The sequence below is a fragment of the Primulina huaijiensis genome, chromosome 9 (assembly GCF_012295235.1).
Source record: "Primulina huaijiensis isolate GDHJ02 chromosome 9, ASM1229523v2, whole genome shotgun sequence".
Classification (NCBI taxonomy): Eukaryota; Viridiplantae; Streptophyta; class Magnoliopsida; order Lamiales; family Gesneriaceae; genus Primulina; species Primulina huaijiensis.
This window is the reverse complement of record NC_133314.1, coordinates 3,727,701-3,784,391: the sequence shown is the minus strand read 5'-3', so window position 1 is coordinate 3,784,391 and position 56,691 is coordinate 3,727,701. Positions and strand designations below refer to the sequence as shown.

The following is a 56,691-nucleotide window of genomic DNA, read 5'->3' as shown; positions in this document are numbered from 1 at the left end:
CACACATTAAAAAATTAAAAATAATTATTTAATAAAAATATTTTCACTTATATGGTCTCCGGTCTCCGTTCCTCAATCGCGTCTCGAATAACTTTTAAAACACAGTTTTATGCATTCATGTAGAAATGTACATTTTAAACATGCACACCCTATTAAATTTATGCAATTAAAAACATTTAATTAGTTATTTTTTATTTTCCATAGATTTGTATGCAGTTAGGTTACGTTATCGTATTTTTGAACCTTACAATTCCTCCATCCCTTAAATAAAATTTCGTCCTCGAAATTAAAACTTGCCGAATAAGATCCACTCCTCCTTGAGTTCCATTAGTCCAACAACAAGCTAGTGAACAACTCGAAGAAGTTCAAATGCATTCATAGTTCTCTGAACCCATTCCATAAGTTCCATTGACCACAACAGCTGAGATGCAGCAATCTATGGATAGCACGATTGCTCCAGAACAAAATCAATTTTATGTTCCTCAAGCAACATAATAAATAATCACCACGACCATTCCTCTACAACAAGTGGTGATAGTCGAATCCGCATCAAATACATCGCCTCCACCAGTTTCACCGCATAATCAAGCAAAAAGACAGCATAATATTTCCTCCCCCGCAAATAGCACATATCAATGATATCATTTCAACATGTTCCAAGCTTAACCACTTATGACTCCTCAAAATCTACCAGGTGAGGGAATAGAACATCCAACTTTGTCAAATAATAAACCTCATATTTATCCGCAACTTAGTTCAGAACAAAATTTGTTGGAAATCGAGCTACCTCAAACTTCTCCAGTTGATCAGACTCCAAGATTTAAAGAAAGATAACATGGACATATGTCAATTAATCTTGACGACATTAACATAATTCATCTGTCTCTATCCAATATGCAGAATGAAGTTCCCGTTCTTCGAACAGATCAGATGGCTTCATCACTGGACTTAGAGATGATCAAGACTAATTTCAATGCCCAAATATCTGAAGTTCTCCGAGTGGTGAACATGCATTCAAGCCAACTATCTGAGCTCAAGATCTGGTATCACAAATCAAATTATTATGTTATTTCAAAATTGAAAAGCAAAAATTTGTGCTGACGTGACATATTGAGACTCTGGGCAAAAAAATTATGAAGTTGTCGACTATATTCAAAGAGGGACGGGTGATGTTGAAAAAGGGGGAATCCCAAGGAATCAGAAAAATCAAGCACAAAGATTCAGAAAAACCTAAGTCCTCTTCCTCGTCTCAGCACAAGAAACCACCTGGTGGCAGTCATGTAAGTTCTGTCGGTGGTCATAGTAGTAGCTCGGTGGGATACAGACCAAGCCACTCTTCTCATCAATCTTTCAGCAAGAAATAGAACTTTATTTATTTCATTTTTTAATTTTAAATCATTTCTGCAGATTATCGGTTTAACCTATGAACGGCTTAGTTTATGCTAATATTTAGTTTTTACTATACTTACACAACAACTTAGTTTTGACATCACCAAAAAAATGAAAAAATGTTAATATAAGTTTTGGTGAATAAAAACTAAAATGATCTGAATTAGCCAAAATTAGTGAATGCAGATAATCTAAACTGAAGTGATTCGCTGAAAGAAGTACTATGCTGATAAAAGATGACAAAGATAAACAAGTTGTGTTGTCCAACTATACTAATCTGAAAAGCATCTACAATAGCTTAAATATAACTAAGTTGTTCATATATATTATGCAGTAGAAAAGATCAGCTCACTAACTAATCAAGCAATATTCTCTGAAGACAATAGATAGTTATCTCCGAGTATATTCTAAATGTTGTCAGCAAATACAAAATAAAAGCTTTGTTGATTACTTCTTCTACTTAGTATCCCAGAAATTTGAATTGGTCATTATTATTTTTGGAAACATGACAAGGACATGTGACATCCTCTGCACAATTGGGATACTAGTACATCTATTAGTATTATCTCTACTTATTGATACAGGAGACCAACATCTATAAAAGAGATGCATCAGAATTGAAGAAGATCACTGATAGATTGAACATCATCAAGAATTCTCAAAATAATCAGCATCTCTCATGAAGATTTATCATAGGCTTATTTGCACACGCACAAAGTTCAATCAGATCGATTAAGGATCATCTTGTGCACACATTGTTCTCACTTATCATTTATACACGATTTTTTTGGTACTATGAGAATTTGTGTAACTGTCAGAAATATGTTTCTAAATTGATTGAGTTAAGAAAGAGTTGTTAGAAGTTTCAGCCCAACATGGTTGGTGAATCGAGCTGAAATGAATTTATACAAAGGGTTGTACTGATCAAATATTCTAGTGAAATCCTTTTGGAAATAGAAGAAGAGAAATAAAAGCTTAGTCTTCGAACTTCCATTAACAAATTCTTGCCTCTTTTATTTTCGGTCATCTTACATGTCCTATCTTTCATTATTTGTGTTGTTAATTCATTTGCTTGAACTGATCTGTTAAACTCAATAATATCTTATTCACTTAGTATTTTGAGTTGTTTCCGCACTTAGTATTAGTGTAGTTCATTTTACTCAGTCTGATTGGAATATTAAATTGAGTTTTTTTTTATGCATATTAGATTTTGCATTATTTGTCATATTTATGTAACAGTTCATTCACCTCTCTAAACTGTTATTTTCTATCATAACAAAACCTTTTTCTTAACACTATATTGATTTCATAATAAATGTGTAATGTTTAAAATCTTGAAATAATCAAACATTTGTCATTTTACTAAAAATTATAATAAGTGGTAATTGTGCAACTTCAATATTTTAAATTATACAACAATACAAGTGTCATTTGTCTGACTCCTCTCCTGATAGGAACAATTATTGCATATTAATAATCTCACTCTCAACAATTTCTCTCTATGCAATCCATGTGAATCGAGTATATGACATTGATTCTTATATCAATTGTACTTAGAATTAAATGCTTGTTGTTTTACAAAAAATTATAACTAATAGTATAATTACAACTCCGATATTTTAAATCATACAACAACAACAAAGCGTAATTTATGAAAATCTTTTTCTCTTTTCACAATATGTAATTACTTTATGCCTCTATATTAGATTTGTTAGTAAAGTACTACCAATGGGTACTTTTTAATGTATATTTATATAATTTTCATTTTTAGGCAATATTTCCAATAAACAAAATTCAATATTCCAGACTAAGTTTAATTTTTTCAGTTACTGTATAATTAATCATCATTCAATTCGTTAAAAAATGTATCGTTTTCCCTAATCTTGATTGAGGAACGACTTTTCCTAATTCCACTTTGTCATATTAATTAGTGACTCTTCCACTTGCGGAAAAAGAACACGAAATATGACAAATCTAACTGCCCGAATAATAAATAACCAATTAATTATGCTTAAGAAATCATAATTATGATATTGTATGTGTTCATGCTTTATACTAAAATTTAAAATTAGGAGATGATTTTTTCTTTCAAAATAAATTCAAGAAATAAAGTGTTATTAATTATGTAGGTTAGATATATATAATGTCTTAATCATGATTACAATAATTAGCCTTAGTTTAATTAATAATCCAACGACTAAAGTGTTTATTCATTCTATTGCTTCATTTCTTATTCATGATGAGTTGTGAAATGATCCCACCATTATGGAAATCTCAAGAAAAAGTAGCTACTCAAGTGATCCATTATTATAATTAAAACCTTTTATATATATAGTGATAATTTGATTATTCGTCGTTGTAGTAAATAGAAGAGAAAATAGAATTTTTTTTCGTCTTAAAAAAAAAAAAGAAATAGGAGTTAGCTAGACGTTCACTAAAAAAAATCCTTCTGTAGCCAATAATCTATTAATAAAAATAGAAAAACTTAATAAAAAAGCAGAAAAAAAATAGTAACTTGATCCCGTGCATCTACCATTATACCCATAATGATCGACCATGCTATTGCTATTCATAACAGTGAGGAAAATTTTCTTATTTATATAATAGATATGGTAGGACACAAATTGAGGACGTCTATTACTTTCTTTGGCTAAAAATAAGAAATAATATCATGAAATTAGTGCTATAAATAGTTTTAAAAAAAAAAACTAGGTACCAGCCATATAGGTGGCTTGTATATCATTCAACGGGAAATTGGCTTTCAGTTCTCAGTCGTCGATTTTTTTTGTGTTCAGTCCCTGGGTACTTTTTTAGTACCACATTTCCACATGAAGTGTACCACATTTTATATGACATAGTACCATAATTTTGTGGGTAGGGAGTGAACCTAAAGAAATATTTTGATTGGAGATTTTTCACCAACTTCCCCATCATTCAATATATTATTAAAAATTATTTTTTTAATACAAGATTCAAAATTTTAGATTTTTTTAAGCACGAAAACATTACAAATTATTGATATATAATATTTATAAAGAAGATACGCGTATAAGTAGATAAATAATCTCTGTCCCATGTCAAAAAAGTTTATATGTGTTTCCATACACACATATTAAGAAAATTATTGAAAAAATAAATTTTACAAAGAAATTTTTCATTTTACCCTTATTTAATGACTTTTTTTTATAGAGTAAACAAATAATTTAGAGTAGTTAATGCATTTAATAATAATGATAGACTGTTAAATAACAGAGAAAATAATACTAAAAATGAAAACTGAATTATATATTTGGGATGAATGAAAAAAAAATGTGGTCGCAATATCATAATTGGGTCGACCATGTCGGCTTGATAAGTGAGATGTCGGTATTCGAGCCTGCTACACCCTCTAGCGCTGGCTCTGTAGACAACGTATCTGGTGAACATATTGCTATTGAGATTGAAGATCAAGCTAGGGTTTCTCCCGTTTCAAGGGCATGACATAACCGTACGTGAAGCTTCCGCCTCATACGGCTCCTCTAGGGATGGAGATAAGCCCAAGTTTGTGTGGTTACTTAAGGTTGTTTTACACGATTACACGATCAATCTAATATCGTCAATGAACTTTGATCAATAGAGGTACAACCCAAAAGAATAGCAAAACTTTCCTAAGCATAAAATGAGTTCTCCGGCTTGTGTTTCAATGATGGATAACCAAGTCAAACTACCCATGTCCATCCAGGAATCAGTCAAACTATTCCAATTTAGCAAATGATAAAGAAAATCTTTATTTGTCTGCATATGATGATAATGTCCGTTCTTGGCGTGCTAGGACTTGTTTATGACTTCTCAGGATAGATGAATAAATTTTCGACTTATTTCACCATTTGCGTTCACAAGTGTTCCTTAACATGACATTAGAGCTCTTGTCAGCGGTTCAAAATTAACCTGATTGACTTGTAAGTGAATCTATAAGATCAAGCATAAGCAGAGAATTACAATTTTTTTAAAAATAAAACACCTCCCATGTGGTGGAGGTTATGCAGAACCTACACACACACATATATATATATATTCTCCATCTACGGAGTATTACATTACAATCTATCATCCTTATCAAGTCAACCAAAGAAGAGTCACTATATGTACACGTGTCTGATCCCACATGTACACCAAGAAAAAACACCAAGAACACTCCGAGAAACACCGGAGACTTCACTAAAACTCCAAATCGGAGCAAATAAAAATACACCGGAGAATTGTAACTATATAGAGATTATAAAGATACGAAAAAATATATATAATTTTTCCCTCAAATGAATCTAGATCTAAGATAGGGGAGTCTTGAATAATCAAAACGACAAAAGATAGAGATATACTTGGGTAGGGAATGTCATAACTCTAAGATAGAGAACTCTGAATTGAATAATTCATACTTAATGACAATATGAAATCGATTTCATTCCAAATGAGAAAAATGTTAAGATCATAACAGACAAAAATACCCTACAAACCGCCCAAAACTCTGCCTGGACATTAGACTCAACTACAATAAATTCAGTGAAAGAAAGAACAATCTGACCCAAAAAGTCCTAAACAACACCTCCCACAACAGGGAGTAACAAACTTATATCTTTATAACATTTGACTCGAATTTCTTAACAAAAATTAAAGAGCGCTATCTTTCCAATATGAAAAAATGTAAATTTTAGTTACTCTTCTGTACGACAATGGTCTATTTTCATCCGATACCCAACCATTTTAAATTGGGTATGTTGAAATAGGTATCTAGTTGGATATTAATATTAAATTTTGTAATCGTGCTTGGGTAATGGACCTTAATGGACTCGACCCATTTAAAATTAAATATTAATATTCATGCATTATCTATTATATGTTTATACTTATAGTTCTAGTCAGTACTCATATCATGCTCATCCTTGTTGATGGAATAATGCAAATGATAAATATTTTTTAAATTTAGTTTTATAATAAGATAAATAATAGGTATTTTATGAGACAGTCTCATACTTTTTTAACCGTAAGACGGTTCAACCATGTCCATATTTACAATAAGTATCATTTTTGACATAAAAAATAACACTTTTACATGGTGACCCAAACAGGAGATTTGTATCAAAAAATTGACTAGTTAAACCGTCTAACTAACATTTTTGTGTAATATAAAAAGGTTATATCATTGCTAATTCATAGGGAATAATTATTTAAACATGAAAAATATATTTCTATTATTTGAAACTCGTAATAATATATCCAAAAGGTGCGTGTTTAACTTAAATTACAAGTTCTCAGAACGAGTACTTTAAGGAATGGTTGCCCCGGCAGGAAAAAGCCCAATTTAGCAGTAATACTATAAAAATTTACATTTGTATTTTCTTATCTTATCTTTTTAAAAAAAAAGAAGGAAAAGTAGGTGCAATAAATTATATATTGCCAGAGTTGGCTGTTAAGTTAATTATTGTAAGAATACAAGTTGAAGCTAACAAGGGTCAACCAAATGATTAAGAATATATGCTTATACATAAACATATGTGTCCAATGTTATTTGCCCTTCATTGTTTATTGGATACACTCCATTTATGTATTAACTCTATAACGTATGCAACAAAAAATAAAGTGCAAGTAAGATCGCTCAGTGTATGTGTATTTGAACGCTAAAAAGGAATGCAGAATATATTTTGGCTCTCTTGACAGTGTATTACAACCATCATTTTTACCTCGAACTCTCCATTCGTATAATATGACACTATTACGAGAAATGTAAATAACGGATGGAAAAAAATCACATCGGAAGCATGCCATATGCTCATCTAAAAACTATACATATTCCATTGGTCAGATGTTTTGTGCCATTATTCAACAGCAAAGTCAGGCTCAGGCGGCTTTTGCAATTTGATCATCCTACTAGACTTCGACTCGCGGGACCTGCGAACTCCGCGTAGCGCGTTAGCCGCAAATCTTGATGCCAACATTGTAGCCCCCAGTCCTGATGTAGTACGACTGATCAGTCGAATTTTAGCTGCTTCTTCTTCTTCTTCTTGTTCGTCTTCATCATCATCTTCTTCTATCGAACTTTCGTCGTCAGTTTCATGGCGATGAAGTTCGGCCATCTTCCTCCTCCAATACCGACGCCAAGTAGCTTGGATAAAGGTGGCAGCCCAGGTCCTCCATTGCTGTGAGTAGAAACGGAAGGTATGTTGAACCTGTCGACTATGAATACGTCTAAACTGACTGGTTATAAATTTAAGTTCATCTGCTATTAAAGCAAATGCCTCTACTTCTGTTAAAGCTTTCACAGTACGAGTAGAAGGTGGAAAGTTGGCACCGGATTTAGGATCCAAAGCCCATGTCAGAAGTTCTTCTCCGCAAAAATCACCTTCTTTCAGGAAACCACGGTTAAAGAAACCGGACCTTCCGCCATCTGTCGTCACACTCTCCAGTCGACCACGGATAATAAAGAGCATTTCGTCAACAGGGTCCCCTTCACGAAGTATATATGTTTTTTCTGTGTATAAACTTGGTTTTAGCCTTTCACAGATAGCGTCAAGCAATCTATCATCCATGTTTGCAAAGAGAGGAACCTGAACATCAAGCCATGAAAATTTTATCTTCAGCGAGGCTATTCAGCATAATGATGGCACGAATGTAATTGGCTAGAGCATTTGTAGAGCAATTGATTTTGAATCTTACAACCACATATAAGGCCGAAATTCCGCCAAGAAATTTTTTTTACTCTTATCGAGAGTTGTGGAATTAGATTTCTTTTTAAAGAAACAACTACAAGCATATAAATACTAGATTAAAATGTTTATACATACCCTTCTGACCAAATTTAAACAGAGATGTCGCTTGATATCTCTTCTAAGATCTTTTGGTAGATTTTGAACCAAGCTCTCCTCATCAACTCCTCTAGTTTCTAGCCATTTGTACTGATCGTAGCGCCTTACTCTTTCCCTGAGTTCTTGTGGCAGTACTCTGTGATGCATCCATTGCTCAGAATCACGTCTCTTGATCCGCATTTCCTCAAGCCTTACTGTGAGAGACTGGAGATATGTCTGTAGCATAAACAAGCTCCTCAAAATTGAGCAATCGGCCATGAAATATTTTGACAGTTGTGACCAACATCATAGAAATATCTTTAGAACATGAAGAATACTGTGAGCTTGACATAAAAAGTCAGTAAAACGATGGGAGTTCCAATATTCACTACTATCATGGCTGTGTGCCAGATTTTGAACTACTCTTTTGATTGTAACCGTGAAAAAGGAAACATGCTGGAAATGACAAGCCACCACAGAATAAATATAATTCTTCGATGAGAATTAGAGATTGATTTGTCTTTTTTTCCCTAAAGTCGAAGTTTTGCCTCCAATTTATTTACTAGGATGTTTAACATGGGGCCCCGTAGTAATCCGTTTCTCAGGCACTAATCAAAGATTTTGATTCTGTCCCTTGGCAAGACTGAAATGGAACTATCAACAGAGCAAGTTTAGTTGCAATTATGCATCAATAATAAGACATGAGGTTGCTAAATGTTGGTGTACAAACCTGCATATTACCAATCAGAAGAGCAAAGAGGAGGAGCCCAAAAATAGCTACTGCAATGGAAAATAGAACTTCTCCTGGGTACGTACTGGTTTGAAGCCCCTGACCAAGTGTACTGCAGATAGAGAAACAAGACTAGTCATTCTAAAGCAGCTTTTTACAGACATAATGCTAACAAGTTTCTAAAGTGTATCTTATTCATTCAATCCAGATAATGAATTATAAACCAGAAGTCTAGTGCACCACATTGAAGCCTATGAGGGATATGAAAGAAATAAAGGACCTTAAATTCTGTAGGCCCCACCACAAACAATAGAAGTATTTTGAGACAAAATGCTGGGATCCAAGAATACCAGATGAGAGAGCTTGTGCATATATCCCATACTTAAACTGTGGTGTTTCATCATCTGTTACAGCACATTTTGGGTCAAGGATAGCCTTGCTGTTGTTTATCCATTCAGTCATGTTTGAAACCCCATCCGAGCAATAAAGCAAATTTGGGTTACAGCTTCCACTTTCCCTGCAAGCTTCATCCCAGCATGCACCTTTGCGTTCAATTGCTAGTAGGTACCATAAAGCTCCAACAATCTGTCACGCCATTAGCAGCATATTAGGTGAATGATTTCCTGGAGCTTTCTACTGGTGTCAATACTAAAGTGTGTTATGCAAAAGCAGAGTTGATAAGCAAGCTCGAGAGTTCATATTGAAGGCAATGACACTGGTATCAGAAAATTCAACCTCAATATAAAAAAAAACTAAAAGGAATTTTTAACACTTTCAGAAACACTCAATGTGCACCTACAATATTTGAGTCGTATATTATTTTACACGTGTATGATACAGTGGCACATATGCGCACACACATATATAGACAGATGCCTCTGCACACCCATCCTTACTTATTTTTATGTGTGAACATGCATGTGAGTAACACAATTAAGTACATTTGTACGGGTCGAAAATGTGGGAGGAGCATCATGATGTTAAAGTATGAAACTCACACTCAACAAGATCTTCACAACCAACCAAGAACATGAAACATAAAGTATCAAATAGTTGTTATGTGGAGTTTTCAGACGTCATTGTCATATTTCTTAAATGCTCAATTCTTTATTTGTATATTTCCATTAAGAATTATATCTTTTATGTAGACAGATGTAGCATTTACTCAAAACAGATATCAAGTATTCTTAGCATGAGTAAGTACTAATCATTATGCAAATAACATCATAATTTTTTTTAAAAAACTTTGCATTTCATACACTCCACTAGATGCAAGTTGTTTGGAATATTTATAAAAAAACTTGTCGCAAACATCACGATTATACGGAGGTAAAATTTTCACACTTTTATGTGCTTCACTACATCCCAAAAAATGACTGACTGGACATCGGTAAAGCTCTATACCATTAATCTGGGGCTGTCATCCTTTGAAGAAAGTCTTACCTGACTAGTCTTGAGCAATATTTTCTTATTTAAACATGTGTTTTGAAAGATTATCGTTCTTGAAAATTAATTGGAATAATTTACAATAATACTCACTTTTTTGACACAAACTTGACTGAATTCCGAACTACAATAAATTATCAGCATGCCAACACAATATTGAAGCTACTTACATGACTAGCAAGCATAAACCATAATAAATAATATGCTGCACCAGCCCATGCAGTTTCAGCAAACACACCGGCTGTCTTCTTTAACTCGGAAGTCAGAGGCAAAAACCGCACAAATCTAGGTATGTATTGAAGAAATACAATAATCACTAGCGCTTGTTTTGTCCCCATTACATCTGAACCTCTTGATCCGTTCAAGAACCTCCAAACTACAATCTGCAGATGACATGAAAAGCCAAATATTGGTTCTCAGTAAGAACTAACAGCAAAGGGACAGATCACAGAAAGTAGCACCACATAGCATGTTCTCTTAAGCCAATAAAAATTGCTTGCAAGTATACATTTATTTTTCCTCTCATTCTCTTTGTCACACACACACACACACAGAGGGTTGGTGGACAAGACTGACTGAAAATTTGTCATCGCTATGCCTATAACAATCCCGATTTCACTGTCACATATAATAGTGATTTTCCTGTTCTTGTATCTACAAGCTTCGAGGCTGAACTCAATGGACATAAGTGACAATGAATCAAAGCGTTTGCGTTTTTACGTAGTTGGAAAAGTTTTTAATTTTGGATATATGTCCACACGATCACAACAAAAGGACATGCACTTCGTAAATCAAATGATAAAACAATAAATGACATTCATGGTTTCGAAGAAATGGAATCTTATGACTGAAACAATGCAAGCATTACTTTGAAGAGTATAGTTTCTAAAATGTTAGCATTTTAACATACCTGAGGAAGAGGAAGTACAGAGAAAAGATCCACAAAAAAATAACGATGTAGGTATCGGCTAGCTATTTCTTTGGGATCAATAACCAGCTCCCCTCGCCCAAAAACCCGAGATGAAGGTGCAATATAAGCTGTTCGGAATTGCAGAACCATACGAACAATGTAAAAGGAATCAATGATGGTTCTCAAAGTTGTGGTTGTGTATGCAAGACTATTTTGAATATGAAGGCACATTTGATCATCCTCGAAAACGGGAAGATACAAAAACAAAGGATCTATTGATACTGCAAATATGCAGGAGATAACCAAAAGCTTATTCCAAAGAAGAAGACTCTTGTCTTGAGGATCAAATATTTTTCTATCAGAAACTTTGAGATCCTCCGGAAATACTGCTTTTGTAACCCCTGATTTTAATGATCGGCCAAGTGTGATAAGTCCTTCAGATCCTCTTTGGAATCCCACTCGTAATGACTTTGATCCACTGTTTTTGGTACGTCCAGGAGCAGTCAAACCCTCCAAGCTAAACCCACACCTGTTCTTTCCAGCCATGTCGGATCTAAAAGATAACGATGAGTTCAAGTCATCCAACCTATAACACAACAAAAAACGAACAAAATAAATGGATATCTGTTTACAGAAATTTAAATGTTAATTAAAAACTGGCAAGTGGGAAGTAAAACACCGAATTGTATAGGTCTCATATTACAAAGGTAGGCAACAGAAGCATTGATATACTGACAAAATGGCTCGATTGCTTGCATCATGTGCACTAAACCCATCAACTTCAAGAAAATATAGAAACGATAATAGAACCTTCTAACCTCCTGTAAAAGAAATTGTACGTTACATACCTTACAAATTTCTCCTTTTGACCGCCTATATATTGCGACTTATAACCAGATTCAAACATTATGTCCAGAAACAAAGATAGAGAGTGAGTATCAATTCCTCTAGAAATGAACCAAAATCATCCTGATCTCACAACAATCGTGAAACATCATGTCCAGGAAACCTGTGACCAAAATATAGAATAATCACAGAAACTAGAAAGCCGTCTATAATCAAGGAAAATAAATCAGATGTACTCATGACATACGATCAGAGGAAACAAAAAAGAAAATTATGCACCTTTTTTGTCACAAGGTATTAACAACAAACTGCAATTTTTTTCTTAATGCGGAAACTTAGCCAATTTTAAACAACAACGAATTTTAGGAAATGGAAGACATCGTATGATTTTGCAACAGTGCATACTTGATCCAAAGGGATAAACAATTTAATTCAAATCGAATAAATTGGGAAATAAAAAAACCTTCGATCATCCAATGCCTCGTCATAATTGATCATACTAATACTAACTAGAGCACAAACACAAACTAAAAAATTTGAATTTACGAATCATAATAAACAACCAAATTCCCGAATAAAACCCATCCTAACATTAAAGTACGAAATTGAATCGCCCTTAGATTTCACTAAAAAAAATTGTTGCATCAATCTTGCTCCGTTGAACAATTCAGCGAGAAATGTAATGATAATTTGATCGGATAAACTTACATTGATCTATTCTTCAATTTCGACATCTGTGGAAGGGAAAGATTCAGATTTTTTTTCCCTGGTAAATGTGAGAATGAGAGACGAAGAGACATTTTCGCGCCACAGCAGTTACGAATTTCTCACAGCTTTTTGGTATTTCATCATTCGGGCAATACACGACTTTAGCCTCAATTAGTTCTACTAGTTACTCTGCATGTGTGATATATGTGTATAATTTTTTTTATCATTATCGATAGACTAAAATGAAATTTGACAAATTATTGAGGGATTAAATTGATATTTGAATTGTTGAAATAAAAGAAATAAAAATAAAAGTGTGGGTTGAAATTAAAAAAAAACAAAAAATATAATATTAGTATCATATAAGGGTAATTCTAGAAGAAAAAATTGGTGTCTTTTTTAGGTGATTACTATGATGTCCTCAACTTTAACCTCAATTAGTTCTATATATATACAAGTGGAAACAGCACATGTATTTTGAATCATAACATCAACACAAATTTAATGTCCTTTTTTTTAATACCAAATTTTATTAAAATAGTAACATGAAATTATGTTCAATTTAGAAAACAATATATGCACACATGTGTTTGAAAATATAAGACAGAGCTATTTTAAAAACAATGCACACAGCATGTCCATTGCTCATAATTTTTTAAAAAATAAAAAAAAAAATAAAATACAAGAACATCGAGCATTGAAATTAGGTAAATAAATAAAAGAAATTAATAAGTGTTTATCAAATATTTACACAAGCATTTATCATTATAGAGAAACGAAAAAAATTGTCTATATTATTGTAAAGTAAATTTCATGTGAGATGGGTCGGCTCGATCAATATCTGATGTGAAAATAATATTTTTAGTATAAATAGTCATACTTTTTCCAAAGTCGAGTTGAGTTGGATAGGAGATCGGTATCATAAAATTGACTCGTGAGACGATTTCATTGAAGTTTTTGTGAGTATTGTATAATAAAGTAACGGAAAAGCAAAATAACTTAAAATATTAATGAATAACATAATTAACAACACGCTTGACATATAAGATGAAATGATAAATTGAAAGATAAGGATATTAATTCTATTTTTCAACTCTAATTATTGTAAAATTTGAATCAAAGACGAGAGTTCGCCGGAGTAGTGAATTGGTGCTTAATTCGCTATTGGTTCAACCATTGCATCATGAAAAACAAACGTCTTTATTGATCTTCAAGAACCTAGTGGAGATGACGAATATGTTTCAAGGAAACTGTACTTTGTTACATGCTCTTTTGTTGCATTATTTTCCCCATACAAATTAGTTTAATTGGATTAGATTTCTGGTTCTATTTTATTATACATTGCAACATATTTATCTGTTAGTTTTATTTTTTTCTATGTATTGGTACAATAGTTTTGACAGACAAGCTCTCTTTAGAGTGTGCGGTTCATCAACTCCATGAGAAATTTGGTTAATTTATTATCGATTTATTTTTTTTAATTCGACTTATTGTGTCTAAGGATGATTTTATATTTTAATCAAAGTATAAATTTTGGTTTGCTAAGAATCACATTCATTTCCTGTATTTTTTATTGGTTACATTATTTTGGCTAACAATCTTAAAACATATTCGGTATACTCATTACATTATTTGTTTCTGATGTGGCTACGGATTCGAATTACTCGAATGTGCCAAATGTGACTCCCTCAATTATCAAGGTCACTGCTCCTTCTACTACGATGCCTATGAGCCATGTTGATAAGCTCGAGAAACTCGACTGCTCGAATTTCAAAAGTCGGCAACAAAAATTTTTCTTCTATCTCACCACCTTGAATCTAGCAAGGTTCCTCACCGAGGATGCTCCCAAACTAGCTGAGGTTGGTAAGATGTACAAACTGCTAGTGCTATTGATGCATGAAACCATTCAGATTTCTTGTGTAGAAATTATATAATGAATGTTCTGGATGATCCACAACAAATGTGTATAGTGAAAAGAAGATGTCTCGGGAATTGTGGGAATCTGGGTCAGATATACCAAACCGAGGATTTCGAGTTCAAGAAATCTGTTGTTGATCGATTCTTGGATTATCAGATGGTCGATTACAAAACATTGATATGTCTAGTTCAAGAACTCCAATTGATATGTCGAGGGCATGGTGATGAGTGAAACTTTCCAAGTGGCGGTTATCATAAGTGTGTTATTTAAAAGGAGTGCAAACACGTGGCATAAATAAATATTTTATTACCTTTGTCAGTGATAGCACAGGATGTTGTTATATGTATCTTCTCAAAAGTAAAAAAGATTCCATAGGTAAATTTGTCATGTACAAAAATGAAGTTGAGAATCAACTTAACAAGAAAATTATGGTGCTAAAAAGTGATCATAAAGGGAAATATGAATCACCATTTACTGAGTTTCGTGATCAACATAGTATTAGACATGAAAGAATAGAATCTTATTCTCCTCAGCAAAATGCCATTGCAGAAAGAAAGAATCACACTCTGAAAAAAATGATGAATGCACAGCCATGGAGTTATGTTTTACCACAAAATATGTGGGGGAAGCTATTGTTGTTTACCACAAAATATGTGGGGGAAGCTATTATAACAACAAAGTACCTTTTAAATAAGGTGCAATGAAAGAAGTAAGATAAAAGTTCATGTGATTTATGGAAAAGAAGAACTCTTTCCTACTAATGCTTGTGAGTGTAAAAATGTCTTACCAAGGTAGCAGTACCCACTCCGAAGAAGGTAAAGATAGGACCAAAAATTATTGACTGCATTTTCATTAAATATGCACAAAACAATAGCGTTTATAATTTCCTTGTACGTGAATCTAAAATACCTGATATTAACAAGAATACAATAATGGAATCAAGAAATACTTCGTTTTTTGAACATGTGTTTCCGCTCAAATCTAAGATATAACCAAGTTCTTCTGAAATATTATATGAGACAATGGAAAAAAAACATGAAATTCATTATGAGGTTGAACCCTTACATAGCAAGAAAGCTAGGGTAGAAAAATCATTTGGTCCGGATTTTATTATTTTCATTATGGAAAGTGAACCTTAAAGCTTCAAATAAGTAGTGAATTCGTCTAATAGGCTTGTAAATGGATTTTATTACTTTCACTAGATTGTAAATAGATTTTCAAACAGATTGGTAACCAATCAATGTGAAGAGCTTAATTAATTTGAAACTTATTTTTTGTAACGATAATAACTTATATTCATGTGATACTTGTGATTGCCGCCTTGAAAAATCTTGAACTACACCAAATGATCTAAAGACAACTTTTTTAAATGGAGATTTAGAGGAAGAAATTTACATGGAACAACCTGAGAGATTTTTTGCGCCTGGGCAAGAAAACAAGGTTTGTAAATTTGTAAAGTCTCTATATGGCTTAATACAAATACCAAAATGATACAAAAAATTTAATAAAGTCATGATAGAAAGTAGATTTAAAATAAGTGAATGTGACAAATTGTATATACGTAAAGGACACCAAAAATTGATATATCATTTTATGTCTTTACATAGATGAGATACTTATCATCAGAAGTAATGATAAGATGATTAAATCAACTAAGAAGGTTTTGAATTCAAGATTCGACATGAAAGATATGAGACTAGCAAATGTAGTATTTGGAATTAAAATCCATTAATTATCAGAAGAGCTAGTTCTAAGTCAATCCCATTATGTTGAAAAAATTCTTGAAAAATTCAATAAGGATGATTCTCCATTGGCTAGAATTCCGATAGATATGAATCTACATCTATCAAAGAATTGAGGTGAGAGTATCTTTCCATTAGAATACTCTTGAGTAATTAGAATTCTGATGTACTTAATCAGTTGTAAAAGACCAAGAGTTGAACATTGTAAAAAAATTGTCAGATTGTTGAGGTGTTTAAAGTACACTTGTGACCATGAGCTACACTATACCAGATATTCACCATTATTAAAGGATACAACAATGCAAACTGGATATATGACATGAAAGGCTCACAGTCTACAAGCAGATTTGTATTCACTTTAGGAGATTGAGTTATTGCTTGGAAATCTTCTAAGAAGACAGTAACAGTCAGATCCACTATGGAATTGAGTTTATATCTCTTGACAAATGTGCTAAAGAGGCTGAATAGCTACGTCTGTCGGCTATATGTATACATTGTGCTAGCCAATTTGTAACCGGAAGGACGGAAAGAAATATTAATAATGGTAAGTCTATAAGTATATGTCGTATAAACAATACTATTAGACAACTACTATGTTGGGTGCAATAATTGTCTCTACTTGGTAGAATGATTGAACCGTTATGCTTGAGTTGCTGTGCGGTTTAAAAGATTTGAGTTGCACCATTACAACCAGTTATAGCTTTTGGTAAAGCAGCAAACACTCGATCCTATAATTTGTATCAGAGTCAATGTCACGGGTTTGATTCACATTGATTTTGAAGAGTGCAATTATTCGGAGGGAGATTGTTGGGTGCGATAATTGTCCCTGTTTGGTAGAGCGATCATGGTGCTTGAGTTGCTTTGCGGTTTAAAATATTTGAGTTGCACTATTACCACCAGCTATATATTTTGGTAAAGCGGCAAGCGTTCGATCGTACATACTCTCAACAAGAGTTACCTTTGTTAACTATGTAAAGTCAAATGATGATACAGCGGATCCGCTAATCAAACAGTTAAACTAAGAGTTAGTTGTGAAATCATCAAGGTAAATGGGATTAAGCATATTGAATAAATTCGTGTGAAGGAAAACCCAAACTATGCCGACTGGAGATATCATGAACTAGATTCAATGGGACAACCTAATTGCACTAATTTAGTGGATCACTGTAGGGGTTATCTTTAGTCCATTCTTATGATGAAACAATGAATCTTGAGGATAAGTATACATATTTTAATGATTCTTATGCAGAATAATAAAGAATCACCTATGTTAGAGACAAGAGGGGCTGCTTCGAAAGAATTTCACAGCTCAATTCTAGACCTTCTCACAGAACCATGCGCATGTGTTCATGGCCAAAACGAACACAATCATGAGAACTGAATTGTATCATGAAAATTCATGTGTAAAGTATATCTTAATTTATATAAATGACATAACAGTTCAAAGACATCATATCTACATGTCAGCTAGAAAAAAAAATATTTCACAAGAGAAAGTTCAATGGATGTAGGATTTAACCGTAGAGTTTTATCACCAAGATTTTGTATCAGTTTTCATTCATGTGGATGCTAGTTGGAAAATGGGATTTAAATTGAAGTTTTAATGAAAAATTTTGTGATATGAGAGTGTTTTTTGACTCTCTATAGTTTTGAGTTAATATGAACTATTAGCTCTCTACATTCTTTATTGACTTTTGGTACGCATTTTTAAGTCTATAAATAAATGTGTTTATTTCCTTAATCCACATACACACACTCAAGATCTCACTTAAATATTCTCTTGCATTTCATATTGTCAGCTTTGCATTTGGTATCCGTTGACTTTTCATGAAAAAGTAAAGATACGATTTGAGTTGTCGGAGGAGTGAATGTGCTTAATTCGATTTTGGTTCAACCATTATATCACGGGAAACAAACGTCTGTATTGATCCTCAACCACCTCGTGGAGTAAACGAATCTGTTTTAAGAAAACTGTATTTTTTTACATGCATCAGTTTGTTTATTTCATTATTTTCCTCATGCAAATTAGTTTGTTGGATTATATTTCTCGTGTTGTTCTATTTTACATCGAAACATATTTATCTATTAGTTTTTTGTTTGTCTATATATTAGTGTAGCAATTTGACAGATAAGTTCTCTTTAGAATGTGAGGTTCATCAACTTAAGGAGAAACTTGGTTAATTTATTATTGAATTACTTTGTTTTAATTCGATATTAGACCTATTGTGTCTAAGAATAGTTTAATATTCTAATAAAGTTGTAAATTTTGGTTTGTAAATAATCACATTCATTTCCTGTGTTTTGTATTGGTTCATTATTTTTGGCTAAAAAACTTCTACCAACTCAATGAATCTTATATTTTTTCTCATCAAATTTTGAATCTTTCAACCATATATATAGTTGTTGATCGAGATTTTCATGTATTGTAAAATCCCCAATAAAATAACTTTTTTTTTTGTTCGAATAAATTATAAGTGCATGTATCAAGTTATAAAATATACATGAATACGAGTATCATCTCATAGGAAATGTACCACACAAGTTTATTTTCAGAAATTAAAAAAAAGCCAAATGCAAATGATAAATTGAGATGAAATTATTTGCTAAGAATTCAAAGAAAAATATATTTTCAATGGTAAAATAAAATCAATTCATGCTAACTACCAAAATCAAATGTGGAGGAATTTTATGTGAATTTCAGTTCACCTACCCTATTTGATTCAAATAATTAATCTCGGTAATTGTATATGCTTTGACAAGATTCCTTGAATCATTAACCTACTCTCTCAAGTTTTGCTAAAATAATTTAACACAATGAAATAATTAAATTTTTTCAATTATTTAACAAAGGTGATTGCATGAAAAATTTGTGGAATCCTCTACCTTTCGACCTATTGGACTATCACTATCAACGTTTATTCAATTTCAGATGTATATGTAAATTGTAAATACTCGGACCATGTTACTTGTTCTTATTAAAAAAATTTCTATCGAATTCAATCACAATATAAAAATATCGTAGAAATTAGCTACATTTCAATGATTCAAATGCAAACAATAACATAATCAAGGATGAATCAAAAGTCGAGAATTAAATTAATCAAACCAATGTTTTGTGGTAGGATCCCATAAATCCTAAAAAAATATCAAATTTAGCTACTCGATGTCATCACATAAATATAAAAACAATCTTTTAACAATGTATTTAAACTAAAAATACACAAAGAAATGAAGAAGTGAGAAAATGAGGCATTAATTAAAATCTTGAGTTCTTCTTTGCCTCCTCGACTCTAGACATTTTTCTTCCTTGTGGTGGCAGAGAAGTGTAGTACGATGTTTCTTTCGTGTATTCGGGTATCATAATATATAGATCCATCCAAGAGTCCTCAAAAGTTGAAACAATCAAGCAAATTCTTCTTTCCTAGGGCGGCTGTCATAAAATACCATCTTAGAGCGACATTCATTGTCTGTGCACTTGAGACTGCATATGGGTGCTCTGAGCTGGTGATAAATTATCTCGCCAGAGCAAAGTCCTTTGTTACAGCATTGAAATCTTCATTGATGCTTGCCATTCATTGTTTTGCTTCCTCAATCTTCATGCATTCACGTTGGAGCGATTGAAAAGCACCGGCCCAACGCGACCTCTTCTGTCATATTTCATCAATTCTCATCACTTTCTATCTTTTTCGCTTAAAATTCAATTGACGCACGTGAGAAGTCACCCTAAGCATGAATTAGCAACAAAATCAAGAAAATGTGGACTCAACTCGCAAGCTTATGCAAAAATAAACTAAAATCAACGTAATAAAATATGCAACTACGACCCTTATCAAGCTCCCCATACTAATCTTTTGCTTGTCCTCGAGCTAAATAGGCCACAAAACCCAACAAAAACTAGTTCAATTGTGATTTCATGGCATTCATTTTCATGCTCCAGTGAATCTTTGAGATTCTTCCCATCAATCAAGTTACAACACATGTCATCGCACACCCCTTGAAGTTTATACACAAATTTTTTGCATTGAACGTGAACGTGTGCATGTGTGTGTTACGTTGTTTATATTATCATACAGTTCAAATAGATTCATTGTCCGAAATTACAAGTAGCTAAATCAAAAATTTAGCGCAAGTCTCCCTCTCATACATCCCTTCTTCACTATTTACTCACCAACAAAACAAAAATCATTAGGAATTCATAAGTGCAATTTGTTGTTCACCTGAGGCTACCAAAGAAAACAAGGACTGAACAAAAAGATGAGGGTACATAGTTCATTTTCATTTATGCATGATTAGATTTTGCATCTGATATTCCTCTATTCCATGCAGTCCCTCCTTTTTAGCCTAGGAATAAGATTTCGTTTTTTTATTTGGCTCTTCTTCACCTTACATCTCCTTTTTCAAAAGTTTATTTTTGCAAGAAACTCTTTCTTTCACAAGTGCAATATTTCACATATGTACTCCTCTAGGACGTGAATAAGTGGCTTTTGGTTTCAGTTTTCTAAGGGTACAATGTTTTAGGCTCGATAAGGACGAGTTTACAAATTCGTATTTCAAGGCAGGCTCAACTTAATTCAACAATCCAAGAAAAATTTCCTAAATCATTTTCATGCGGCTGGTAAGCACTTTGTTTCAGAGGATATGTATTCAAGTTTAACAAACACTTCATGCTACTCAAATTTCTAGCAAAAATTTTGAATTTCACTATTATTCATACTCTTTACTTGTTCCAACATATGTTTTTAAAATTATTCAACATTCACATAAAAAATACCTAATTTAACAACAGGTTTATCATTAACTAATATAGTGACTAAAATCATCAAGCATGTATGTCATCAATTCATATTCATCATTGGCCAACAATCATCAACCTCATCACCACCAACTAGTTGCCCTATGATCAACCAAACCAATGCATAACAATTGGACAATAAAAACGTAAAATAAAAAGATTATCCCCTTCCCCATACTAAATTCGTGCAATGTCCCAATTGCACTAGACGACACAAAATGCATAACAGAAAAGAGATGATAGAGGTCATATTGATGTGTTTTATTGCATCGTTTGAGTCTTAGTCTACATTATTTTGTTTGTATGAAGTCCACATTTTGTTCATTTGATCTTAAATTTTTCCATATGATCACCGTTCACCGAGTTGTACGAATGTGTAGGAAAATGCACCTCGTGCTGGGGCGAGATTTCTTGACAACCCCAGCACTACCGCCCCAGCGCGAGCACAAGCCAAGAAAATGTTTGGGCAGAGGACATCGCGCCGGGGCGAGATTTCTCTATCGCCCTAGCGTGATGAGACGAAGAAATGAAGTTGAAGCTGAGGACCTCGCGCTAGGGCGAGAATTCTCGACTGCCCTAGCGCGAGATGCTGAGAAATATCCAATTGGACAGAGGACCTCGTGCTAGGGCGAGAATTCTCGACCCTCATTGCGAGTAAAGAAAGAAATTTTCCTTATTCAACTTTTTTTCCAACTTGGAAGGTGTGGGGCTGCAAAAGGAATCCTTGGTCTGATTATCATGTTTTGGAGTGGAAAAAAGAGCAGCTGCAAGGAGGAGAAAAATTGGAGTCGAGGAAACTTGAAGACTCGTGATTTTAAAGAAGCGTGTCGACCGTTCTTCATCTATGTTAGTATTTTTAGTTTACAAATATTTATTTTAATTGTGCGTTGCATTTATTATTATGAACTCTAGTAGCTAAACACATTTTTTGTTGGGATTCAAAGGGGTTCCGAACCCGAATGATTGTTTGACATAATTTAATAATCGACCTTTACTTAGCTCTTGATTTTATTATTGTTTTGATTGAATTATTGAAGACTAGCTAACTCTGATAATATTTCATTTTGCGAGTGAGTTCGAGAGAATAATTAGCAATATGATCTATTAATATAATCAGTGAATTTACAATTTACATAGACATATGAAATTGAATACACGTCGATAGAGATAGTCCAATAGGTTAAAAGCTAATGGATTCCATAAATCGTGCATGCAATTCACCGTTGATAAATAATTAAAGATGTCTAATTATTTCACCGTGTCGAATTAGTTTAACTTAGCTCGAAAGAATGTGTTAATCATTTCGGGAATTATGTCGAAGGAAGCGAACGATAGTCGAGATTAATTAGTGAAAATAATTAGAGGTAGATGAACCGAGATTCCCAACAAATTAATTTCCCATTTGATTTATCAATATTTATGTCATTTTTGCTTTCTTAAATGCTGCAGGAAATGAGGAGGAATAAAGATATTAGACTGTGAAGTGGATGGATGTGTAGAGTTAGATCTGACTGCCAATATTCTTTGTTGCTTTCTTATTTATCCACATTCAAATCCAACATTTTTCCACTTCTCAACTCAATGTCCTTGACTTGGTCCTCAAGATTTGTTTCAGTATCACTTGGAAAAGTCTCAGGCTCCCTATTTGTAATCATCTTGGATAGTTGTGCTATCTGATTTTCCAAGCTCTGAATTGAAGCAGTTTGATTATGCAGTCTAATCTCTATGGAGGAAATAAACTTTATCATCATCTGTTCTAAGCTAGACTTCTCCACTTGAAGTTCAGGCCTGTACATTGGTTGCTTCTCGTACGGTTGGCTCCTTGTTTGCAATTTTGATGGTTTTGACTATCCCATAAAAACTTTGGATGTTGTCTCCACCTAGCATTATAAGTGTTCGAATAAGGGTTGTTTCTAGGACAATTCTAGCTACCCACATGATTCACTGGCACCCAATCAGGCACATATAAAGGATTTATGTCTTGAAAATCCTTCATGAAGTGGTCACCACCATAAACATCACAAAACACCTCTTAAATATACATAGCAGTGTCACCCATACTCAAACTATCACAATCTTCTTGTTCAAAGCAGCAAGCTATGCGAACATAGCAGTAAATTCATACACTAGATTCATTCCCATAGGTATCCTCTAATTATTCCTCTCGGACTGAGGATGACAACTACTAGCAGTCATCTCCTCCACTAACTCATATCACTCTTCCGCTGTTTTCGGCAAGAAAGTTCCGCAGACTGCAACATCTATCATAGTGCGATTAAAATTAGTTAAGCCATAGTAAAAAAATATGTACCACAAAGGCAGTTCATGATGTGGTCATCTTCTTAGCAGATCCTTGTCGCGCTCTCATGCCTCATATAATTATGTTTGCTCATATTGGGAGAATGTTGTGATGTCGGCTCTTAAATTCGTCGTCTTTGATGGTGGGAAGTATTTAATAAGAAACCCCTTGGTCATATCTTCCCACCTAGTAATGGAACCTACATGCAAAGAATTTATACAGGCTTTAGCTTTATCTCTCAAAGAAAAAGGAAAAAGACGCAAAAAAATAGTATTATTATAAACTCCATTATGTTTAAAAGTGTCGCCAATTTCGAGAAAATCATTTGGATTATGGTTGGCTTGATTCCATATTGGTTTGCTTGCATAATTGGCCTCACTATGCTTGGATGATCCCCTTCAAGAGATGTATAAGAACAATCCATCATGTGTCTAGGTACAAGCCTCTCAACGTTGTGCTCTCTATTATGCCTCTCATCTTCTCTATGTTAGGTTTGATTATTTAATATGTTGGGGCCCACGTATTAAATAAAATAATAAAATCTTTTCCCACATCGATTGATTTTAGAAACTGAAAGAAGGAATTAGTTATAAATAGAGCTCAATTCCTTCAGTTATTGTATCCCAAAATCAAAAGCTTTTTAGCTTTGATAAATAGATAGTGCATAGAAAAAAAGAGTGTATTTTTTTCTTGAATGCGGGAATTTTCTTGTGTGAGTTAGAGAAATTATTTTCTCGGTATACTCGGGTTGGGAGTGTGAGAAATATTGAGTGTATTGGTGTATACACTTGTTGTAATATTTCTTCCGGTTATAAAAGTTGCAGTGCTCCGTGGACGTAGCCTATATTGGGTGAACCACGTAAATCTTTGTGTTCTTGTTGGTTATTTTATNGCATCAACCTCTATCTGGAAAGAAGCCGGAAAAGATGGAAGATGAGNTCGGGTGAAGGAACATCATTGAGATCTGCTCTAAATCTCGAGAATAGAGGAATGAGCAGGAGTGGCGAAAAGAGTTTTAACCAATGGCATGGTAGATCCAAGTCAAGAAATGGAAAAGACAAAAGCAACTTTGAAAAGAATGTGAAGTGCTGGAGCTGTGGTGAGACTGGTCACTTGAAAAAGAATTGCAGATCAACAAAGAACGACGCTAATGTTGTTACTAAGGAGGTACATGATGCTCTATTACTATCCATGAAAAGCTCGGTTGATTCTTGGGTTATGGACTCGGGAGCTTCGTTTCATACCACTGGTGATCGCGATGTATTTGATAATTACATCGCTGGCGATTACGGAAAAGTTTTCCTGGCTGATGGAAAACCCTTGGAAATTGTTGGTATGGGTGATATCCAGATGATGATGACAAATGGATCTGTCTGGAAAATCAACAAAGTAAGGCATGTACCAGAGTTGGGACACAATCTGATTTCAGTGGGACAGCTTGACGACGAAGGTCATAAGGTGACCTTTGGTTATGGTTCCTGGAAAGTGAAAAAGGGAGCCATGATTGTTGCTCGAGGAAAGAAAACGGGAATACTTTATATGACTTCCAGTTTGAGAAATAAATTAGCGGCTGTGGATGCTGGAGCTAATTCAAGTCTATGGCATAGTAGGCTTGGGGATACGAGTGAAAAGGGAATGAAGACGCTTGTTTCAAACGGAAAGCTATCGGAAGTAAAGATCGTTGAAAGCAAGCTGTGTGAAGCTGTATATTTTGAAAAGAAGAAAAAGGTGAGCTTTTCAAAAGAGGTTAGTGAACCGAAACCAGCGGATTTGGAGCTGACACATACTGATATATGTGGACCATCTCCTGTGACATCTCTTGGAGATCACTCAAGATATTATGGCACTACTGTTGACGATTCTAGCAAGAAATTTTGGGTTTATTTTGTGAAAAATAAATCGGATATTTGAGACCTTTAAACAGTGGGAGTTAGCCATGAAAGATGTGATGGATTCACTGTCATCCAATCACATGTGGGAGTTGTCAGAACTTTCTGAAAGTAAAAAGATTTTACATAGCAAGTGGGAGTACCGGTTAGAACATGACGGTAGCAAGCGGTAAAAAGAAATACTTGTTGAAAAAGAAGTCATTGGTTACACTTATATTTTCTCTCTGGTGGTAAAGTTAACTACTATCAGGACTGTACTTGGATTGATGGTAAAAGAAGATTTACATCTTGAACAGTTAGATGTAAAGACGATGTTTCTTCGTGGTAAGGTAGATGAATAAATGAATCAATCATAGGGATTTGAAGTAGAGGGAAAGAGAAAATGGTGTGCAAACTTCAGAAGAGCTTGTATGGTCTCAAACAAGCTCCAAGACAGTTGTACAAGAAGTTTGATGGTGTAATGAATAATGATGGTTTTCTGAGGTATCAGGCTGATCACTGTTGTTATGTGAAGCTTGATGGTTATTATATCATACTACTGATATATGTAGATGATATGTTGATAGCAGGAGCTTGTCTGGAGCAGATTGATAAACTCGAGAAAGAGTTATCAAAGGAATTTGCTTTGAAGGATTTGGGTGCTGCAAAGCAAATCCTTGGAATGGGGATCCTTAGAGATCAGGTGAATGGATTCTTGAAGCTTGAGAAGATTCCTGGAAGCAAGAATCCAGCTGATATGCTCACGAAGGCTGTTATCATTGAAAAACTGAAGTTGTGTTTGACTTCAGTTGGTCTCCTAGACTAACAAAGGAGGTATGAGCTGCTGCACTGATGGTGTGAAGACATGATTGAAATCAAGTCTTCAAGTGGGAGAATTGTTAGGTTTGATTATTTAATATGTTGGGGCCCACGTATTAAATAAAATAATAAAATCTTTTCCCACATCGATTGATTTTAGAAACTGAAAGAAGGAATTAGTTATAAATAGAGCTCAATTCCTTCAGTTATTGTATCCCAAAATCAAAAGCTTTTTAGCTTTGATAAATAGAGAGTGCATAGAAAAAAAGAGTGTATTTTTTTCTTGAGTGCGGGAATTCTCTTGTGTGAGTTAGAGAAATTATTTTCTCGGTATACTCGGGTTGGGAGTGTGAGAAATATTGAGTGTATTGGTGTATACACTTGTTGTAATATTTCTTCCGGTTATAAAAGTTGCAGTGCTCCGTGGACGTAGCCTATATTGGGTGAACCACGTAAATCTTTGTGTTCTTGTTGGTTATTTTATTCCGCAAGTTTTTGGGTACTATTATCATCGTGGTCGGCATCGTTTCGGGGGTGTAATTACCCAACACTCTATGTCCTTCGTCTATTTGGTTTTGCCTTAGTCCTCCCAATCTTTCCATCTTAAGCTTTTGTTTATTCCTTCTCCTGCGAAAAGTTTTCTAGATTTCTGGATCAAATGGTTCAAGCTCCAAGTCAATGGATCGTGACATATACTAGAAAAATTTCAAATAAATCAAATCATATTAAAGAAAATTATTAAAAATAAAATTTGTGATATAACATTTCCCTATAACGGATTAAAAAACTTGATCGATCTTTTCTTGTGCTATAAAATCCTCAATAAAGTAAACTTTTTTTTACTCGAATAAATCGCTCCCTAGCGTGACATTCACTGTCCAGGCACTTGAGACTGCATATGGGCGTGCTAGGGCGGTAATAAATTACTACCCTAGTGCCAAGTCCATTGTTCCAGCACTGAAATCTTCATCGATGCGTGCTGGGGTAGTTGAAAAGAACCGCCCCAGTTGTCACTTCACTGTTCTGATTCCTCAATTTTCATGCATTCATGGTGGGGTAGTTGAAAAACATCGCCTCAGCGCGACATCTTCTATCCTATTTCATCAATCCTCATCACTTTCCATCCTTTTAACCTACAATTCAACAAACGTCTGTGAGAAAATCACCCTAGGCATGAATTAGCAACAAAACAAAGAAAACGTGAACTCAACACACAAACTTATGCAAAAATCATCTAAAATCAACGTAATAAAATATGCAACTACGACCTCTATTAGTTGTGAATACAATCTTCAATCTCCAATATTGCATAGTCCACTAGGCATATTTTGATTTGTAAGAGAAATTTTGAGAATGAGGACTTATTGTGCTACATAGTAACTACAAATTCACTCTTTCTCAAAATCATTTATCAGCTTCTATCTTTTTGTTCACTTTTAGCACACAATGGCAAGATGAACTTTTCATCAAAAGTTCAGATGCAGGCTTCTGGCATTTCTTTATGAACTATATGTCTACTGAGTTAATGCTGAAAAAAAAAAATCGAAGACATAATCCGATTCGATTGCATCTCTTTGCTACTTAAATGTCAACAAAATATAAACTAATCAGCATCCATCAGTAATGTTAAATAACCTGGAACGGGAATCTGGGCAGTATAGTTATAGGAGTTAAGAAGTCCCATAATTAGTTAAATCGATGGGCTGAATAAATGCACAGAACATTTTGGCGTTGGGTATCAATATGTAAAACTATGTATACGAGCAATCATTAGAAGTCCTCTTTTTTTTTTTAATTGATTGATTATATTTCATATATTAATAATTTAAATTTATATTATGGGTCATAAAATAATAATTTTTCTCATACTTTCTTTGTTGAACATTTTCAGTAATGACTGACGAACATGCTGCCAACCAATGTTCATTTCCAACACTCACATTTCTAACTCAATCCATTCTTCTTTAAGAACCAACATTACTATCCACAAAACTATAGATTATACATATATCTCTAAGTTTTAAAAAAAGCAATTAATGATTTTCTTTTCATATAGTAAAAATCATATGCTAATGATACAAAAATATGACATTTGCACAAGAAATGAGCCTCAAGAAATAAATACTCATGGCATTACATATTGCTGCAAATACTTAGTCCTCTTCTTGTTCTTCAACTTTTGGAATCCACACAATTCTATCTGCCGTATCCTTTCCCTGCTTACTCCCATAAGTTCGCCGATTTCTTGCAATGTCTTCATCCTACCATGGTCAAGGCCAAATCTCATTTTAATCACCTGTTTTTCTCTTGGATTCAGAGTGTCTAATACCTTCGCCAAGTCCTCTCGCATCAACTGTTTGATTAGCAAATCCTCTGAAGTTTCTGCTTTGGGATCGGCTATCATTTCCTGAGAAAAATTAAAGAAATCGTTAGGGGGGCAGAATTTCGAATTCATGGAAGCTAGAATAGCGATCATTTCCTGAGAAAAATTAAAGAAATCGTTAGGGGGGCAGAATTTCGAATTCATGGAAGCTAGAATAGCAATAGGTTTATACTCTAACACGCCTTCTTAAATGTGAGCCATAGACTAGTGGAGCATAGGCCTAGAATCAATACCACGTGTACATGTCTGTGCATTGGTCAAACAATTGAGGAGACGACCTTGATGAAACATAGAAGGGATGTCAACACAATGGGTTTTGAACACATGACCTTCTCGCCATGATTCCATGCGTTAGAAACCATTTTATCTTAAAAGGCTTGAAATCATGTTAGATGGGCTAACGATAGTCTTATGCATTAATATTTTGAAACCATAATATATACAGTGGACAGAGAGCATAGAAAAAGGGAATTCATATAGGGCATACCGATGGTTTGAGGTCTTGATTAATCCCGACCTTCAGATCAAGGGACCTTGGAGGTTTCGGGGTTAATAAGACCGCCTGAAGTCGCTTCATTGAGAGTCCTGTAGCCTGAGCAACTTCTTCATCGTTCGGCTGTCTACCGTTTTCAGAATGCAATTGCTTTTTCGCCTCTTTCACCCTGTAAGCTGCATCGACCATGTGGAACTGTCATTCCAACAAAGATGTGAATTAGATTGTCATATATATATATATATGTGCATGCAAAATCAAAGTTCTAGGTATCAGACTTTCATTCAGAATCATTACCGGTAGTCTAATAGTCCTGGACTGATCAGAAAGAGACTTCCGAACCGCTTGCTTTATCCACCAGTGGGCATACGTTGAGAACTTGAAACCTTTTGAAGCATCAAATTTTTCCGAACCTCTTAAAAGCCCTCGACAACCCTCCTATTGAAATGAATATCATGTTGGAAGAAATATCAGAACGGACCACAATTTCTCTGAGTTTTAATTCGTGGGACACGACGTGTGATGATAAAAAGTAATACCTGAACCAAATCTTGGAAATTCATCCCAGCTCCTTGATAATTTTTAGCAATGGAGATAACAAGACGTATGTTACTTTTTACCATTTTATTTTTGCAAAGAGTACCATGATTTAATCGTTCCCTCAATGTCTTCTGATCAACACCCGCTGCATCAGCCCATTGAGCAAAAGTAGGCTCACTGCCATAACGTTTTACAAGCTCCTCTTGAAGCCTTTCTAATTTCAATAGCTCCTGCATTATTTGTGGATGAATATATATTAAAGGAAAAAAAAAAGAAGAAATGAATACTAGAAGTAGAAATGAATTGTCAAATTTCATAGCTCTTCAATACTGGGTTCGGTTGGGTTGGAAAAGGAAAAAGAAGAAGAAAACCATCCCACATGATAAGTAAATGCTCGAAACAAAGCGAAAACAAAAACTTTACCGGAAAAAAATAGTATATTCCTTGAACTACCTGTATCCCTTTTGAGAACATCTGTTCTTCAGATACAGTAAGGAGCTTTGAAGAACTGGTAGTCCCTCTCAAGTAACGCAAGGGATCCGAATAATCTATATCCTGCAGGGAAGTGCGCTTTTTCCGGCTTGACGAACTGGACTTAACCGATACAACATTGGCTGCTGCCTTCTCTGCTGCTTTATTTCTTTTTTCTTTCCGCTCTGTCAGACGTTTTGATCTCATGGCTATACTCTTGGAGAGTTGTGCCTCGAGAAATTCAAGTTCTTCACAACTTGGCTCCTCTTCTTCTGATCCCGTAAAACTAGCAACTGTGTGTGTTTCACTCATACCAATTTCAGTAACCTTAGACTCCATGACGCCAACTCTTTTGGTAATATTAACAGGTTGATTCTCTTCAACTTGATGTAAGATTCTAGAGTTGGTGGATGTTTCATGGCTGACCATCATGGCTGCATCTTTTGCAACCTGTAGTGCTGCCCTGGCTAAAGCAAGTGCTTCAGATGCAGCAGCAGCTACAACTGCCTCTTCACTTGTACGTAGATTTTCTCCAGCTAAAGCCGCTTCAAGATTTACCTGCATCTACATCAAACCTGATGTTGAATAGTTCTCTTAAAGATTTCTCGGAGAACTAAAATACTACTGCATTTTGATGTTACCTTTGTAGGATGAACATGAGTTCCCATATACGTCCATGGTTTGTTTCCGGCACTAGAAATTGGATGAGTACATAATGAAGGCAAGTCGAGTACTGTAGTTGAAGAAGAAGCTGGAGTATAAATTGGTTCTAACAATGGTAACTGTTGTTTCTCCAATTCGAGCACTGAAGTCTTTGCTGTCACGGTTGGTGTTGAAGTGGTAGACAAAAGGATACACTGTGTCCAGAAAATAATAGAGTCTCTACCTTTTGCTGCATTTAAGTAGATTATCAAAATAAGATCCACAATCCTACACACCATTACCATCCAGACTTCCCTTGGTATGGATTATGGAGATGTTACGAGACTAATTTTAGTGTGAGAGGTGCACGAGGCAAAGGTTAGTAAAGCTGGGAATAGAGAATGTTATAGGCAGTTCAAGAAATATAACTTCCATGTAGTTGAAATGAAGTTTCACCGATTAACTGAAAACCGAAAATCAAGTATCACCCCTTAAATGTTGACTTAATTGGTGAAAAGCTCACTTTCACTGTTCACAGCATATATTAGCAGGATGAATCAATGTAAATTTTAAGTTCTTTTGAAATCAAGTTCAAGAATTGATACAAAGACAGTCTTAACCATACACATCGGATGATCTTTCCACATTAAAAATTTTAATTACATGCCATCTTAAGCATGGGGGACAGGAAATCATCCAGAATCAAATCGAGACCATGTGACACTGAATTTTATTCTGTAGAAATTGTTAAGTATGTTGTCTGATTGTATAGGATCAGCTGTGGAAAGTGACTACAGAATCGTAAGTATTCTCACATCTAGGAATGCAAAAGCTCAAGAATACAAATGAACAAATGAACCACTTCCCACAGTTGTGAGGTCCAGAGATCAATGCTAGACAACAAATAACAAGAATATACTGAAAATCCTCCACAATACTCAAATGTAATAATATCATTATTGGAGAATTAAAAGAACGCAAATAGTTTCCAAACACCAGCTACATCAAAACCAAAATTTAACAAAATCAAAAATTCATATTTTCCTTCAATTACTTAACTACATTCATAGTTGGATGGTAAGAGGAAATAAAAATTTACAATTTCACTCATACGTTCTCTAAATATTCAATCTCCTAAACTGAACTCCAGGTCCACCAATGCAAGACAGAATAACCAAGAATCCAACTTTTCCAAAACCCATAAAACAAAACTTCCCCAGTTCAAATAATGCGTAAAAATGAACCTCAAGAATGAATCTTTATCCCATAAATTCACAGATAAACAACTTAGGAGGATGGCCCAGAGATTTGAATTTAACAGCAAAAGTATCGGGTGAGCACTTGAACTGCGGCAACAGGCAAGACATCCTTCTCCTATAAAATCATTTACACACACACACAAGTTCAAGTATGCCACACATTACACAAAACACGGCCAGTTGATGTACAATTCTTCTCTTCTACTTTTCAATGGAAAATCTGATTCTCATAAAGTTTATCCGTCAATGGGGGATGATACTTATTTGTAATGAAAACATAAGACTATACGGGTCAGAGAAAAGCTTGAGAAAACTGGAATTATTTGTTCTGGAGGAGATGAAAGGGATGAAGGAGAGGATAAGAGTTCTGCAATTTGGTCTGTGAAGTGAGGATGAGAGAGTATCACTTGCTTAAAAGACAGGTTTTATGGGCTTTCATACTTTGACCTTTTACCTTAAAAAAATGCTCTCTTTTTTTTAGTGGATCTTATGTGAGACCGTCTCACGGATCTTAATCTGTGAGACGGGTCAATCCTACCCATATTCACAATAAAAAATAATACTCTTAGCATAAAAAGTAATACTTTTTCATAGATGACCCAAATAAGAGACCCGTCTCACAAATACGACCCGTGAGACCGTCTCACACAAGTTTTTGCCATTTTTTTCCCTGAGATCTAATTCGAGTCATTCTATTTTTTTAAGTACCATATCACTAAATTTATTTGATTTGCGACAAGTTTTCAAAAAAACAAAAAAATTTTGATTTGCGACAATAAAAAGGGGAATTTAGGCTAATAACACTCAACAACATCATATTTAAAAAACTAACACTCACTTTTGAAATGTCTATTCTACCCTCATTTTTAATATTTTAAAATCGTTTTTTTTTCTTTTAACCCTAAACTAATGTTTTCTTTTTTCTTATATGCAAGTCTATTTTACTTGTGAGCGTTGTTACCCAAATTCCACTATCTTCCGATTTACCATCAACTTTCCTCTCTTCGATTCTCCCGACTCCGTGTTGGATTTGCTAATTGTATGTATCCATACCTCGACGACGCGTTGATCATTCATCCAAATTGTCCTATCATCGATTGACGAAAGTTTTGTGTTTCCGAATATTTCTTTTTTACTAAAAGCTTTATTTACCATGCGATTATATCATCGATGTTTTTCTTCTTTTTTTCGGTAAAAAGTTTATAAGTTTTTATATGTAATAGTTGCTTAATTATTGGTCCTGATTTATGTGGGGAAAAAATCCGATTAACTAGTTTTTTTTTCTCTTTGTAAATTTTTGATCATTGATACTTTTTTTAGTACGATCGTAGTATACAAAGTCGTTTGCTTTTGTTGTGAATACGTGAATCTTTGTTTTTCGGAGTTTTGTTGTATTCTGTTTAATTGTTGGTTCCTGTTTTTTCACATGAGAGCGACCGCATGGCGACTGAGTTATATAGTAAAAAATAGTGAGCAAGTTCATGTTTTATATGGTACTTAATATATTAAGATATGTTTTTATTGATAAGATATTATAAAATGAAAATATTGTGAAATAAGCTAAAAAGCGATTGAGGGCGACCGAATGACGATTGAGTGATATGATAAAAACAAAGTGAGCAAATTCGTGCTTTATATCCTATTTACTATATTATGGTACGTTTTCATGGATAAGAAATTACGAAATTAAACATAGTGTGAAATAAGGCAAAAATTACTAAGGTCGATCGAATGGCAACTGGGAGCGACCGAATGGCGACTAAGTCATATAGTAAAAATAGTGAGCAAGTTCATGTTTTATATTCTACTTAATATATTAAGATATATTTTTATGGATAAGAGATTATAAAATGAAAAATAGTGTGAAATAAGCTAAAAAGCGATTGAGGGCGACCGAATGACGATTGAGTCATATGGTAAAAACAAAGTGAGCAAATTCGTGTTTTATATCATATTTACTATATTACGGTACGTTTTCATGGATAAGAAATCAAGAAATTAAACATATTGTGAAACAAGGCAAAAAAGACTGAGGGCGACCGAATGACGACTGGGAGCGACCGAATGACGACTGAGTTATATAGTAAAAAAATAGTGAGCAAGTTCATGTTTTACATGCTACTTAATATATTATGATATATTTTTATGGATAGAGATTGTAAAATGAAAAATAGTGTGAAATAAGCTAAAAACAATATTTTCTAGTACATCAAGTGGTTCTATTAGATCACTCATATATCACTTAGTCGCTCTCAGTCGCTATTTGTATTATGGCATTATTTTTATATTTTACACTATCACTCCATTATACTATACTAAAATAGAGTAAATAGACCCCAAACGTGAAGTTGCTCGTATTTTCTATTATAAGAATCATATATCACTCACTCGCTCTTTGAATTATTTTACGCCACTTTTATATTTTATGCTCACACGATTATAATATACTATAATATAGTAAATAGTCCACAAAACATTAATTTGATCACCTTTTATACATTGAATGGTACAAAATATCTTCGATTCATTCATACAAAATCATTAATGTTCAATTACATTCTATGGTCAAATTACTACTACCATCAATTAAAATAGATGTCCATTCTTTAGATTCGGATAACCATGTATAAGTTCTTTGTTCATCATTCTTCCACTCTCCATTAGAATTAATCAAAATCTGGATGATCGTCATTCATATACAAAATTAGCAACAAAGATGTCATAAAAATTAAATGATTTAACATATAATCGGATGATATAACATATAAAAGTGGGCGAGTGAAAACAGAATTGAGCGACTGAAAACAGAATTAGGCGACTGAACCCGTAATGTTTGGGCGACCGAACAATTAAGAATAAAATATATGAAAAATTATATTTACAATATATACATTGTAATAAAAACCAGAAAATCAATAAAAAAAAATTTTGAGATGACATTAGAACTTACACCTGATTTAAAATCTCTGACAATGTTGAGAAAAATTGAAACTTTTTTTAGGAATCAAATGACTACAATATTCTCTTGCATAATGTAGAGGAAAAAAAATTGAAGAAAAGACCAATGGGTGAAGGATGGAGAAAAGAAGAATAGTTGTGAGAAGGATGAGAAGAATGAAGGGAACAAGAATCCATTTCTTTTCTCCCCTTTTTATTTCTACTATTCTTTTGTTTTTTAATTAATTAATTATTTTTTAAGTGGATGTTATTTATCAAATTTTGAATTCTAAAAGGCTAATATTTAAAATTAAAATTTACTTAGGATTAGATTTTAAATTGGCCCCAATAAAAATTTACATTTGAATAAAATAATTGGAATTGTTTTTCCAAAAAATATATAATAATTCTTAGTTTTTGTTTTTGAAAAAATTGGTTTTGAAATGGTATTAAGTTTTATGTTATGTGATAGGAAGAAATTTAAATGTTAAATTTGGTTTGTGCGATGAGATGGTGAATTGAAAAATAAGAATAACATAATATATCTTTTAACTCTAATTTTCGTCAAATTTAAGTCAAATACGAGAAGATATAAATACGTTCAATCTTTATCAATCCCACGAAAATGTGTTATATGTCACCTTTTGATATAATGATTTGTATTTAATGCAAGGAAACGATTTGCGAGAAAAAAAATGGTATTCCAATTTATTTATCTCTATATCAAGAAAAAGGACTTCATACTATTTTATTTTTACATATAACTCCAAAAGATCAACTTCAATATTAACCTATATGAATGTCAGTTTCATAAATCAATTTATTAATTTTTATTTCGGATACTCCCAAATATCTGCACTCAAAAATTTGCTGGAGTACTGTTTTTTCGCACCAAAGACACAATTTAGTTTTGACTAATAAAACGTTGTTGGGTATCGTATGATTCAAATTCTAACAATATGATATTTATATTATATATTTTTGCATTTTAACCATTTGACATCAAATTATTTCGGATTTTAAACGGATATAGTCCTTCTTGTAAATCTCTATGAAAAATCTACTGGATCAAACGTCTTTCTTCAATTCTTCGAATTAGGTCCACGATTGAAAAGCGTGTCTCTTGTTTAGATCGCACTAGAGATCTAGACAAAATTCTGCGTTGAGATCAACGACCCAAATGTTTCAGCTCTCCGATGGGACCATGGAGGCGACGTGTGATTGTGGAAAGTGGTGACCGGCAGAGAGCTTCTCCAAGAAAGGTGGTCGATTTTTGTTTGGAGAGATAAAAAGAATCCAAGATTATATTTTCTTTGTGTTGTGTTATAAATTTTTGATAACTACTATTTATTACATCTCAACTATTGAATCTCAATCCTTTCATAATACTTCATTGTAGAGTCATGATCCTACTAGAACTCTTCTAGATCAAGTGATTCTTTCTTGTCAAATATTTCACATAGTGTTTTTCAACTTTTGACAACAATAATATAATTAAATAACTATTTTTTGATTAATTGATAGACCTTTCTAGAATATTTCATGAGAATTTTACACAGTAGTCAAAACTACTTCATTAATATTTAATTAGCATATTCTAAATTTATTGATTAAATAATTATGACTTCATCATAAATCTGATCGACGGTCAAACAATGTCGATTTTACAAAGATACAAATCTCGTTATTATAATGAAAAGTGAAAATTTTGAAGATAAAAAATTTCATTGTTTTATTTTTGGCATTTGCCTATTTTGGAACTTCTTCACTAAATTATGTTGTTGCACTCTCCTCACAAAATTATCAGTCATGCTAGCTTCCACAACTTCTTAATGTGAAATACACTCAAATATGTATATAAGTTATATGTTTGATCTCTATCAAACTTAATCACCAAATTTAACTACTTGAATATGACTATCTCAACAAGAACACAAAATTTAATACTTGTGTAACCCTCAATGGTTCAGAGATACAGCTAGTCGAGAGTTCATAACTCATGTGATTTGTGATAACATTTATCTCTTAAATGAGTTTATCCTTATTAACTTCATTATGTTCATAAACCCCTTGATCACAAGAACATCATAATTCAAGTATGATTGTACCAATCGGATCATGGTAAAAGCATCTAGTAGTATTGCCCAATGATCTCTTAGGTATCAGTGATACTACCTGCAAGAACAATTAGATTATAGTTAGCACATAGTATGATCCTTTCAACTCATATATTCCGATAAAATCTGCAATTGCTGATATATCGAGAGCTGAAAATGAATTTGACAACGATACGATGTATCTTTGAGTAATCATATTGGCATCGTATGTGCAATTAAGAAAACACTTTTCCTTAAAGCACAACCCATACTCTGGTCATATATTCCTCGCACTATTAACTCATCGTATCACATTAGCTATCTACATATTTAGGTGAGCGGTGAATCCCCGACTATAACGCATTGGCTCCTACATATGTTGAAACTACACGAAACCTCGCCATCTGACGACTCTCATAGAGTCGGTAAACGAACCAATGTGCAATGCTAGTACATAGAACCTCTATGTTCTCTCGGGTCAAAAGACTAATGGTATACAACCATAACCGCAGACTTATCAACTCGATAAGCGATAACCACTTATAAAGTCCGATGGTGGGTTGTTCATTGATTCATCATATGATCCTCATCTGTATGTTTTGATATCTCCATGTTCCTACCAATGAAACGTGGTATACAACATCAAATATGTTAGCCTCAAGCTCGGACGACTTTATCCTTATTTTGGATGGTTAAAACGACTAGGAACACATTTAAAATATGCAATAACTTATAAATGAATTTTATGATCTCCATCATATGTACTATCTCAAAGTATCATAGCATATTCAAGGTCTTTATTTATACAGCTTGCATGTGTATACAGATAAAGTAAATATTATAATTGGATAAAATCGTAAAATATTATTAAAATAAAGATTATTTTTACACAAGAGTCAATAAATCTCAATCAACAAGTTAACTCATGAGGCACCTAACGTAAAAATCTCTCACTTATCCTATATCCTCACATATCTCATATTCATTGCTTCACGACACTTCTCAATCAATGGTTTTGGTAGGAAACTTTCTTAACCGATATGTCTCATATTCCTACAATCTCCCGAATAATGTGGAACTTACTCAATATATGTTTGGATTGCAACGACACCAGTGTTGTCGCAGTACACCGAGATTGGATCAACTCTATTAGGAATGATACACAACTCTTGGACAAAATTCTTCATCCAAAGAATCTCCTTTATTGCAGCTGATGAAGCTACGTATTTGGTCTCAGTGGTTAAATATGTTGTCTAAGAGACATCATCACCATTGAGATTGAATATAATTCCTGATGTTGATTTCGAATCAATCTACATCTGATTGGAAGCTAAAATCAGCGTAGTCTTTCAACTTTAATTCTCCACCCCCATAAACCATGAACAGCTTCTTAGCCCTTTTTAAGTATTTAAGAATATCCTTTACGGCTTCCCAATTCAATTGAATGGGGTTCGACTGATATAGTATTTGCACATATTTTCTTGCAACACTAAGTGCAAATACTATATCAAGTCGATTAGATATATACAATATATAATACTACAAATGACAGACGCATAGACGATGCATGTCATAGTTTTATCTCCTCGTCAATCTGAGGGCACGTAGATTTTGATAGAGTCACACTACGACACATTGGTAGATATCCACTCCTGGACTCCTCCATAGAAATTCTTTTTAGTATGATATTGATATAATTGGTTTGTGTGAGCCCTAATATCCTCTTTGATCTATCTCTATAGATCTGCATTCCTAATACATATAATGTTTCACACATGTTCTTCATGTATAATTTACTAGCTAACAATACTTTAGTTGATTGCAACAATCTAGCATCACTCTCAATTAGTATTATGTCATCAACATAAAGTGCTAGGAATATCACTCCACTCCCACTAACTTTCTTGTCCACTCATAGTTCCTCATGATTCTTAACAAAATCAAACTATTTTATAATATTATTGAATATAAGGTTCCAACTCCTAGATATTTTTTTGAGATCATAAATAGATATCTGAAGTTTATATCCCTTATGCTCACTTCTTACTGATGAGAATCCTTTAGTTTGATACATATAAATCTCTTACATAATATCACCATTAAGGAATGATATCTTCAGATCTATCTATCATATTTCATAATCATACAATACTGCTATAGCTAGAAGAGTCCTAATGGACTTGAAAATCGTGACTGAAAAGATTTTCTCATAGTAAATTCATTGCCTTTGGATATGTTTTTATGATACCAATCTTGCCTTGAAAATAACAACATTCACCTCTGCCCCCAAACTTTCATTTGTAAATCTATTTGCATCACATGTGAACAATTCCCTCATATGGATATATTAAGGGTCATACTTGGTTCGAATACAAGGAGTTCATCTCTTACTGCATGGCTTAAAGACATTTGGTTGAATCGACATCTGATAATGTTTCTTTGAAGTTCCTTGAATCGAATCCAGGACTGGGCTCATATTGGCCCTCTTCAAGAAGTAGGCTCATCCTCATATGCGGCTTTGAGACCCTTTCAAATCTCCTAGGAACGTGTACTATTTTTATTGGTTGTGGGGCGTACTATTTCAGGAATGGGTATTTCTTGAATCTCCTAGAATTCTATCATCTCACATTTTCTATCTAATAAAAACTTTTTCTTCAAGAAAGTGACATTCCTATAAACAACTACTTTTGTTTTTTGGGATCATAGAAATAATATCCAACATAGTTCTCTAGATATCCCACAAAGTAGCTTAAAGGGGATCTACTACCTAATATTTGCTTCACATAAGCAAGTCATCCCATTATTCTAAGATAATAATATTTGGAAAGTTTTCCCATCCATATCACATGTGGTGTTTTATCAACTATCTTTGGACTTTGTTCAACAACATTGTCATGGTCTCAAGCGCAAATCCCCAAAATGATGATTGCAATTCAATGGATCTCATTATAGATCGAATCATGTCCATCAATATTCGATTACGACGTTCTGACACACCATTTAACAATGGTTTGACGGGAGGAGTCCACTGTGAGATAATGTCATTTTTTTTAAGAGAATATTGGAAATTTTTACTCAAGTATTCTCCATCTTGATCATATTGAAGGTTTTTAATATTTTTTCCTAATTTTTTCTCTACTTCAGCTCTGAATTCTTTGAACTTTTAAAAATTTTCAGACTTGTATTTCATCAAATACGCATAACCATACCTTGAATGGTCCTCAATAAAGATAACGAAGTAAGAATGACCATATTTGGTGCTAACACTTAGAGGACTGCACATATCTACATGGATCAAATCCAATATATAATGTGAATGTTCTATTTTCCCTATGAAAGGGGCTTTGGTCATTTTTCTTTCAGACAGTACTCACATGTATCAAAAGATTTTATGTCTAACAAGTCAAGCATGTCATCTCTGTCTAATGTGTGCATCATTATTTGAGAAATATGTCATAGTCTAGATTGCCACAAGTGTGCTTCGTTGAGACTATCTTGTTTTCTTTAATTTGTTGTTGAAATTTCGTTAACTTGGTCATTATTAAACAGAATATCTTTTAATTTTAAGTTGTGGAGATATTTTTTAAACTCGCATGTTCCAATTAAGCATTCATTCTATTAAATATTGCAAACATCTTTAGAAAAGATCAAAAAAATTCACCTTTATCAATCATAGAAATAAAAATAATGTTTTTAACCAAATCTAAAACAAATAAAACATATCTAAAAAATAACCTAAATTATTTTTTAATATTAAATAAATATCTCGTGTGGCCTTTGCAACTACTCTTTCTCCATTTTTCATCCTAAAAAAGGTCTCACTATCCTTTAACCTCTTATTTCTTGTCATCACCAAAAAAGATGAGATCCACATCCAGTATCTAATATCCAAGAAGTTGAACTAATTGAGAAATTTATTTCAATATAAAAAATATCATTGTCATAGCTCTTATGAGATAGATATTCTTTGTAGTTGTCCTTCCAATGTCCATGCTTTTTGCAGTGGAATCAAATATCTTTTGAATTTTATCGAGCTTTGTAGGCCTTTTAGTAATATTTGGAGCTTGCATATTTTTGGGCTTGTTTTTATAGAAAGGGTAGAATGCTTCTTTTTCTTTCCTATGGGACTTTCTTCATCCCAGATGATGAGCCGTAAAGAAAACATGCTTTACTTTATTTATGGTGGCTTCATATGTCGTAAGCATATTAACAAACTTTTCAAGACTAGCCTCTATCTTATTCTTATTGAAGTTCATTACAAACCCATCAAACGAGGTTGTAAGTGACAACAGTAGTATGTCCGTGGACAACTCATTTGGGATGACAAGGTCCAACCCCACTAGCTTTTCGATAAGACCAATCATCCTTACATCATACTCATGAACCAAGGACCCATCTCTTATATGAATGTTCATGGGCTCTTTGACAGGGGTGTTCCATAATGGACGTGTTTGTACATCATACAACTCTTGCAGGTGACTATAAATGTCAGCAGCATCTACAGCATCCTCAAACCGCCTCCGCAGTTCGTTTGACATATAAGCTAGCACATAAGTCTTAGCTTGCAAGTCACGGTCCCACCATTTTCAAGCTTGGCCAATTCCTCAACACTTACATCGTAAATATACTGAAAATAGAAACATAATAAAAGTTATTAACTATTTTAAAATATTTTATAAGATATAAAATACGAAAATTCTCATTTTCTTAGTGAGTATTTAAATTATAATGTTCAAAAGATTAATAAACTGCAATACTATTTCAACGTTTAATATATGAGTTATTATGAGAGGGATGGGTATTTCAAGGAATCAAAGAGACACATATGCACGAAAATCAAAAGTTGAACAAATCAAGAGACTTATATATGATCTACATACATACAATAAGGATTATATTTTGGAAATTTAAAATATATATACATAATGGGAAATAAAAAAATAATTTTTTTAAAAAACTTTAATTTAATCAGAAAATAATATATGGAATAAATTAATAACACAAGCCTATTAAGATGAGCTCTCCACAAGTCGAGACATCCCAAGATTGATTTTCTCACTTAAAAGATTTCTTAGGTAAATCCATTTGCATCCTATGTGAATAATTTTCTCAGTTGGATCTACAAAAGATCATACTTGATTCGAATACGTGGAGTTCATCTCGGATTGCATGGTTTCAAGCCATTTGGTTGAATCGACATCTAATAATTCTTTTTGATGTTCCTTGGATCGTATCCAGGACTAGGTTCATCTTAATTCTCTTCAAGAAGTAAGCTCATCATCATAGATGGATTTGAGACCCTTTCAGATCTCTTAGGATCATATACTATTTCTACTGGCTGTTGGGACGTGGGTTCTACTTTTTCAGGAGTGGATGTTTCTCGAAACTCCTCAAATTCTATCATATCATCTTTTCTATCTAATATAAATTTCTTCTCCAAGAAAGTGACATTCTTATAAACAAATATTTTTGCTTTTTTATCATAGATGTAATATCCAACAGATTTCTTTGAATATCTCACAAAGTAGTACAAAGTAGATCTACTACTCAGCTTATCTGCCAATGTCTGCTTCACGTAAGTATGGCATCCCAATTTGGGAAGCTTCCCCATCCATATATCATATGGTGTTTTAACCACTGTCTTTGTATGGACTTTGTACGTTTCCGTAGTCTCAAGCGAAATACCCAAAATTATGACTGCAATTCAATGGACCTCATCATAAATCGAACAATGTCTATCAATGTTCGATTATGACATTCTGACACATCATTCAATTATGGTGTGGTGGGTGGAGTTCACTATGGGATAATCTAATTTTCTTTAAGATAATATTGGAATTCAATAATCAGTTATTCTTCACCTCGATCAAATTGAAGTGTTTTATATTTTTTCCTAATTTTTTTCTCTACTCCAGCTCTGAATTATTTGAACTTTTCAAAAGCTTCAAACTTGTAGTTCATAAAATACACTTACTCATACCTCAAATGTATAAAGAGAGTTTATGTTTGACAGTCAAACATGCCCTCTCTCACCAACTTATGCAACCATCTTTGGAAAATATATCCTAACTTAGTATGCCACAAGTGTGATTGGTTTAGACTATCTTGTTTTATTTTATTTGTTGTTGAAATCGTGTTAACTTTGACATTATTAAATGGAATATCTTTTAATTTTAATTTTTACATATCGTTTTGTAACTCGCATGTTCCAATTAAACATTTATTATTGTAAATATTGCAAACACATTTAGCAAAAGAACGAGTAAAACCATCTTTATCAAACATAGAAATAGAAATAATGTTTTTAAATAAATCTAAAACAAATAAAACATCTCTAAAAAATAACCTAAATGATTGTTTAATATTAAATAAACATATCATATGACATTTGCAGCAACTCTTTTTCCATTGTCTATCCTCAAAAAGGTATCATCATCTCTTAACCTCCTACTATTTGTCATCCCCATGAAATTATAGCAAAACTGATATCCGCATCCAGAATCCAATATCCTAGAAGTTGAGTTAATTGAGACATTTATATCAATATAAAACATACATTTGTCATAACTCTTCGAGGTTGGATATTCCTTGTAATTGTGCTTCCAATGTCCAAGATTTTTGAAGTGGAAGCAAACATCTTCTGACTTATCAGGCTTTGTGAGCCCTTTAGTTGTATTTGGAGCTTGCTTCTTTCTGGGCTTTTTTTGGGAAAAGGCAGAACATTTCTTTTTTCCCTTTGTGTGCCTTTCTTTGTCTCAGATGACGAGCCTGCAAAGAAAACATGATTTTCCTTATCTGTGGTAGCTTCATATGTCGTAAGCATATTTACTAGCTCTTTAAGGCTAGCCTCTATCTTATTCATATTGAAATTCACCACAAACCCATCAAACAAGGCTGGAAGTTACAACAGTACTATGTACATGGACAACACATTTGGGATGATAAGGTCAATGCCCATTATCTTTTCAATATACCCAATCATCCTTATACCATGTTCATGGACTGAGGACCCATAGTTGCCACCAAAAAGTCATTGGATTGAAGAACCAGTTACTTCTTTGGCTTATGAACAATAGCCTTACTGATCTTCTTCTTCATAGTCTTCTTCAAAACAGTCATTTCTTCTCTGATTTCATTTTAATTGCCAACATTCCAATAGTAGATATGTTCAGTGCTTGTTCCTTAGGCCTGAGAGATAAAGTATTTGTTGCAGTGAGAGCCTTGAATTTGTGTAACGTGGTAGAATTGCTCAGAAAGGCTCCTACATCTTCAAATAATCGACTGAGAGGGATGGAAAACCTGGCTGATTGCTTTTCATTCTAGATCATAGCTTTGAGAATTTTAAATAGAATGATCGAACAGTTGGTCTTCATTCATGTGGCAATGGCTGTCATCACCAAAAAAATTTGTGGTGAAGGTATCGAAAGAGTATACCTTAGCCATAATAGGCTTGGCCACCACATCAGCCATCAATTGATACTCCAGCTTTATATCTTCCTTCTTTCCCGAGGTCTTGATGGGATCACTAGTAGTAGACAACTTCATCTTCATATCCTCAACGGGTTGCTGAGGCACTTTTGAGAAATCATTTAGCCCCTCGAATGGAAACTGAAACAGAGTTGAAAAGAAATCTTGTTCAATCAGTGACTTTTGCTCTCCTATGGGCATCAAAATATTCCTCTCTTCAGTGACCTTCCATCTGGCATAGAAATTCTTCAGCTCATACACATATATTTTAAGAGAAGGACTGCTGAGAAAGGTCTTTGTCTAGATGACACGACCGCGTTGAAAACTTCAGTGATTGCAACATCTTCCATTAAACAAATCGATTCAAAATTGATTGCGAGTGCATTCATTATGTAGGAAGGAGTTGCTGGTGCTGCCATTTCTGAAATGAGATCTTGACCGTCAAGATTAGAAAATTTTCTGCATGAAAAAGAAGCGAAAAGTTTGAAACAAGCAAGAATATACTCAGAAAATGAAATGCGAAGGTATATTGAAAACCTTATGGATTTCAAGTATTTAAAATATGAGACTTTTGAACTGGTAAACAAACGGGACACATGTCATGTTGTCGATTGAAATTTTTTTTAAAAAAAAACGTAAGTACAGTGTACAAATTTTAAAATTTTTAAAATTAAATGAAATAATCAAGTCGTCCTTAATGGTTAATAATGAGAATTTAAATAAATCGTTAAAGTCAATAATAATTATAGAATCAGTGTGACTGAGAGCGTTATCTATCAATTAGGTTGTGAGACTAAATGTAAGTCAGTGATACTCAAAGTCTAACTCAAAACTGGATTGTGTGTGATAGCAATTGCACTTGTCTTATGAAGAAGATTGGTTACTCTTTGACATCAATTACATAATATTTCATTTGTTGTTGAAGAAACAGCAGTTGGGCATAGCAGCTAGGTATTCAGCTTTTACACTTGAAGTTGCGAATGATGTTTGCTTCTTGTTGAACCAAGAAATCAGTCGCTCTCCAAGAAACAAACATTATCCACTGGTGCTCTTCCTTTCAAGCTTACAACCTGCATAGTCTGCATGAGAATATCCAACTAGATTGAACGATGAGTCTTTAGCATACCATAATCTAATATTTTGTTTATCTTTAAGATATTTGAGAATTCTCTTGAAATTAAATAATAAGACGGTTTTGGATCAGACTGAAAACGAGAACACATACAAACTGCAACATGATATCAGGTTGGCTAGTAGTTAGGTACAAAAGAGAACCTATTAAACTGTGATACAATGTTATCTCGACTGATTTGCGAGTTTTACATGAATTGTTACCTTTTATATGTACAAAAGTTGTAAAAAAAAAAAGAGGAATTGGAATTTTGAAGATTATTGATTTTTCATAATATATTTGAGAATAATTTTCTCTTCAACAAGCTTTGGATTTGTTTGCATCTTTGTGTGTTTCTTAAAATCAAACTTATCAAATTTTTAATATTTTGTGGCATTTGTCGATTTTTCTTCACGAGGATTGTCGAATAGGAGTTCTTTGAAGGTTCCCTGGAGATCAATTGTCTTATTTGTGTTATTTGTTACTAGACTATGTCGTTTAGAGATGAATATCATGTTGCTAGTTTCAGAGATTAAGATCGAGGTTACGAGAATCTTGTTGTTCATTGAATTGAGAACGCGATTGGGTCTAGTTCGTGTTTGTCTTTCATTCATAACAAGATTCTCATCAGATTAATTGTAGTCAGTTATTCACTGCTCACCTGCGGGTCTGGATATTCTGTGTGATATAATGAGTTAATAGTATAAAGAATCTTTAGCGATACTAACACATGTGCATTATGGAAAAGTGTTTCCTTAGTTACACATACAATGCCACTATGGTTACTCAAAGATATCTCACATCATTATCGAATTCATTTACAACTCTCGATATATCAATGATTGCATACTCGATCGGGATATATATGTTGAAAAGAACGTACTATACACTAACCATAACTTACTGGTATTTTATCAAAGGGCTGATGAAAATAATGAGTAGAGGGTGGTGAAAATATCAAAAAAATAGAAATTAATTCATAAAAAATATATATTTTTGTCTTAAAAAATATTTAAAATAGTTAGTAACATTTATTCTTCCATTTTTAATGTATTTATGATATCATCATCAAATCCAGTATCTATTATCCTCCATCAAAACAAGCTAATCAGACCAAACTATATGACTAGCTAAAGAATTTAAAATTTGTTTTTGGTCAGAGAAATTAGCATATATGCTCACTAAGGCTCCTTCAAAAGAGGTATCCGGCAATGTCACTGCTAAGAATTGACCAAACTTGAAAAATGGTTGGAACGTGACTTGCGAGCTAAGATTTATATGCTAGATTCTATGTCAAACGAATTGCACAGGCAGTTTGAGGATGCTGTAAATGTAACATCCCGTAATAAAATAACTACTATTACTTTAAATTTACGGAAAATAAAAAATTTTCTTATTTAAATAGTAAACCCTCGCCTTATGATTTTAAATAACATAATCGATTAAATTCTTGAAAATAATCAAAGTACAAAATATTTCCATGAAATAAAAAAAATATTCATCACTACTGTAAAAGCGTTATTCAAAACGAGCATTTAAAAATACTTGTTTGCCAACAAAATTTTGAATAAATCAAAATCAGTGTAAAAAAGTTTAACGTGCATAAAATCCTTTCATAGCAATAGCGGTCCTCGGGTTTGCACTACACACAGTCCGAGCAAGCTCACTGATCAGCACCTTCTGTCTCCTCAAAAGTATCAACATATGCATCGTTCAAGTCTAGTGAGACTAAAGACTCAACACGCATAAACCATGAATAGCAAATAGTAGTTAATAAAATCGCATGCATTTGAAAGTAACGTGTACGAAATAATAGCTGAACATACATAAACGTAGACGTGTTATAACTGCATAAACATTTTCATAAAAGTGTTTCCATCATAACATACATAATCATATTTAATTTTGCGTAGAAATATGTTCGAAGCAAGTGGCCCGTAACATAAATCACCTGATCAGACTAAACCACAGTACTGGGCTGGCAGGGATCACCACAACCTTTCGACCGGATGTCCACTCCCACATACATAAATCCCCTGTCATACTTTACCGGGTGGAGAGGTCTCCGGTCATGCTTTACCGCTTTCCAATCTCATAATCATAAATCTCCAGTCATGCTTTACCGGGTGCCACAAGACAAATCACACACCTCCAAAATAAAAAATATTTTTGCATGTCGATCATATTTAAAAACGTTGAGGGCTTCGTTGGAAAGCTCTGGACATGCTGCCCCAACCACAACAGCAAAGATCCAGGAGATCCCAACAAAGACTGCAACCAAAACTTGAGAAAACTTGAGGAACATGCACAAATTTTCACAGCGTGAGCGGTTTTACAACAAAAATTATATCTCCCTCGTTTCTTATCAGAAAATTACGAATTTGCTATCGAATCAAAGTAACATAGAGTGCTACAAATCATATGTTGAAAATGTTTTCAGAAAACCAACCTATAAGTCGTAGAATTCGAAATAACAGAGGGTCACGGGTTTTGTGACACAGAAATTTCACAACTTGTGCGGTTTTATAATAAAAATCATATCTCCCTCGTTTTTTATCAGAAAATTACAAATTTGCTATCGAATCGAAGATAACACAGAGTGCTACAAATCATATGTTAAAAACACTTTAAAAAACGAGGGAAATATGATTTTTATCGTAAAATCGCACAAGCTGTGAAATTTCTATGTAACAAAACCTGTCACCCTCTGTTATTTCGAATTCTGCGACTTATAGGTTGGTTTTCTGAAAATGTTTTCAACATATGATTTGTAGAACTCTGAGTTATCTTCGATTCGATAGAAAATTCGTAATTTTGTGACTTACCTTACATAAGGTAGTTGTTTACTTGTTATACCAGAAGTAAGACTAATTTTATTAATCTCAATATATCATTTCTTAAATTTATTACGGTCAATATAATCCAAGGTTTTACATATCCAATTTAAATGCTAATCATTCTTAAAATATAAACTTAATATTCACAAGGTTATATGTTGGTTTTCTGGAAACGTTTTCAACATATGATTTGTAGCACTCTATGTTACCTTTGATTCGATAGAAAATTTGTAATTTTCTGATAAGAAACGAGTGAGATATGATTTTTTTCATAAAATTGCTCAAGCTGTGAAAATTTGTGCATGTTTTCTCAAGTTTTGGTTGCAGGCTTCGTTGGGATCTCCTGGATCTTTGCTGCTGTGGTTGGGGCAGCATGTTCAGAGCGTTCCAACGAAGCCCTTGACGTTTTTAAATACGATCGACGTGCAAAAATATTTTTTATTTTGGAAGTATGTGATTTGTCTTGTGGCCACCCGGTAAAGCATGACTGGGGATTTATGATTATGGGATTGGAAAGTGGTAAAGCCTGACCGGATACCTCTCCACCCAGAAAAGTATGACCGGGGATTTATATATGTGGGAGTGGACATCCGGTCGAAAAGATGTGGTGATCCCTGCCAGCCCAATAATGTGGTTTAGTCTAATTAGGCGATTTATGTTACGGGCCACTTGCTTTGAACATATTTCTACGCAAAATTAAGTATGGTTATGTATGTTATGATGGAAGCACTTTTATGAAAATGTTTATGCGCACGTCTATGTTTATGTATGTTCAACTGTTATTTCGTACACATTACTTCCAAATGTATGTGATTATATTAACTACTATTTGTTATTCATGGTTTATGCGTGTTGAGTCCTTAGGCTCACTAGACTTGATTGATGCAGATGTTGATGTTTTTGAGGAGACATGAGGTGCTGACCAGTGAGCTCACTCGGACTGTGTGCATTGCAAACCTGAGGACCACTATTGTTCTGAAAGGATTTTATGTACGCTGAACTTTTTACTCTGATTTTTATTTATTCAAAATTTTGTTGGCAAACAAGTATTTTTTTTAAAGAAACTTAAAATCTGTTATGTTATGATCCAACTGGTACCAACACTTTAAGAATCTAGGTACTTATGCCTGGAGGTAATGGGTTCAAGTGTTGGAGGAGGCGAAAGAAACCACTTTCCAGGGGTGGGATATCCTATGAGTGACGGTGCATGGGCATGGGCTAGGCTCATGCTCGACCATCCTAACGATCCACGACCAGTAGTGGTACATGGGTATGGGCCGAGGCCCATGTTGGTTCAGGCTAATGGCCCATGATCATTACAGTAAATGTTACTGACATTTATAAGAACCTAGAAGAGTTTTAAGATGTACAAATATGTCCATTAAGGCACATTGTTGTCAAAGAGCTTATGGAAAACTGCTTGGCTTGCAAATCGAGAAAGAAAGTCATTTTACCCATCATGTTCATCTCAAATTTGGCCTGCATCAGTTTAGCAACTTCTCGCAGAGTTTTGAGTTACTGGATCCAAAGATAATATCATCAACATATATTTGAACTAATAGAGTATGATCACCTTTACAAATATAAATAATGTCTTATCAACTGAACCAATCAAAAAAATTTGATCAAGTAAAAATTGTGATAAGTTTCATATCAAGCTCGTTGTGTTCGTTTTAATACATACAACGCTTTATTTATTCTAAACACATGATTAGGCAAGGTATGATTAAAAAAACCTGGAAGTTGTTCCAATACACTTTTTACTAAAGTAGGACATTTAGAAAGACATTATTTACATCCATCTCAAACACTTCGAAGTTTTGGTGAGTAGCAAAAGCAAGAAAAATTCTAATTGCTTCTAATCTACCTACTGGTGCAAAAATTTCATCAAAGTCTGCCTAAATCCTTGTTTAACTAATTTTTCTTTTGTGAGGCCTAGTTATTATAATTACAATTAGTTATCAAACAATATTGATTAATTTAAATATGCAACGGAAAAATGGTTTAAAATACTTAAAAATGGGCCTCCGGACCTGTAAAAATTTCCCATGACCTCCTCGAAAATCGCAAATACCAAAAATTTAAAATACCTGTAAAAAAATGACTCAAGGACGACGCTGTTGTATTCATAAACAATCACACACAAGTGTCGACCAGGCACAAGTCAACAATTCACATGCAGCAGTTCAAATAGATCAAATAGATAAACTCATTCCAAACAGAGCATGAAAACTCCAAATAATCATATTGATACACGAGGCATATCCCCGTAAATAGACTCTGGCGTAAAATTTACAAGACTCCAATATAAATATAAATTGACTAATTGAGAGTCTTGAACTTTGACAACCAAGCAATCTTATCTCACACACGCCTCCACCGGCAGACCTTCCACCTCGTGCTGCAAAACTAATCGGGTAACCTACCATTGTGCCCAATAGCTACCACATGTATAAATAGTGAGGTTATGATTCTGACATGAAACAGTTAAACAACAACAACAATAATCTTAAATCATCATAAACATATAATAAAAAAATTATGTTATGCATGAACATGGTTCAATAACAACGGGATAACATGAGCCAATGTATGGTACGATAACAATAGGAGTACTGCTCGAGCAACAACACACAGGGGAGCTACATGACCGACCTACCAAGTATGCGAGGTATGTCGTGTTGTGTCTAATCAAACACCCACGACTTGGCCTCCATACAGCTGATAATTATATAACATGAAGGCACAATAACGAACGACATATGATGTCAAGATTTCAAGAGAATATAACAGAAAATATATCAAGAAATAGACAATAATATTTTGGGTCTCAGAGAAAACTAGACTCGAAAGCCTCCAACTGATTCCGAAATAATAGCCTTGAGTACAAGGAATACAATACACAGTAGAAACAGATAACAAAAATGATAGAGCTCAACATGTCATAATATTATGCCCTTTACTAAATGCCATATATATGTCAAACAAAAAAACATATAATCAACAAGGAATTTAATAGCTCATATAATCCACAGAATCATATTAACAATTCATAACAATACATAAATATGTTTTAGAACATAATTTATATGTTAATGTCGTATTTTATCAAAATGTAACATACATATATCCTCTTGAACAAAATAAAACGATCATTTAATCTCCTCTACCTAACAACTATAAAATAAGTCTAATAATTCCACAATTCACCAATAAAGCTAAAATAATCCAATTTATTTAAAGTTGAATTTATTTTATTAAAAAACCAACTTAACAATTTAATTATCAAACATTTGTCACAATATTTCACCAAATCACATATTATTCAAATAATTCTCCAGTCACAAATTCAGTCACACGATCAACTAAAATTATCGAATTATTCACTGGAAATCAGAATTGGAAATTACGAGATCGGACTTTAAACTTGTCGCTAGTGGTCTTGAGGTGGTGTATTTCACTGGTGCAGACCAGAGCTCGCCTGAAAATACCGAACGAAAGGGGAAAAACAAAATAACATATTGAGCTTCAAATCCTTACCAAAATGCCACGAATCAACCAATAAATCTAAGCCAATCACTTAAGAAAAAAATTGGAAATCACTCAGAAAAATACTCACGAAATCAGCTTCGTGCCGAAAGAAATGAACATCAAAACAGCATTTCATTGCTCAAATCTAAGCTACAGATGTGGGGAACAAAACCCTTCAAGAATATTTGAGTTTTGACATCAGACAGAAAAGTTATGGTGATTATTCTATGGTTGCTACAATAGTTGTGGGAAAAGGGGTTGGGGATGGGGTTTTTTTCTTTCTTCTTTTACTGGAATGAGAGATTGGTCATGGGTGTACGTTTATGTGTGTATTATATTTATTTACTAATAATATACACGTGTGCCAATTTATCCTCATTTTACATTTATGTTGTTCTCGTGTGTTATTTAAACTTCGGATATATTTTTTATCATTTAAAATTTTCGATATTCTAAAATATATATTTTTAACACACCTCTTGAATTTATTTGACAAAATAATTATTTTAATTTAACAACTCAATAATTATTCTAATTATGTCAAATTACCGGATAATTAATTTATAGGGCATTACATATTTATTCTTATTCGCAATTTCATCTTCATTCAGTTTATTTCTATAAACACGTCGGGTTCCTATGACTAACTGAAGAAATGGTATAGGAACTAAGTATCATACTTCATTTCTATCAAACTGATTCTTTTTTTCCTACATGGTATCTATCCAACTACTATATAAAAGAGCTTTGTCTATCTTTTTATGTTCTAATTGTGAAATAAAAGCAGCGTGCAAGAATTTATTAATCATTTATTGTCTAGTTCTAAGAGGTGCTGAAGAGGTACTGATCACCGGCGAGGGTGGATGAGTCTTACTCCATTTTTAACTTGGTCCGAGTGGATTGCCATCAGCATTGTTTGGAGTAGGATCAGTTTGGTTCTCAACGATAGCTTGGATATCATCAGTCTGTTCCAAGTCAGTTTGGTTTAGATCAGTTTAGTTATCTTGTTTTTCATTCTTTTGTCTGAGATCTTTGGTTCAGGTGGCTGGTGAATTCTCTTGTAGACATTGATTTCATTTTCAATGTCATCTGCTGAATCAATTACTTTCATCTGATTGCTCAAATCAACTAAGTTAGTATGATCATCAAAAACAACATGAACAATTTCTTCAACATTTAAATTTTATTATTGTATACAAGAAAAGTTTTACTAACTGCTGAATAACCAAGAAATATGCCAATATCATATTTGACATCAAATGCATAAAGATGAGTTTTACCATTATTATAAATATAACATTTACAACCAAAAACATGAAAATAAGATAAGTTACGTTTACTCTCATTTCATATTGCATATGGAGTTTTACCAGCCATTTAGTTAATCATGGATTGATTCTGAGTGTAGCATGCAGTGTTGATTGATTTTGTCCAAAATCTTTGGGAAACACAAGAATCAATAAGAATAGTTCTTGTAGCTTTTCTAAAAATCGTGTTTCTTCGTTCAGCAAATTCATTCTGTTGAGAAATTCTTGTTGTTGAGTACTCATGTTAAATTCCCTATTCTGATAAATATTCATCCAAAGTTTTGTCAGTAAAATCAGTACATCGATCACTTTTGATCTTGATTACTAAGACAGATTTCTCATTTTGAATAAGCTTAAGAAATTTAATCAGTTGGGTACTAGTATGATCTTTACCACTAATAAATATAACCTAGGTAAATTGAGAAAAATCATCAACAATTACACGTGTATATCTCATTCATCGTAAAATGATTACATGTATAGGACGAACAAATCCATATGTAACAGTTCTAAGTATCTATTTGTCATTTTTCTACCTTTATTCTTAAAGCTATATCAAATCTTTTTACCTAACTGACATGCTGAACACACATGATTCTTAAAAAATTCAATGCTAGGCAAACCATCAGCTAGGTTCAATTTTCGCAGATTATTGATTGATCTAAAATTGAGGTGATTCAATCTTTTATGACATAGCCACTATTTATCATTATTAATAGCAGCAAAAACAGGTTGGTGAAGCTATATAATTACTATTTCAATCAATTTTATAAGTGTTACCATTTCTAATTCCAGTTAACAAGATTCGATTATTGGCATCCTTAATTAAAAAAATTATTCTTATGAAATCAACTAAGTAACCATTATCATAGAGTTGAATAATACTAATCAAAATTATAACACATATTTTCAATAAGTAATATATCATTAGTTACCACATTTTCATGAGTAATCTTACCCTTACTAACGGTCTTACCCTTAGCATTGTCACCGAAAATGATCTTGGGTCCTTTATAGTTGATTAAGTCAGATAGAAATTGGTCTTGCTCACTCATGTGTCTTGAACATCCGCTATCCAAGTACCAAATTGAATATTTCAGCTCTTCCCGTTTATTTTTATGTATTCACAAAGTAAATCAACTAGTACTCAATCCTATTTAGTCCATTAGGAACCCACACTTGGATTAGTCTGAATGGCCTACCATTCTGTTTGTTCAACAAAGGTTGTGCAAATTATGTGTGTGCAATGCTTTATGAGTGTTGGAAACAAAATATTGTTTATCTTTTATGTCATCATTTGTCTTTCAGTGCCTTTTCTGAACCGACTTGCAGTTATAGTATCTATAGGGCTTAGGATTCATTGAGTTATGTGTTGCTTGACTGAATCTGTGAACAGACTAGTTGGACTTGACAGAGGAACTCTCTGGTGTATACTCGATATCAAACTTTCTGCCTTTATTCATTAGTTCGACAGGCTTTTCAATTTGATCAGTAGACCTCTGATGTTCATATATAGTACTTGATTTCACAAAGTGAATATATTTCTTTTTTCACATGTTCAGTTTTGATTGAGTACTGCTTTAAGTGGGATTGCTATCATCACCGCTGAAGTCGAGACCAGTCTTGTCTCCTGAGTGCTTCTGTAGCTCCTATAATTTCTCAAGGCTCACTGAAGACTTGTCCAAATGCTAATCAGTTCATCTAATTTCGTATTCTCATAAATAATTTTTTGATGATCATTCAGTACTCTTTCATTCTCATTTTTAAGGTTTTCAAATTCTACCTTATGACATAACATTTCACCCGATTGTTTCCAATTAGGCTCGGTATCATTGTCAATTAAGCTTTCTTGCTTTGCTTTCACTTCCTCAAATTATTGAGAAAATCTCTCGTACTTTATGACCATATCATTGAGTATAGTCATGAGATCATCTCGTGTAAAATCAGTTGATGATTTTATTGGTGGTTGTATGTTTCCGGACTCGGAAGATTTTGATGTGAAACTTATGTATTTGTAATTTCTTGAATACATTGAAAGGCTTAATATGTATAGTTGGGCTCCTGCTGGGCTCCTGCTGTGTTGGGATATATTTATAGAGAGTTATGCAGCACATAAATGGGAGTAAAGGTGGACTTGTGTGGGTTTGTTTAGATATTTCAGGTATGATTGTTCTTCTAGACTCATGATATTTGTTCAACTTAATATGTTTCTATGTGACAATTTATGTTGTATGTCGTTGCAAATTTTGGTCGAGTCTAGAATTACTCTTCTTTACCGAGTTAGACTACAACAAGTATATATGTTAGCAAATCATGTTGGAGATGCTCGCTAGGGTCTACTATTCCCACCGTATGGCACACAGTAATAATTTTATATATTTACTTTATAAAACTATTTTATTATGTATTTGTAATGACCTATATTATGTACTTATTCAAATCTTAGGTGGAGACATGGATTCTCAAAGACACACACTGCTTATCATTCGATTTGTATCATGATAGATATGCTTGACAGGATGGTAGAAAAGGATATATCCAAATTCATTAGTTCTTTAAATTAATCATTTTCTCAAAAATATAATCAAAATATTATATGAGCAAAATGATAATTATTTTTTGTTATTTTTACTACAGTTTAAATGGACAGTTTATGATATGGAGTCAATAAGGTAGCTAGACTGCTTGAGGGAAACAAGATTCACCTATGTTGATTGCCATGTGTGTTGATCAATTTTGATATTGAATTAGATTTATAGACCAGAGAGGTACCTTCGACAATTTGGAATGCATCTGGATATCCCCCACCTAATACTAACTTTGATGATTTCCGTAAATTAATGCTACAAGGGCGGAACAATTGTGATTGGAAGAATTATCACAAACATTTCGTATATATGTGGAATGATAGATATAATTTTGTGATTAGTGAGGAATATGTTATACCTAGTACACTTGTCAAAATGGAGTATATTGGTTGGTATCATTGCTTTTCACGTATTTCTCTTTCCAGCAATAGTATCTTCCCACGTGGGTGGCTATCATCCTCTAGATTGCAAACTACTAAAAACTTATCGTAAGACATCTTCTATTTCTATACATATATAAATATATTAATTTTTTGTAGTAAAAAAATATAGATGACAAAATATGTATCATCTCATAACCATTACACAATACAGGAACAACAGTATCACCAAATATGTTATGCATCTATGTCACAGTTACTCTCTGGTCATATGCAGCCTCCGTCGAAGTGGACACAAAATGAGGGTGAGCCTGGACCATCAACTTCTAATACTGCATACACTACTTCGTCTGTGGTTACAAGT

The 56,691-nt window shown here is 33.5% G+C and overlaps 3 protein-coding genes and 1 long non-coding RNA gene across 7 annotated transcripts; all 4 read right to left on the bottom strand.

Annotated features, from left to right (window-relative positions):
• Positions 1-6,929: 6,929 nt before the first annotated feature.
• Positions 6,930-13,010, bottom strand: LOC140984056 (putative cyclic nucleotide-gated ion channel 7). 2 transcript variants are annotated; one of them, XM_073451216.1, is made up of 8 exons: positions 12,848-13,010; positions 12,142-12,302; positions 11,294-11,879; positions 10,554-10,766; positions 9,218-9,522; positions 8,938-9,049; positions 8,208-8,444; positions 6,930-7,970 (listed from the first exon to the last, which is right to left on the bottom strand). In XM_073451216.1, the coding sequence occupies exons 2-8, from the start codon at positions 12,198-12,200 to the stop codon at positions 7,242-7,244; spliced, it is 2,241 nt and encodes a 746-aa protein (XP_073307317.1). In that variant the 5' UTR covers positions 12,201-12,302; positions 12,848-13,010; the 3' UTR covers positions 6,930-7,241. The 2 variants fall into 2 exon arrangements, with proteins under 2 accessions (XP_073307317.1, XP_073307318.1); XM_073451217.1 differs by lacking the exon at positions 12,848-13,010 and adding an exon at positions 12,603-12,817.
• Positions 13,011-28,308: 15,298 nt separating this feature from the next.
• On the bottom strand, positions 28,309-32,479 carry LOC140984810 (RNA polymerase sigma factor sigB-like). Of its 3 annotated transcripts, XM_073452448.1 has the most exons (7): positions 32,091-32,479; positions 30,814-31,064; positions 30,155-30,730; positions 29,701-29,931; positions 29,459-29,599; positions 29,156-29,356; positions 28,309-28,692 (listed from the first exon to the last, which is right to left on the bottom strand). In XM_073452448.1, the coding sequence occupies exons 1-7, from the start codon at positions 32,179-32,181 to the stop codon at positions 28,411-28,413; spliced, it is 1,773 nt and encodes a 590-aa protein (XP_073308549.1). In that variant the 5' UTR covers positions 32,182-32,479; the 3' UTR covers positions 28,309-28,410. The 3 variants fall into 3 exon arrangements, with proteins under 3 accessions (XP_073308549.1, XP_073308547.1, XP_073308548.1); XM_073452446.1 differs by lacking the exon at positions 32,091-32,479 and having other exon boundaries at positions 30,155-30,736; positions 30,814-31,058; XM_073452447.1 differs by lacking the exon at positions 32,091-32,479 and having other exon boundaries at positions 30,155-30,747; positions 30,814-30,950.
• An 8,760-nt stretch (positions 32,480-41,239) lies between these two features.
• Positions 41,240-41,644, bottom strand: LOC140984685 (uncharacterized). Its single transcript, XM_073452232.1, has one exon. It carries the CDS (start codon positions 41,642-41,644, stop codon positions 41,240-41,242), a length of 405 nt encoding a protein of 134 aa, XP_073308333.1.
• Positions 41,645-50,684: 9,040 nt separating this feature from the next.
• Positions 50,685-52,331, bottom strand: LOC140983772 (uncharacterized). The gene is made up of 3 exons (XR_012176507.1): positions 52,141-52,331; positions 51,932-52,002; positions 50,685-50,962 (listed from the first exon to the last, which is right to left on the bottom strand). It is a non-coding gene; the product is annotated as an uncharacterized lncRNA (long non-coding RNA).
• Positions 52,332-56,691: the final 4,360 nt, after the last annotated feature.

Excerpts from the sequence above, each read along its gene's own strand:
- LOC140984056 (XM_073451216.1), bottom strand. The coding sequence starts at position 12,200 with ATGTTTGAATCTGGTTATAAGTCGCAATATATAGGCGGTCAAAAGGAG. Across the intron at positions 11,880-12,141 it reads CAAAAGGAGAAATTTGTAAG|GTTGGATGACTTGAACTCAT; the intron begins GTATGTAACGTA and ends GTTGTGTTATAG. Across the intron at positions 7,971-8,207 it reads GTTTAAATTTGGTCAGAAGG|GTTCCTCTCTTTGCAAACAT; the intron begins GTATGTATAAAC and ends CTTGATGTTCAG.
- LOC140984810 (XM_073452448.1), bottom strand. The coding sequence starts at position 32,181 with ATGTCTTGCCTGTTGCCGCAGTTCAAGTGCTCACCCGATACTTTTGCT. Across the intron at positions 31,065-32,090 it reads TCCTCCTAAGTTGTTTATCT|CAAAAGGTAGAGACTCTATT; the intron begins GTGAATTTATGG and ends ACTTAAATGCAG. Across the intron at positions 29,932-30,154 it reads TGTTCTCAAAAGGGATACAG|GAGCTATTGAAATTAGAAAG; the intron begins GTAGTTCAAGGA and ends CAAATAATGCAG.
- LOC140984685 (XM_073452232.1), bottom strand. The coding sequence starts at position 41,644 with ATGTCAAACGAACTGCGGAGGCGGTTTGAGGATGCTGTAGATGCTGCT.